This window comes from Carya illinoinensis, chromosome 7 (assembly GCF_018687715.1).
Source record: "Carya illinoinensis cultivar Pawnee chromosome 7, C.illinoinensisPawnee_v1, whole genome shotgun sequence".
In the NCBI taxonomy this organism is placed as follows: domain Eukaryota; kingdom Viridiplantae; phylum Streptophyta; class Magnoliopsida; order Fagales; family Juglandaceae; genus Carya; species Carya illinoinensis.
In genome coordinates this window covers 3,987,619-4,057,876 of record NC_056758.1, presented here as the reverse complement: position 1 = coordinate 4,057,876, position 70,258 = coordinate 3,987,619, and the positions used below count along the sequence as shown (strand labels likewise).

Genomic DNA, 70,258 nt, shown 5'->3' with positions numbered 1-70,258 from the left:
AATAGTACTAAGAAATTTTGGTTAATCAACTCTAAAATTGATGTCCCCATAACACTTCTCCCTACCATGGTACTCTCAAAATAGAGCACACTTGTGATATGGGTTATCAAAACTAGAATTGAAATCTTGATATTCTTCCATCTCATGATTATCAAAATCCTGCACCATTAGACGATCGGTTAACATTGCAACTTGTCTTTGCAAATCCTCAATTATCACATCCTTTTAATGAATGCTACGATCATGGCGCAGGACTTCCTCGTTCAAAACTAGCCCACCAAGACCACGACCACGATCACAAGTCATAGAAACTAATGAGATATTACCCCATGAAGATGCTGAAGCTCTGATACCGATTGATGTTGGACAAAATATGAATTATTCATCAAGTTAGTTTCAACAGATAATTCACAGGAAAGAACACGAGAATTACTAAAAAACACAGAGAAAACTCTAAATAATATTGATTAATAATAAACTTTGAAATTATTTAATGAAGCCCACAAGCTGGACTTAAATGGCTGCAAAATTCAAAATTATAAAGATTTTTTCAAAAGTGAAAAAAAAAATCTAAATTGTTGTATGAGAAATTAATACATAAATAAACAAGAATCCTACAAAAAATTTGGTCAAAATTAAACTCAAAATCACTTCCAAACTTGAACATAAATATATGATTTGAAAGAAAATAACTTATATGACTCTAAATAATTTGGGAGAAAGTAATTGATATTCCATATCAATTTGGATGTGCACCAATATTCCTTCAACGGGTTTCTGGACACTGGATGGAATGAAAATGGTGAAGAGGAGAGGGAGAGTACGTAGGACGAACATCTGAGGAGAGAAGAAGGAAGCTCATTTGGGAAATAGAATTTTGAGGGACAAGAGGGAGCCGCGTCTGACATTTATTCAATAAAATAATATTCTTCAGTCTTTGTCCAGTAAAGAGTGATATATGACCGCTGAGTATAACATGATACCATAGCTAAAAGTTATATATTTTTGCATTTGGATAATCCAATATAGATAATTTTAAGTAAAATGAGTCAAATTTTACGTTTCACTTGGCATTTTGATAATACAATGCCAGTGCTCTATTGCTCTTACAATAGCTAGCTTGCATTTGGGTTTTAAAACGACGTACATGCATTTGTTAATTAGGTACGTCGACTAATTACGTAAATTTTGTAATGCGTTTGGTGGCAAGCGTTATGAAAAGTTTTTATTAATTAAGTCGGGCTAAACGTCTGATTAATCTTGCTATATATATATATACACATATATAATGAGGCATGCAGGAATATATAATAATATATATATATATATAGAAGAAGAATGCAAGTGAAGTACATGCATATTGATCATGATTCGTTAAGCTGTCTATTAATTAATGATCAATCCTATAAAGTAATTAAAGCGTGATTAGTAGTTAATGTAATTAATTATACAAAGAAAGCTAGCCATGCCATGCATGTTCTTTTCTATATATTTAGACGCGTACGCCTCGGCCAGTACTCAATATTCTTCAACTTTATATTATTCTAGGATCGGAATAGGATTAAAGATCATGCATGGTGATCAAGACCCGACCATTAATTACTTTGAGAATAGCTCTAATTAATTATAATTAGTTTGTCCTTGCCGTCGAATAAAAAAATGATCGATCAGGTTTCATCTTTTTGCATAAAATAAATGCTCTCTATTTGTTGGGCACGGGGGCCCTCGATCATGGTGAAGTACAAGGCCAAACTACCTACCTCTCTACATGATGAACACTTCGATCATATGGGTTAGGGAAAAATGATTGGATGTGGATGCCCATCTTAATTATGATCACTCAATTCTTAAGTGACACATACTCTACAAATTCATGTAGCTAGCTAGAGTATTGACTCCTTTTGAAAGACAAAATCATTTGGAATTCACTTGTCCAAACAACAACATCAAAGACTACTATATCTAACTTCTTCTCTTCTTCTCTCTCTTAAAAAGAGAAATAGTACTGCTTTGCTTTAGGAAATAGGCCGATGGGATATATATTTGGATGTAGATGATGGCCATGATCAATTATGAAGTGTAGACTCTTCTCTTTCTCTCTCTCTCTCTCTCTGATCTGAAAGTTTGGCATGTAAATACATGAAGATTGACATGATGTTTAAACACCCTCGTCCAATAAAGGGTTAGTTTCTATAGTACTTTTTCTCAACATATATTAAGCTTCAAGAGAGGATAATATTGAGATGTGAAAGGAAGAATGATACTTTGCCCATGCCTATCATCTATGGTTATTTATGATCCTAACCAACTAACGGAAGTAGGGTGGTGGGAGTACGGACTTGCCTATATATATAATATATAACGGATTATCCATGATAAGCACTTTCAAAATTGTCCTGTAATTAGATATATAGCTAGCTAATTGCTGCAATTAATATGGTTTTGGACCCCACTGATCTCGATCATCTGTCGATCCATATATACCATTCAGCTTGCAGCCTGCACCATGCATTTGGATCCGGTTCTTGATCTCATGTATCCCATCCAATGAGAAACAAAAGGTACTTAATTATGGATTAATTATTTGGCTACTCCATGCCTCTCAATTACACTGGTCTCAGATTCCCAAGATCAAGACCATTCCATTTGTAGAAAGATCAGAGCGAGCATTCTATTTGTTTAGGGTAGTGATAGGGTTACCACTCTATTACTACCCATCTATCACTCAAGTGCATTTCAAGTTTTTTTATTTTTATTTTATTTTCTTTTAAGTATTTTTTTAACATCCTTAATCATTAAGAAAAAATTAAAAAAATATATAACTTTACTAATACTCACTTCCTTAATTATTAAGTAAAATAAAAAATTAAAAAAAAAATCAAATACAAAAAGAATATATAGTAGATAAGTTGTAATTGAGTAACAAGAGTATCATTTTCCATTTGTTTAAGTCAAGTAGTTCAAGCTTGGTATTAAGTAGTTATCAGACAGAGACTATAAATTTGAGCTTGTAATACTTTGTTTATTAGAAGTATGAATTCCAATGTATATTTCCTAACAAGCGTATGTGCTAGCGATCGAGCATGTACTCCAATTCATAGTGTTTTCCTATATCTTGAATTAATCATGCAAATCTCCTCAGTGCAGCTCAGATCCTAATCTGATCTTAAATACCGTATATGAAAGTACTAATAAGGATGTTCAGGTATAAAGCTAATTAAGACTGCAAGTAATTTATTATTCCACTACCTTCAAAATTTGGAGGCTTTCTGACAGGCTTCGATCTCAACATACGTAGATGATCAGAAAGATATACTGCAGCAGACACAAATTAAAGACATGAGAAGCTAGCAAGCTAGCTAGCTAGGAAGACAAAAATTAAAGTTATATATACCAATAAATACACACGAGTGATATATTTTAGTGCCAAACCTTGAACCATAAGACAAGCAATTAATGATCTGATAGTGAGCTAGGACTATCTAGCTACAGTACAGCATGATGATCTATATATTCCCAGATAAAAATGATTCCCTAACTAGTGAGATAAATTAGAAATGAAAATTAAACCATAGGAGTTTTTTTTGAGAATTTAGATTAACATTATGGGCTCATAGATATGTAGATTCATGTGTAGCATCAAAACATTCTACTTAAAAAGTAAGTGACATGATATGGTGATGATCTTAATGGCCAATTCTGCAAAGTGGGGTTAAGTGGAAAATTTTGTTTTAGATTAGGGGATAAAATGATAATTTTGATAGTTTAGTGATCCTATTGCAAAATGAGTGGCAAACGCTGGAAAAATGCAATTTCTCCCTCAAAATTAAACTCTAGAAAACGAATTTGAATGCTCATCAACAATACAATATTGTAGAACCCTAGCATTCAGTTGTAGCGTCAAGAGAATTTACCAACTAAGAAGACATTCAACTGACTTATAGGGTAACTAATTAACTTCAAGTAATTAATTAAATTTCAGCAGCTGCACCACCAACCACCAAACTCTCATACTTCTTCTATAAACGGTTCAATGGAGCTAGTGCTATTCCTAGGCCATGTTCAGTACATGATGATCAGCTTCTTGTGAGGAGTGGCAGAGGAAGCTAAGCTGTAGAAATTAGAAAAACAACGTACCACCATGATTCCTGTTTCAGTCCTATCCAAAATGTGCATGTATGAAATAGAAATACAAGGAGTTGATGTAAAGGCAAGTGTAGTAGACCGTGGTGTTCTTGTAGATGCCCATATTGCAGAGTTAAGGTCTGCCCTCGAAAAGCCTTTTGTTAATCCTCTTGTCACATTTGATATTAAGTGCATTCCAAATTACATTAATGGTGCAGCTTTGCTGATCCTTTGTGTTGGGACTCGATGCCTGATAGTTCAGTTGCACTGCATAGATTCATTTCCTGAATCTATCAAGAAGTTTTTGAGTGATGAGAATGTGTGTTTTGTGGGTATGGGAGTTAAGAATAAAGTAAAGAAGATACTGCTATGGCCGCAGATGGAGAATTGTAAGACTGGTGTAGAGCTGGGTCATTTGGCTGCTAGGGTTCTTAAGAAGCCCAAGATTGATGGATCTAGTGCTGGTTTAGTTGAGTTAGCAAGTGAAGTTGGGCTGCACATTCATGAGGAACCAAAAAGTGCAAGTTTCTCAGACTGGAGTGCTAGGGTTTTCTCTCATGAACAGGTCAAGTATGCCATTCATGATGCTTGTACTTGTTATATGATTGCAGACTATCTCTTAAATTTGCTCTAGGCCGTTTTCATCTCCATCATGTACTTAAAGAGATGGCCTTTTTTTAAAAAGTTTTTGTGGTCTTATTGTCTTTTGTGGGCTTTTGTATCTTTTCATCTCTTTTGAGGTTTTGGGTTTGGTGTTTTGATTTTCTCAGTGTTCTTGTGGAGATCTTTAAGGCTGCCTACTAATATTTCTTGAGATTTAACTCAAGCAAAGGACCGGAGTGGCCGGCATGCATGTAATTTGAGGCAGGTTATACTAATGTTCAAAATAATATTAATTTTGAGAAAATTGACCAATGCTAATATATATATATATATATTTTTTTTACATTAATATTATTATTTTTTTGATTATAAATATATATAATCTCCAATTTGCTCCAGTAAGTTTGATTCTTATGGATATCTGGCATGGATCCACCAAAAATCATGCATGAATGATACCCAATCTACACATGACCTTATTCAGACTACATGATAAATCAAATCTTTCAAAAGAAGCTCTCATGAGATGATCTGTCTGTAGTTAAAATTGCTTGGGGGAGAAATATATATATATATATATATATATACATACATACATACATACATACATACATACATGATTGTCATGTGAATTTATAATGAAGAATGACTCGTCAGTTCTACATTTCTTAACAAAAGCTTGATGTGAATTTTAAATTTTCTCTTCCAAATAATATAAGAGTTGTTCTATATTCAAGTTAGTGTATAGAGCACACCATCTATATCAGTATGAGAATAGATGGTAAGATTTGATCTATAAAATTTAAATTTTAAAATTTCTATCTCAAATCAAATTTTAACATGTAAACACTTTACTATACATGTTATCCACACCGTCATAATGTATTTTTTTTTTTTTTTGGAAGCATTATCAAAGTAAATTGGGCCTGCACTAGAGCACTTTGTGAGGTCTCCCAATTTCTATATATCTATGATCTCTTCGAATTTTCTAGCTTTTGGAGCAGTACTTGAGACCCACGTACACTCCTAAGAGAAGCCAAAATATGCAAGATTTTAAAATTTCAATCTTGGATCTATATATATGCATTTTTGTATTTTTTTCCCAAATACAAATTATTCTGTAATAAACATTTTACTGTTTTGGGTTTCCAATAGTCAATTAATTGCAAAAACAAAGTAAAATAGACTGAAATATGAGCTACAAAGTGGATAATCTATATCATGTATGTATAATAATAAGCAAGAAGCAAGAAAGAATTTAATGAGGGGTCATTTTCTCAGCACAGAAGAACCACGTGTGGCAAAATAACAACTGGGACCCCAAATCAACCGCATATACGATGGATGTTTGGGTCAACTTTTTCTTTTGGTCACAAGAAAAAGGAATCGTGATGGAGGAGGACATTGTGCTAATGGATTGAGCCGCGAGGTTCATTTATTTTACTTATTTATTTATAGCACCACACCAGACAGACAACACACAATGTCGTGTTGTAAACTTTGTAGGACTACCAAAAAAGTCTGATTTGACACAAGTTTTTGTCTCTCCTTCTCTGCTAACTGGGGACCCAATAACCCAAGATGTGTGTTCGTGGCCAAAGTTTCTGGGGCTGCCACAAGGATGGATGGGTGGGTTGTTGTTGGACTTTGACAACTCAAAAGTGATTTCTCTATTGTCGTTTTGTGCTTTGTTTTGTTCACTTTTCACTCACTCTGTTTCAGTTTTAGTGAAACGTGGGATGTAATATTTGGGAGTTTCAATTTATCTCTGGATTAAGAGTTCATTGATACCCATAAAGCATTCTAGGCCTCCAAATGTGAAAATGGAAATCCAAGTCTGACTTCTAGGCATATTGAAACAGAGTGAAGTATTGAGAATTCTTCCTATTCATTGACATTACAACTTCTACAGAGAAAATGAGAATATTGCAGCAAAAATAAAAAAAGAAAACTATGTGGGGACTTGATCTACATTGTGAAACGTGGCTTGGTGCAAGTGCAATGATGGTGCCAATATGTCATAATCAAATTCCACTCAGACGTTGACATGTGGCGTGTCGGCTAGTGCTTGTAAAACCCAATCACTTTCTGCCACCTGACCCTAACTTTGGAGGTTATCAGAAAAACCAAGCTGGCATGTGATGTCCTTATTAACAAGGCTGACAAATTAAGCACTTACCCATTTCTATCCTATGCTATATGTGAATCTTGTTTGTCCGTTTTGTTACCTAAGAATGATCTACACTGTCAACAGAAAAGCAAATGAAAGGAAGAATTAAAACATTAGAATCTTTCATTTAGTCAAAGATTGCAGGACACATCCAAGAATCAATACCATTCTCAGTAAGTAAAGGGAAAATAAAAACAATGTGAAATGAAGAGATGAGGTGAGGATTGTCAAATGGCAGCCTAGGTTTGGAATTCATTGTGGTAGATACTGCAGGTGCACAATTTAAATAAATTGCAAGTACATATTATTAGATATGTCGCCTGGGACAGCCAAAAACAATGTACCATAAGAGAAACTGACATAAAATTTAACTTGAGCTTTAAATGTTGCACCTAAGATTCAGAAATTTATGCTGCTGTTAGTAAATAGACATGTACCTTGTTCAGAACACAGATATGCAGGATCTCAATATTGTATTGTTTATGCATAGGTCGTTCAAAATCACAGCTTTCAAGCCTCAGTTGACTAGTCTTAGCTGTTGCTAGGCAAGTATTTTCGGAGAAACCTTAGAACCTAAAGCTTTATACCCAAGTTTAGAACTGTTTTCTTCCTATTCCGAAAGGTTTTTTTCCTTGTATTTCTCTACCTCTTTAACCCTGCAAATGCACAAAATTTCAAGAATACCTGGCCGCCTACAGTTCATTCAAGTTGCTTCATAAGGGAGATTATCACATTCCTGGTATTCCCACGAGGCAACCCGACAAACTAGCTATATTCATGCATGGGAATTTTCCAAATCTACCGTAGGATTTATTCAAGACAATGAAAGAGCAAAGGAGAGAGATAGGGAGGGGGGTTGTTAAATGAAGGCACATGGATGCATGTGAATTATGGTGTGCATGGAAAGGAAGAAATCAATGAAAACTACAGAGACAATTGTGATATGTTTGGACAGGCAAGCTCACAATAAAAACAACAAATGTGTGGTCCTTTCGAGTACTGATTCAACAATTTTGGCTCCCAAAACCCTTACAAAGGAGGATGTAATTCTTCCTACTCTACCTGTCTCGATCTAAACATCGACGGCTGGGCAGTCTCGGTTGCGCACGTGTTTGCCCTTGAAACTGGGAAAAAAAGGGTGTCATGGAGACGCCATTTCTTACTGTTGACAACTGTGGGGCTCGGTCCCCAAAATGCTTTGTCTTCCACCTATACTGTTTTGTTCCCATAACAATGCCAGATGAACGAAGAAGCTTGAAAAGCCAAACATAAAAGTAAAAATCTTTTCTTTTATATGACGGAGATGAAGAGTATCAAGAATCTATGTAATTTTTTATAGATAAAGAGGAAAAAATACAATTTGTAGACCTCGTAATATTAAGGAAAATGCTTGTATGTCCCTTCTATTTGCCCCCTCAAAGTGACCGCTGGTCACAAATTTTTTTTTTTAATATTTTTTTTTTACTTAATGATTAAGGAAGTGATTTTAAGTGTATTGATATTTTTTTTATATTTTTTAAAAATGTTTAAATATATAAAAAAAATGTGAAATGAAAAAAGAAACAAAAAAGAAAAAAAAATTTACAAAGGGCGGCACGCCCAGCGGTAATCGCTGGGCGGCATAGTAGCATCGCCCTAATATTAATATCTCTAGACCCCATGGCAATGTGAAAGGGTTTTTGGTACTCACATGCAAGCCATTGTATGGGGGTGGGGTCAGGGGTCAGAAGCACTAGAAATTGTAGGGCCTATAGGGCACATGATGTGAGGCTGGCTTTCATAGACCAGTTTGGCCTTTGCTCTAAGTTTTGGGGTTTGGGAGTTAAAACCATTCCCCTTGTAACTAGCAATTTCGTATCTCACAATAATATCCAAATCTACAAAGAGGATCTCACTCTCAACTTTCACCTAATAACTTCCCTTTTCTTTTTCCTTTTCTCTTATCTTCACGTGCTGGAGCCGATACCCAAAGTTTATCACATTGTTGGCTTCATTCATGTCGGGGAAGGCTTACCTTTTTGGCACAGAATAATCTAAATGGAGAAAGAGAATACCAAAAACTGTATTGTATTTTAGTATACAAGATGGCCTTATTTAGAGGAGAAGGCTCATAGGTGAGTGTATCTTATAACTATTAAAAAACAGCACGGTCAAAACAAAGAAGCCTACTATATAAACCAACAGAGTTTTAGAATGAAAAATGTAAGGTCTGCACATGGAGTTTATAAAAAAAAAATTTACACACTGGTGTGGCTTAATACAATACAGTAAATCTACAGATAAAGCATTTCTCTTTTGCAATACTAAGAAGGATTTCATTTTCCATTCATAAAACTATAACTTAACCTTATATTTTGCACCTCGAGTCATCACAAGTTTCCATTTACACTAAACTACAAGTATTTTTCAATTCACACCCTCAGTTTAGATTTGATTATTAAAATAGTGTCACGCGACTGATATTTTATTCATCTTAGCGATCAGATCTAAACGATGGTGCAATCTAAAAAATATTGGTAGTTTAGAATGTAAATTAAAGTTTCTTTTTTTTTAATATATAAATTAAGCTACAGTCTTGTAGAGAGTGTTGGCAACTATGGAAGGACATGGTGGCACTTCCAACCGTTGATAGAAGACGGTGTGGGTATGATCCAGGGTCTAATTATTCTAAAAACCTTGGTTGCCTATAGAAAGGTTTGAAAAAAAAAAAAAAACATGACAAGGGAGAACAACAATATTTGAAGGACATTGGAAGTTTAATGGAAACACATATGTATGAACAGCAATGGGGACATTAAAATCTGATTGCCATAACTTGTCAGGAAACATTCTACAGTCAGTAATGGGTAAAAACCAGAACTCCTTTGTTTTGAGTAGAAGCAATAAAAATGGGCAAAATCAATGTAAGACCAAGCTGTCTTTTAGGCCAAAAAAAAATTACAAACAATTTGTGAAGCGCACGGCAAAAGAGAGGATAGAGCATCCCAACAAGAACTCGTTACAATTATTGCAGAAATGCAAGTAAAAAAATAGAGACAAATGAAGGCTTTGGTCTTGGATTTCTTTGGCCTAGTAGGGTAGGGTTCTGTTTCTCTCTTACATTAATGCCTAAAGCCATTTACTATGATGACTTTGTTTAAGAAATCTTACAATTTGGTATGTTTTCTGTTTGGAATTTAAGGAAATGCTTCTTTTGAGGCCCACACTTGAAGCTCTCTGTTACCTTTTTTTTTTTTTTGTTTCTTGGATCTGAAAAAGTTACAAATAATTGATCTTCTTTCTACTTGACCCAAAACACTATAGATTGATTATTGATTCATACAAAGGAAACCCATTGGCAAAAAATAAGGAATTATTGAACAACTTTTGGATAATTAACTTTATTAAAAACAAATTTCGCCAGACAAAATCTGTCGACGGTCGGCTCCTCGTGATTACAAGTTCCAAACAAAACCCCAAAATCTTTTATCGTGCAGACATACCCGTTCGAAGAGAATCAAATTGGGTAGCATAGCATATTCAATTCAATTAAAGAATAAATTATTTATAAAAAAAAAAATTAAAGATAGTGGATGGAGCTCCAAAGGAAGAAAAAGTCATGTACACGATGAAATGCATGAATTTATAAATTCATAAACAATATTTAAAGGGGGAAAATTAAAGGGAAAAAAAAACTAAGGACACCTGGCACGGTAAAGCCAAGGTCTTACGAGTCAGAGGTCGAGGTGAGCCGGTCGACCGGCGAACCGGTGAGGAGCTCGGTGAGTGCGGCCATGGCTCGGACCTGCATCTCCAAAGCCGAAATGTAATCGGTCGTTTCTTCCAAAAGGTTCGGGAACGAGACTTTCCGACAACCGGGAACCAAACGGCTCAGTACCTTCGCTTTCCTCTGCAGAGCCGGTATAGACCGCTTCTTCTCTGGCATCTTCGACCGGATAGAGCCCGTCACCTTCGCCACCCTCGCCTTCTTGTGCTTCATGTTGTTGTGAGCGAGTCTCAACCTGAGCCGACTCGCCAGAATCGCCCGGCTCCAACGAGTCCTACCCTTGGCCGCCACAGCCAGAACCCCGTCCGCCGCATCTCGGATGTCGCGGCCAGAGGATACCTTATTCTCAGGCGAGGAATTCCGGCGGACCTGCCGGATAGCCTCAACAAGCTTTGTGGAGTAGATCCTCTGCTCCGATTCGGATCTCCATCTGGTGTGGTCTATCGTATCCGGATCTCGCAGTTCGTCCCCGGTTTTCCTCCGCTTTATTCGCTTCGACTCCTCAAAATTCGTCTCGGATATGGAAGACGCCATGGAAAGCAATCCAACAGAAACCTTTGGAAGTGCGAAAGCTAACAACAAACTTGCTAATAAATATATACCTGCGGATCACCAAAAACAAGCAGCTGTTAAAAGAATGGCCAGATATCGATTTACCCGACGACATCGATAAAACAAATTCTGTAGCAGTAAAGCATGATTCAAAAGAATCTGGCTCGGAATGTATATAGAATATACCTCCGGAGAGGAGGAGGAGAAGGAAGAGAATAGAGATGGCTAATAGTTTAGGAGTGAAATAGGGTTGTGTCTCGTGGAAGTTTCAGTTTCGCGTCTCTCAGAGAGAGAGAGAGACAGAGATGGAAGGGAAGAAGCAAAGAAACAAAGGCAGGCTGAAAGGCGTGGATACGGTTTAAAAAAGCAATCACGGGAAGAGAACCACGCGGCGTTACGAAGAGAATTTAAAAATTGGTTTAATTGAGAAATTAGAAACTGAATTTATGTGATTTTATAATCGAAATTCGTTTTCAATTTTTGTAATTTTGTATTTATGCAAAATTGGTAAATGAATTTTAATAAATTTTTATCCTTATTAATTTTATTATTAGAAAATTAACAGCGTGATCGACACGTGGCATTTATACGTCATGTGTTAATCTTTGATGAGTTTTGTTATATACAAGTACAGTCACATACTAATCTGTATACTAATACTGATTCATTCATACTTAAAATTTAAATTAACATTGTTTTTAATAAAATCTACTTTTTGACCAATCACATCATATTAGTGCACAGATTAGTACACAATTGTGCTTGCAACTATATTTTTCCAAAATGAAAACACAAGTCTCTACATAAAAATTCTCATATTAATTTTGCATTTAATCCTTAAAAATAACAAAATATATAATGAAAAGTCGCATTATTCTTTTTTTTTTCTCTAAACTAAAACGAGTAATAATACATATGTAATTATTTTATAATTTTTTTAGAACTTATTTTTTAACAACGAATGAAATCATGCCACTTCATTAAAAATAAATTTTAATATTAGAAACTTACCCTCCATTTTATATAAAGTTAAAAAAAATTATCAAATTATGATTTTCCAACAAAAATTTCAAAGTCGGCACTTGAGTTAATGAATTAATGGTAAACTAACATCTTTACTATTTTTTTTTTTTAATATGTGAATATCCAAAAAGCATTAAACTTTGTGTTCATACATGATATTTAAGAATTGGGATTAGAAATTATGTGAACTTTGGTGGTAGACTCATTATTAGGTCCAACTCCAAAATGTAATCATCATTCATGATGATTTAGTTCGGGAGAAGCTTGAATTTTCTTTTAGTAACGTTTATTTAGTGTTATTAGCAAAAATCATAAATTATTTAATTAAATTTCTTTTCTTATTTACAAGTCGGTATGAAAGACACGCTCTACACTCTAATCATGAATCATATTTTAAAAAAATAAAATTTCTTTTGCAAACTAACTTGTGTCATATTAGTAGATAAATTTGAGATTTACATAAATTATAATGAATCTCGCTTTCTTTTTTAAGAGGAAGTGTTCGGGATTTAGATACCTTAAAATTATATTTTGCATTGCTCTAGGTATATCAGTTGATCACTTGGCATGGATAGAGAGTGAGAGATGGTGACCTTTGAGTGTCGATTAGGGTTAGTTTTAAAGTAACATTAAATTGGATAAAGTATCCATTCTTTTTATTTTTATTTTTAATAAAATGTTTGGGTTTGGATAATCTATTAATGATTCATATTCATTGATAAGAGGCTACTTTTGTCTGGTGGTTAAGTTGATAAGCCTATTTTCACGTGGGAGTATGCCCAATGATATGGACTTCAATCCTATTGTTTGTTTGAATTAAAAATAAAAGATGAGAGAGCATCATGTTGTGAGATGTATACTTTTAATTGGTACAAAATAATTAGCCTTTGCACACAAGTTTTATTAAATAATACAAATAGACTAGTGCATTAGGAGGTAAAGATCACCCCATGTCATTACCCATATTCAATAGAGTAACGCTACGTATAGTTATAGAGTACGCAAATTTCATGTAGTCACTTTAAAAAAAAAATCTATTATTAAAAAATTAACTTTTTTTCATATAAATCTTGTATTTATTCATTTTTTTTAAAATGATTGTACAATATTTACATACTTACGATTGCAACTATAATTTCTCTATTCAATATCAGGTGATTTGTACAATATTGATGGTGGACAACTTGCCCATTTCTTTGTACTTTTTCTATTCATTTATATATAAATATATATAACTATTTATTAAAAAAATATATTTACAAGTTATTTATTGACACATCAAACGCATCGGCGAGTATAAAATACAAAATAAAGTTTTCAAAACTTCCTTCGACCCATCTATCGATAGGACTAGTATCCGTTAAGCATGTGATTATCACATACTTTTTTAAAAAGGAAAATGCTAGTATGCTACTTGAGTTTGCCTCCTCATTTTGATCGCTTATTTAAATTTATTTAATTTATTTTTTAACTTACTGATTAAGAAAGTGATTTTTAGAGTATTGATATATTTTTTGTTCTATTTTTAAATATGTTAAAAAATATAAAAATAAAAAAATAAAAGTGAAGATTTATGCTAGAGGGCACAAGCTGGGCGGCATGCTAGCACTGCCCATTTTAAAAATCAAACTTTAAAACTAATATGTGTCTCTTTATTAACAAAAATCATGTGCTTGTCACATACTCGAGAAATGCATGTCAATTTTTTAAATGGATAGGAGGAAAGTTGTCCTAAAACATATTGTTATTGTTTACATACTTAGTTGTAAGTAATTGAAAGCTAACTCAAAAGAAGAAGAAAAAGACAAGTTGGATACTAGAAGAGTAATTCTCATCGGTCACTCGAAAAATTAAAAAATATATATATATTTTTATCAATAGGGCAAATAGATAAATTTGTTTATATTGTGAATGCGATCTTTGCAGGTGGCATGTTCATTCAATCAAGCTACCTTCAACACAAAGTTAAACAAAAATGTTGTGACAATTAATAAAACATTGATTAGGTCAACAAAAAGGGCTAAATTTGCATTCGGTGAGACATAATTATTTATAAAGGAACTTAGGGCAAGTGTTTGGTGGTATTAATGTTTGAATTTGTACGTCACCTGGCTGTTCAAGTGTGTTTGCTGTGTACCATGCCGCCACTTATCGGACGGTCAAGATTGAATTATAAAATTTGGAAAAATAAATAAATAAAACATGGGATAATACTTTTCATTTTTTGGGTATTATTGGATATATATAAAGTAAGTAAATTTGAGCTTGATGATGACGTGGACATGGGTGATTGGATAATAATGTGTGTGTTGTCTTCTGTCTTTAGGCTTTGGCATTTGGGGGGCCAATGGAATTTGTTTTTATGCTGAGTAATGATTAGTGGTTGAGGCACCGAATATAAATTATAGATAAGAGAATAAAAAAAAAAAAAAAAAGCAAAGCATGTAATTGTTTTAATATGCTTTTGGGAATTTATTTATTTATTTATTGAAGGCTTTGCACTCACCTCATTCCCATTTTTCTTTTGTCTTTTGCAATAGGTTTTTAATGAAAAATAATATTTATAAATCTCTATTTATTAATAAATTAAACAGATCATTGATGCTAAGTTTGTTTCATCAACTAATATAAAAATATTTATATTTTTTTTTCATTTTTTTACGATTAATATGAACTTATGATAAATAGTATGTTTGCGCGAGAGAAGAGGGTGTACAACTCAAATTTAAATCATGTCCTACCCTCAAATGATGGTACATTCATTGTGTGACATACTTTTGACTTTTAATTTATCAATGATGGTAATGAAAAAGAGAGTAAATGGTGGTATGGTGAGACACAAACCTTGGTAAATAGTCTCTAATAATTAGATGTGCACAAAATCAGCAAAAGAAAAGCAACATACATTTTTGATGTCATAACTAGTAGAGGGGAAAAAAGGATTTTAAGCTTCAGATAAGCCACATTGCCACTAACATGCCAGAGAGGTTGCCTCCTTGAGGGAGACAGATTTCAATCTCACAAATAGTCAATCCAGTCTTCAATAGAAAAATCACTCTCTCTCTCCCTCTCTCAATTATATCTTGCTCTTTCAGAAATCCATGCACAGTTAATAGCCATATAATGAAGCAAATTTACTTTTAGGATATGCTAAATAAATGCAATTCCATTCTCTGTCATGGATTTTCTTGTCTGGATTTTAGATTATTATCTTGGACTAGAACAGCTCGGTTACATGCAGTTCAGGTTCTGGAGTTATCCAAGACTCCAAGTCAGAAAAATAAGATTTGCCTTACTTTAATTATAAGAGCAAAAAAGTCCTCCATTTGAGATCAATTTGGCTTCGTCTACTGCCACATGATTCTAATGCACATCACAATGAAATTCCTGCCTATCCCTTCTCTCAACCACTCTATATGATAAAACCAATCAGGTTCTACTTGGTGTCCAAAACCTATTAAAATATTTCTTAAAAAAAGTTATTTGAAGTCAAATAACTTGATAGAATATATCAATTAAAATCCACAACTTTGATCGGTTTCTGTGAATTGTTCCCTGAAATGGGTTTCTGAATTAAATACAGCCTATTTGGCCATATACTATATTTAAAGCTATGGTCTTTTCTCTTCTACTAATGATGCTTGGATTTGACATGCAAACCGCTTCATTGTATCATTTGTCACGGACTTGAATTCCTAATTCATTAGGTCGTCCTTGACTGTAACATGATCTGGTACTGGTTTTGAGGTATTAAAGATTCATGAATCTTCTTCCATTTGTCTGTTTTCAGATTCATGCTCCTGTCTAAATTCACACTTGATGACTTGTGAAGTTATCACTTATAAATTTGCCCCAACATGGACAATGATGGGGGGAACAAGCCAGTGCATAGAACCAGTTACATGGTGCTTTGCACTAAATACTTAGGACAAAAATGTTGGAAAGGAGATAAACATGGGATTTGGTGGAGTAAACGCGTTTTACTCGGTCAACTTATTTATTATTATTATTATAATCTAATGTTTAAAACAAATGTAGTCCTCTCACATGATTTGATTCGACCTTGTTTAAGGGTTGTCTCTATCTAAAACTTTAATTTCTTTGCTAAGCTTGTAGGGGGCTAATCCACTCATTGCATTAACAAAAACATGTATGATTCCAAGTAATTGACCACACTGGCCTCATTTATTCTATTAAAGACAAGCGTGCACGAGTGTGTCCCTTGGCAAGCAATCCATCCTTGCTTATCCTTAACACAAGGATAATAATTCTTAACTTCAAAAAATGAGCATAACAATCATAGTGCTATGAATATTTTTTGTTGTTGTTAGGTAATGATAGTTCTATGAATGTAAAATAAAAATGGAGATTATCACCTGAAAGGGCAGCCGCTGAAGTGCCTTGCGAAAGACAGAAAATGGCCAACTGTTAGTTTGAAACATCATTAGGATAAAGGCTATATATGGCCATGCGACAGACCTGAGGAGGCCTTGTAACATCTCTCTCTCTCTCTCTCTCTCTGTGACAAGGAATTCTGGAGACCGTACAAACACAACATGGTTTTTACCCGATTAAACCCAAAACGCATGTAACGTACCCATCACACAGATAAGGTAAATCATAGGGAAGCCTCATATAATTCAAAGCAAGACTCGCCTAGAACGTCTCACAATTTGATTTTGTGACCATATAATCTCAAAAGTTGACTAATTGACTAGAATTAGAAGCCCTTAAGAGTCATCTGATACCAATATAGGTGTTGCCGCCAAAGATGGGTCTTACTCTTTGCATATGCATACTGGTATAAACGGGCAGGATGATTTATTTACCTCCCTGAATGTAGAACTTCTCTAGTTCTCGAGTTAGATGAAATCTAAGAACTTATCAACATGATTTGAGAAATAGTAATTATAGCATCAGAGGAAATTAAATAATATGGCTACAAAAAATAACTGATATAATTCTAAAAAAGAAACTTTGAATGTCATGTTTGCTCAACATGTTACAATTGAAGTACTTATGAAGAATTATTGAACGATGACTTGACTTACTTTGTTGCTACCATCATACTGATTTCAATGACGCTGGCAGAAGACAACAATTGTTGGAAGTATCAGCTGCATCCAACTGAATATCATAACTTCAGGAAAGAAATTGGGAAAAATAGAGAGGGATCTTACAACATTTTTATATGGGAATTTGCCTCAGCGAGCAATTGGCAGCTGTAAGGTGCTTGTTGGAGTTTTGGGCTTCACAGTATATGCGAGTGTGATTTCTACAGGGGCAGAGTCTGAAATTTCCTCGTGGAAGGGTACTTCAAATAACAAAGATTGGTACAAACAGACCTCATCTTCCTTGCAATAGTATACCTGTGAAGACAAGGAATGGTATTTTATATCCAAGATTGACAATTATGAGCTTAACCTGGAAATAAGTTTTCATTTTCGCTTTCTCTATAATTCTTTAATGCTTCTCTCTTTGCTGTTATTTCTAGAACGATAAACTTGCAATTTGGCGGGGATGATTTAAAGCGAACATACATATGGATCTATAATCTTTAGCATCAGATTATCAAGTCAATTATCATGTTAAGCCCAAATATATTGCGAAAAAAAATATGAGCATAGGAAGTTTCTCCAGTCACTCCTAGAAGATTCTATCAGACTTCTAATACTGTGGTTAGCGGCGATTTATTTTCAGAGTGATTGGTTGACAACTAATCAAACATCGCCTTTGTCAGAGAATATATTTAAATAACTCAATCAATCATTCCTATGAGTTTAAGCTTTTGAACAATTGGTAATTTAACATTAGTAGTTGTTCTGAGTTTGACTCCTAACTCCACATTTTAGTTAAATACTTCATGTGTTCAATCCACTTCCCATGGGCGAGGAGTGTTAAAGAATATAATTTAAATGATCAAATTCACAATGCCAACCTCTTTCAAGGTTCTTATATCACCCTTAAGTTCCAGCACATAGGAATTACTAAGAAGTAGAATTGTGATAAGAACGAAGTTGAAAATCTACTTCAAGTTAAATTGAAAAGTTCGAACATATATTTCTTTTCCGACCAGCGAGGTTTACAGCCAAAAATGAGGCATACCTTGCAATTTATTCTGCCCATTGAAGCAGAGGGGGAGGTCCTCCTAAAATGAAGTATGGCAGATCCTTCTGGATTTAGATATCCATCCAAGGGATCAATAACAATTGTATTTTCAGGCTCACTTTCTACACTAAATTTACTGCGTGCTTCCTGCATTACAGATTTTGAGGCAGTAAGTTAAGGAATATATGGACAAACACGCAAAGGATAGTTTTACCACTATTCAATGCCGCACTTTTAAGATAAATGAGAAAATTTAAAAAGTAGGGACCTATATGGGTATAGAGAGAGAGAGAGAGAGAGAGAGAGAGAGAGAGAGAGAGAGAGAGAGAGAGAGAGAGAGAGAGAGAGAGAGAGACCTTTGAGAAATGGTACTCTTCAGGTAACAATATCTTAAGAGACAAGTTTCCCTCATTGGATGAACCACCATCAATGGTAATGGTCTGTGTGTCAGCTGATGATCGCCTTCTAAGGCGCTTCAAAGATCTGTTTTTTGGTACAGGAGGCTGAACCCCTTTCAGCTCTAAAGTAAGAAGTTCAGCTTCTTCCTTGTTCAAGTCTAGATATCTGATTACACTGTTGTTTGTATCAGCTATGAAAAGTCTTCCTGAGAGATGAAAAGAAGCAAACTCGATGAAAGCTTGCTACTAATGGGATTGAAGGTGTACCAATTGAAGCATATGTACCATTTGGCAATTAGTATAATTTGTACCTTCAAATTTTCTCTACCGTCCAATCACCCAAGGATAGCAGGTGATTCGGAAAAATTTTCAACCTTGCTTGATATGAAAAAACTAGCTTACATTAAATGAAAATGTCCATTGAAGAAAAACATTTTGTTGTTTTACTTTTTACATGCATGGTGGCACCTCCAAAATATGCCAAAAATAAGGTCTTCCTGTGGATTTGTTATTTAGGGTATTGGGATTCAGTGAATTTTTGGAGAAGATTCATGCATTAAAAAGCACAATAGCATGTCTAGATTCTGAGGCGGAAAATAAAAGATAAAAACATGAGTATACTTGTCATCTCAAATTTAGCTTTGCCTCCAACCTATATTTGACTTTATTTGTAAGAGTTGAATATTTTAGATTGTATTTTCCTGCCCCTACTGCTACACAAATTTTAATTCCATCTATGGTCGGATAGATTTTGAGTCCATCTATGATCAGATACTTTCCAAACATCCCTAAAGATCATTACCCTTTCTCTATACGAGAGAAAGTATAAGATACATCGTACTGATTAAGCTTCTGTTAAGTAGTATGACATTCTATAACAATTAAGCTAGTTATTTAAGGACAGAGTTGTTATTAATTCAGAAAAATGTGGATCTACTCGATGAAGGAGGGAGTACATCCAATGGACAATCAAGCATCCTGCTGCTTCTCAAAGAATGTAAGAGAGAGAGAGGGGGGGGGGGGCATTTAGGATTTTGTAACTTCACAGAAATATTCCAACATTATGGCTAACAAATTATTTGTGGCGTATGAATAGGTATGAGAATCACCATTTTCTACTTCAACGATTCCTGATGGCTCAGAGAGCTGCAAGAGCAAATAAATGCATCACAAATTCAGTAATTAGCTTACATAGTTGAAAAAAAACCTTTTCACTTCTCAGTAGCTGAGCAAATAAATAAATGGAAAACACATTAATGATTGAACACGTGTTCGAATCCTAGATAAATGTTTATTCTTTTCTTTATGCCTTGTTTGAATATGATAAACAGAAAATATGAATGTGGAAAGTGCACCCCAATATCCAATTAAAAATCACAATTTGGTTCATAAAAAATTATACAGAATAAATCCTGTAGCACTGCCATCAAAGAATTTTCATCAAATAAGAATATAAGTATTTTTCCAACCTGAGCAGTCAGGGCTGTTCCATCCTTGAAACCAGCTTTCCCCATTCCAGCTAAGGTATTGACTCTTTTACTAGCAGGATCTAGCTTCTTGATCTGAAGTTTGGGTAACAAGGAGAGGTAGTCGCCATACTTAATACAATCATGTTATAGTGAGTAATCCACAGTAATCTAATAGACACATAAAAAGGGCTTCCTGCTACTTTCACTTCAATGTAAAGTGAAGCATCTTGGGCGATGCATCGCAAATATTCTAAAATGAATCAAACATGATTCACCTATAGCAGATAAAGTTGGAAGTAAGAACTACATTTTTCATGATAATTTGAATACCAATGAGCTGGTTGTAGTAAGCTGAGGACAGAGATGGAGATAAGAACTATTTTTAATTACCATATGAAGGAGTAGAAGTTTGCAGACATAATTTGAATTAAATTTAGACCATAGAACTTTCCTCTATAGCAAAAGGGAATTGAATGAAAAGTCCAGTGTGCCAAGGAGAATCACCCTTTTGTGCCTATCAACCTTATGACCTAAAAGTTTGATGAGATGTTGAATATTGGATGAAATTTATTGCTATGGAACAATATTTTATAAAACTGGCTCGTATTTTGTCAAGGCTACTGCACCCTATAATTAGTCAATGCTAATATTTGGTCTCCGTCAAAAGGCTCCCTAGAGACCCCAATCTGTGCGAGGAAGGCATTGAAAGGAGACCCTATAGGTGGGTTGCTCCTAGTTGATCTCTGGTCCTTGCGAACAAGGCACCGCAGTGAAGGTGACAAATTTGCTAGCGGAGACGTCTTTTACCTCGGGGATTAGTTGAGAACCAGTGTCTTATCTAGGGCAGTGAAAGTTCTTAGATACCTTGTCATAAAAAAAAAAATATTTGGTCTCCATATAATTTGGAATTTGTCACCATAAACTTTAGAGAAATTGAAGAATACACGAGAATTATTGAATCCTAACATGCAAGTGGCTGTTTAATAGCAACCTTAATATGGGGCTATGCAAAATATTTATTTTTTGATAAGTAATAATATATTTTATTGATATAGAATAGGCAATAGCCCAAGTACACAGGAAGCATACATATAAAGAGGCTATGAGAAATATGAAGAGCAGTCCTACTATCTTCTGAGCATAATAGGAAGGATGGAGCAATTTTTTCGAAGTTCACCCACCTAAGTATACATACTTAGGTGTCCTCCAAAGTTCATGGCACATGTTAGAGAAATCATATCTTCTAAATCATATTTTCTCGACAGAGTCCGGCAGTGGTGGTCTTCTTACCAATTATATGGGAACCCAAGCTATATCTTGGTATGCAAATTGAAGTCTCTGAAGAAAGATTTGAAGGTTTGGAATGACCAAGTGTTAGGCAATGTGAAAGGTCACAAGAATACTCTCTTTGAGGAACTCAAGGGATTGGAGGTAATGGAGGAGAGGGCTCATAAAACTCAAGTGACTGTAGACATTGATAGGGTCTTTTTATTGGAAGAAATATCTAGGAGACAAAAATCAGGAGCACTATGGTTGAAGGAAGGGGATAAATGGACCAAGTTTTTCCATTGGATGGCTAACTCATATGGGAGAAACAACATCATAAAGACGTTGATGATTGATGGGGTGGCTTCCTCTAACCAACTTGATACCACATATCACATTGTCAACTGTTATGAGAATGTGCTCTCGGAACCATTTTCTTGGAGACCGAGATTAGATGGGCTTACTTTTGATGCTCACTCACAGGAAGTAGAGCAGTTCAAAAAGCCGTTTGAAGAGCCAGAGGTCAAGAAAGCATTAAAAAACATGGCGTGTGACAAAGCTCCAGGTCTGGATGGCTTTTATGTGGCTTTCTTCCAAATATGTTGGGAAGTGCTCAAAGAAGACGTAATGGGGGTCTTTTATGAATTTCATGAAAATGGAAGGTTTGAAAAAAATCTTAATGCGACTTTTGTTGTGCTCATTCCTAAAAAAACCACTCGGCGTTATAGAGGTAAAAGATTATCATCCCATTAGTTTGGTGAGCGGGATGTACAAGATTCTCTCAAAAGTTTTGCAAATAGATTGAGCAAGGTGATAGAGAAATTAATATCAACGCCTCAAAATGCCTTTGTCAGAGGTAGGCAAATTCTTGGCTGGGTACTTATCACCAAAGAATGCTTGGATAATAGATTCAAGTCGGGAGAGCCGGGATTTTTGTGCAAGCTGGATATGGAAAAAGCCTATGATTGTGTCAATTGGAGATTCTCGCTTTACATACTTGAGATGTGGCTTTGGTACGAAATGGTGTACATGGATCAATCATTGTATTTCTACGGCTTGTTTCTCTATATTAGTGAATGGCATGCCAAAAGGCTTCTTTAAAAGCTCGCGAGGCTAGAGACAAGGTGACCCACTATCTCTGACAATTTTTTTGTTTTGTCGTGAAAGCTTTTAACAAGATGATTTCAAGTGTTCTGGAGGGTGGTTTCATATCTGGATTCTCGCAGGAGGAGGCAAATTCTGGCACTCTCAAAATATCTCATCAATTATTCGTTGATGATACCCTAACCCTAATCTTTTGTGGGACTAGTCATGACCAAATTTGAGCTTTGAGGGATCTCCTTTTTATGCTTTGAAGCCGCATTGGGGTTGACGGTGATTTTGGCTAAATCAGATTTAGTTTTGGTAGGGGATGTTCTTGTGGAGAGCATGGCTTCCATCTTGGGATGCAAGATATCTCAACTGCCTATGAAATATCTTGGCCTCCAGTTGGGTGCCTCATTCTAATCGAAATCTATTTGGCATGATGCTTTACACAAAATGGAGCAGAAATTGGCTATTTGGAAGATGATGCATTTATCCAAAGGTGGTAGGGTCACCTTAATCAAAACCACTCCTTCCAACTTGCCAACTTACTTCCTACCACTATTTTTGCTCCCAACCAAGGTGGCTCATCATATGGAGAAACTCCAACGTGACTTCTTTTTCTTTGGGGGGAGGGGAGGGAATAACGATGAGTTTAAATTTCACTTGGTGAAATGGGCCATAATATGCTCTCCTATTCATGAAGGAGGATTGGGTATTCTGTTTTGCAGTCTTTTAACAAATCCTTACTTGGCAAATGGCTATGGAGATACCACAATGAACGGGTCCTTGTGGAGAATTGGCGAATTGAAGTATGGTGAACCATGGGGGGATCATGTTCGAATGAGTTTAGTGGGCCTTATGGGGTAGGAATATGGAAGCACATAAGAAGAGGCTGGGATATATACTCAAGAAATATCTGATTTGACGTGGTTGATGGATCAAAATCAAATTTTGGCATGATGTATGGTGTGGTGATAAGGCACTCATGGAAACTTAACCTCAAATTTATGGTTTAACAAGAATGAAAGAAGTTTCTTGTGGACCTCTTAATTCTAACCAATGGTAGTCCTCAATAGAATGTTACGTTCCTCAGAGATGCATAAGAATTGGAAGTTGACGCTTTTTTAGAGTTCTTTGACCTAGTGTACGACACCCGTTTGATGAGGAAGTCAAAGATAAGATTTTTTGGTGCCCCTCTAAGAAAGGAAAGTTCACAGTACACTCCTTCTCCCAAGCCATGATAGCTCACAATATGAATCAATTCCCATGGAAGAGTATTTGGAAGACAAAGGCACCTATAAAGGAAACATTTTTTATGTTGACGGCATCCTTGGGAAAAATCCTCACTCTACAAAACTTGAGGAAACGTCGAATCATAGTCATGGATTGGTGTTATATGTGTAAAAAGAGAGGAGAATCTGTTGACATCTACTACTTCATTGTGAGATTGCCATGACTTCGTGGAATGAAGTCTTTGCTTGAATGAGGTTAGCTTGGGTGATGTTGAGAAGGGTTATTGACCTCCTAGCTTCTTGGAGAGGCATTCGGGGAAACTCTAAGATTGCAACAGTAAGGAACATGTTCCAATATGTTTCTGGTGGTGTATATGGAGGGAAGAAGTTTTGAAGATCAAGAGCAGTCAATGTATGAGCTTAGAAGTTTCTTTTTCAATACTTTACTCCATTGGTCGGTTGTAATTGATTTTCATGGGATGACTTTACATGAATTCCTTGTATCACTAAACTAGCACGCTTAGGCACTGCTCTTGTATACATTCCATATACTTGGGCTCTTGCCTATTCCTGTGATCAATAAAATTTTGTTTCCCTATAAAAAAAAAAAAAAATACCTTGTGATTATAACTATCTGCTACATAAATTTGGCCATCCTTTGCACATAAGATGCCTAATGGATGTTGAAGAAGTACTTCTGACCCCATTCCATCATGGTCTCCAAACTGCAAAAGTTAAACAGCAGAAGAATTACTGGAAGGAAATAGGGAAAATAGATCACATTAGAAGCTATAACACGGGATATGCATCAAGAAACAATTATGTATGTCTAGTATGGAACTGATTGCTTAATTTGAGCCAAATTACCCTAAACAAATTGTCTGAGAACGTAGGATCACCACCAACTAGCAATTTTGATCCTCCAGTTTTTAGATCAAGTGCTCGAATTGAGCTACTCTCACTATCCGCAATGTAGATCACTGTCAAATCTACAAACATGCAACAGAATAACTTTCACAATAACAATAAAAGTCCAAAACATAAACACTTAAAAGGGTGGTTGAAATTCTTTCAGATCAAAACACTACAACATATTACCAGGAGATAGTGAGACTCCAGAAGGTTGTGCGAATGATGTGCTTGTAGGGCTATCTCAACAATGAAGAATACAAATTATCAATGTTAAATTTAGGCGAGTATCTAAAACACACACACGGAGAGATGTATAAAAGTCAGTACCTTGAACCATTCAAGTTTCTTTCATAACCATCCCCACTAAAAGCTCTAGTAACTCCATCCAATACGTTGTGTTCCCAGATCTGGTGTTGGCCGGCCATGGCAATGTAAACCCTCTCATTGACTGGCTCGAAGCAGACATCCCATGGAGAGTTAAGGACCTGAAACAAGAGACTAAAAATTACAAAAGTTATAGCGAGATTTTTCCATAAAATTCAATATTATAATTCTATATTGAATTTACTAATTCTGAAAACTGTGGTTACTTGTTCAACAAGATAAACTAACATTAGTGCCCACAACTTGATGAAGCATTATTATATAGTATATGCAGGCTATCTTTTTGGTTTGAACTTCTGTGGCTATGATATAGAAGTAGATCCTCAATTATCATCTTTTGCAGTCTTGCCTGATTGGTTCCTTTTTCCCCTCCTCGGTAGTCAGAACCCTTGGATCCATTTCCAGCAAGAGTACGCACTGTCTCATTGGCAAAATCAATCACCCTACAATAATAAAATTTTAAAATGTTACAATGGTAATATTACTGTGATTTCCCTGTTCTAATACTTAGGGTAAATGGACTAGCATTCAGTCCTCATAGTTGCGACAAGACAGAACATGCATGGGAAGCACAAGAAGAAATAGTTTCCTATTTAAAACTTTTCTAGTGTATTATTTTCTAAGTTTTAATTCCAAGCTTTCCTTTCCTTGTTCTGCATCACATGTCTAATTCTGCAGAGTGCACAATAGAGGTTCCCTTAGAAGAGTCACGGGGATTGGCAGCTCGCCAGTTTATTTTTTTATGTATATATTTTGTAAGTATTAAATATTATATTTATTCTGCACCTCGATCCACTTCTGCAGTCATTTCTCTAACCTGCTTATGATGGTGACTTGGATCTCAGTCTGCACAATCGGCCCTTTGTAGATTATAGTGTAGATTTGGTCTCTGAGTCCTATTTTCTATAACTGATGCAGCTAAAAAACTGCTCATTATCAAATTAACTCAGATAAATTCTCAGGCTCATAAATTTTTAAGCATTAGAATATATTTTTATTTTGAGGCATTTTATAAGCAAAACCAGCCTTACCTTCAGAAATCAGTAGCTACTCAACTCTGTTACATGTTTCTTCTATTAGAAAGCATAATTATTAATTATTACAGAAGAGCTATTGCAATGTCCAAAAGGATAAAAACAGAAGCATCTAAACTTCACTTGAGGAAGCAAATCAACTTGAATAATGACATTGAGAAGATACAGACATTTGATAGCCAGAGGAGCACGAGAAATAGAGTTAAACAATCAAGGGATAGTTCTGAAGAAAGAGCCACGTACCTCAAAGCATGATTTTCAGTATCTGCGACATAAAGGAGGTTTTTCTTTGCATTATAAGCCAAGCCCTGAAGAAGCAACAACTAAACAGTTACTGTGCATACAGGCAACATTGAACATTAGACACGGGATGACAAATCCCAGAATGCATTCAGTCTGTCATAAATGAAGTATGCTGGATGGTCAACACAATAGATACTCCATCGTCTTAAATTGAGTGTCGTGATTTTAAGTGGCACAATGTTTAATGAAGAAGAAAAAGCATATCAGTTCTGGTACAATTTCCAATCATGGGCTCAAATTTGATGTATATCTTTATTTTTTTTCCAATTGATGAGGGTGTTATTGGAATATAAAGAAAAAAAGGTTTTGAATCTTTGGAACTGGGCACCCATTCTGGAACATCCCAAAAAGAGATCATGATACTATATTCTGGACGGAGAGAGTAAGATATTAACTTATTACCTGAGGGCGATTAAAGGTGGCATCATCAAAGTTGCCATCATGTAAACCTTCCTCCCCGGTGGCCCCAATTTGGACGATATAATTCCCATCAAAGTCAGTTACCACCTGAATATAAATGTGACAAGATGTCTAAATAATGATTTGAGTAAATCCAAGCAGGTTCACATTCCTTTTGATGCAAAGGGTAAGAATAACTGAATTTACATGCACTACTACTATAATTATTATAAGCTGGACACGAATTATTGGAGCCGTGTCTTAAAAGGAATTTCAAGACAATAAGTTGTCCAGCATACTATTAGAGTCTGGTTGTATATAACATCTTTGTTCCAAATGTTGGTGACTCCATTCTTGTAAGCTCTTTTATTTTGTAGTCTGCATCAGTTCAGGATTGTTGGAAGGTGTGAGATGGAGGGGGTCTTCGAGTTTTAATAAGCTTAATATACTTTTTTTCACATTTTAACACCAGTACAAAGTAACCTGGAGGATGTGCATGGTTGTATGTGTCTCACAGAGAGAGAGAGAGAGAGAGAGAGAGAGAGAGAGAGAGAGAGAGAGAGAACCCACTATGCGGTTATGGTTACTGTCCGAAATGAAGAGCCTGTTGTTCAGGGCATCAATTGCTAGCTTTCCAGGAAACTTTAATGGAGATGTAAACAAGCGAGGATCATTATCTTTCTCCAATCTTATAGGAATCGGTGTGTTGTCCAAGCTCTTCTTTGTGCCATAAAACAGAAGAGCTGCCTCCACTAAATCGTTAAGATCCTTCAAAATGAAACCAAAAAATTGACTTTTAACTTTTATAAAGTACAATAACAAGCACTAAGTGAAATAAGATAACATTTTCCTTGGTAGGTACTAGATAAAAAAAATCAATCCAAAAATTGCAATTTGATGTTGTCAGCAAGTTCATTGAAACTTGTTCCTATAAGATGATTTATTCAATTTAAAGGCATTTAAATACTGATTACCAATTTGATTTATGGGACTGAGATTATAATTGGGGAGAGAAAGTTGCTTCTAGTGCATAATGGGATTTAAGAAGATGCTATAATTATGGAATAAACGAAGATAGTTTCTCGCAAATGATATGATTTTTGAACAGGATATCTCTTATATGAGGATGTCCTAACATAGAAAGGCAAAGTTCAGCATTTGACAATAGTCTTTCTATGGACTGTGTATATTCTAATAATTATGTTGAAAAATCAGACATCAATTTGCCTTCATCTCCCCAGTTCCTGCACCTTTCAAAAGTTTCAGTCACTTTCTCTTCTATTTGGCTTTACATCTTTCCCATCCATTTAACAGTCCTTGTATATGCAACATAAAGTCAACCCTAAAATCTAATTTACAATAAGCAACACAGATAGCTAATAGACACCATCAGTTTTACATTTTTCAAAATTAGAGACACACGAAATTTCTAGTTTATTCAACATCAAGAGACATGTTAATCAGCTTAAGCAGAACTGCACGGGCAGATTTTTTCTTACAGGTTCAGTTGCTACTAGAATCTTCAAACTAAGAATACAATTTAAAACATGTGCATGCAGACAAAAACAGACTGCCATTTTAGACATCATTTGGATTGACACTTTCAAAACAAAGAAAAACAGTACATTTGCTAAAGAATGGAAAGCAGGACATACGAAAAGCTAGAACTGGTCATCAGTACCTTTCGACGACCTTCACCTGATAGTTGAGCAATCAGCTGACCATTGGGGCCAACAATAGCAAATGTTGGCCATGAACTCACACCTAGTTCTCGCCACATATACATATCTCCATCATTGACTACCTAAATTGTTATAAATAATCAGACATCTGCTAGAAAACTAAAATATACTAGAAAACCGTCCTAGGAACTGTGGAAATGTCTTCACATAAATCTGAGATAATTCTACCTACAAAAGAATGTACCCTAGTTCAAAAACACCCAATATTCTTTGAAAGATCAAACCTTTGCTCATATGATGTACTAGACAATAAGCTTACCGGGTGAGTAATACCATAGCGCAACACAGCATTCCGAATGGCTTCTAAATCTTTCTCATTGTCAAACTTTGCAGAGTGTACCCCGACAACTGTGAACTTCAGAAACAAGAGCATATATAAAACAATTACTTATGGACTTAAGACATTTGTTAACCAACACTTGAAGCAGCTAACTACTCACTACTCATGTGGAGGAATGTCAGAAACACGTGACATGTATAAAGAAATATAACAGAAAGCATACATTTTGCTTTCAATGTTTCTTTACCAAGTGATATGGTATCATTTTCTGTTTTATTGGAGAGACTTCCCAAAGGGTAACTTTGAGTATCCAACTACTAATCAAACTATAAAGTATGAGATTAAGGGGCACACAATAAGATAGATGCTATGGAAAGAATAATGTGAACTTTAAGACTATGGGGGATACTTGGTTGGAAACTTCACAACAAACTCTCTCTCTTTCTCTTCCCCATACATCAAACTTGTAAATTTTCATCTTCTTTCTAAGTCCGTATACTTTAACCTATTGCTTATACCTAAAAGTTGCTTGCTCATACTTGAAATTAGTATTATCTACCCCTCTGAGGTTAGCACATAACATACAGAAATTCTACATTGATTTATCTCAATATCTAGAGTCACTATATATCATGAATAGTGTTATCAGGTGAACAATAAAACTACCAACTATTTGATAATCTTTGGCACCTTCCATGGGCTTTGCCCCCCCCCCCCCCCCCTCTCCCTCCCTCCCTCTCTGGCCAATTGTGACTCATTGTTTTCAGCCTTGGCACAAAAAAAAAAAAAAAACTCATAAAAGGAAAGATAAAACTTGCTTATATAAAAACTATTATCACTACCACGTAGAGTGTGCTAGTTTGAGCACTCACAAGCTTGAATCAGATAGAAACAATATCAAACTTCTCGGAAATAAGCAATAATGTCTCAAATATTAATAAGAGTAATCTCATTCATCATAAATAAACTAAAACAAAACATTGAAGCTCATCAGACTCTATTCAATGAGCTACAAGCAATTTGATATTATCAAAAGTACTTTGAAATTGCCAACAGATTGAAATATCTAAAGTATATACCGGCATGTCTTTGTATTTTTTCTCCAAAAACTCCAGGTCTGGCAACACATGCATACAATTTATACAACAATAGGTCCAAAAATCCAGTAGAACCACTTTTCCTTTCAAATCCTACCAAAAAGGAAAAATGAGAGTCAAAACTAAAGTCGTACATTCGTCTCACTAAAACAAAACAAGTTAAATAGACTTTACCCTGCGAAACTGAAGTGGAGCTGAATTCAGCCAATCAAGTTTAGATGGAAATTCTGGCACAGTTGGAGAAGTTCCCCTTACATAGTGAAAGATTATTCATGCTAAACATATCGAACTTCAAATTTATGGAACATATCAACAAGGAAAACGAGTAGATAAAATTGAAAATAGTTTCAGTGAAAATATATATCTTAAAAGGGGAAGTAGGGAAATTCTTACTTGGCTTCTAGATCAGATATATAGTTCACAAATTGTTGGATCCTGTCGGAATTTAGTTCATCTATTGCCATAAAAAACTGAGGTGAGTTTGAATTCTTACTTGTGCATTGACTATCAGAAACTTGTGCAGAAGAAGATGATACAATCTACAGAACAATAAATCTCAAGACTAACTAATTCTTTCCAGCTAAAACAAAGAAAGAACAAAATATAGAAAAAAAATGGCGGGCAAAAAAAGTGAAACAAAATGAAGCACAGGAAAATATCAGAGGTGAATGTTACATGGATGACATGTATCAGTACCTTCATTTGATTTAAAAGATGGCTGGGTGACTCCTAATAGCATATTCCAGATAGCTTTTGGGGATGCATATTGCATTGCCTGCAAAGGCGTGGCAGTTGTATATTTTTATTATATTAAGTACAATAATAAGCAAAGAAAAATAGTTTTTGGGCATTCTCTTTGCATATTCGTGGTCACTAGAAAGATTGCAAACTGAGATTCAACACAAATCTGTAAGATGCAAATATATTCTCTTGCATTCATCACTGTCAAGTTACTCATACCTTCCAGTTTGTGATGGTAAAAAGGAGACAAGAAATTGAAATGCCCAAACTTCCATATCTCAAAATATCTCGCCGAGAACCCTGCAACCTGTCCAAATTATTTTGCACCTTGAAGCTAAAGTTTCTATAGAAAAAAACTAAGTTGGTTTTATTGGAAGCGAAACTGGCAAAGATATATTGTTATAACTTATGTTGATAGATGACACTTCTCATTGATGAGACTGTAGATATAGTAAGCTGGCATTTTGAGAAAATAAAATGCCAAAAATCATGCAAAAAGATGTTTTTGTCAATTTGGAGGACACTAACATGTTGTGCCACTAGAATGACTGTCTTGGGGTATTTATAGTGGGTCTTCAGAATCAATTGCCTCCCCTCCTCTATTTTGTGCTAATGATATGCTTCTATAGGGTAGGAAAGAAACCTTAATATCCTCTTAATTTCCGCATAAAAAAATCTCCTAAATTTTAGGACTTATATTGGCAGCCACGTACTCCCTTCAGGGGTTCGAATTTGGAAATCCAGTATATTTATGGTTAACTCAATTCTCATGTAGGGTTAAGGATGAACTTGCACATTAGATGATATTTTTAATTTATGTATTTGATCTTCAATTACTAAAAATCTTTTGTTTTATCATTCTCAATTCATCATTAATGTTTTATTTTCCGAATAATCATAAAATTTATTCTGTTTATAGATTCAGTCATGTTTTTTCTATTGAATGGATTAGTTCTTTGATTATGTTTGGATCAATTATTTATCTATATTGATTTAGTTCGTTGCTGCAATATCGCTCCCTGAGTATATTGTCGTCATTGGATTTTCTCAATAGGGATAGTAATTTACGTATTTTAAAAGTGGTGAATGATTTTTCAAAGGGTTACATTTGATTTAATTTTAGTTTATAAATCTATACCTTTCGATTGAGAATTTCGGATTCCAATTGAGTTATCCAATGAATTAAGAATAATTAAAATACCGGATTTGTGCAAGGGATTCCCAACGCTCTACTATTCGTCAGATTTGAGTACTTTTTCCGTTAATCACTTTGCTTCACTTTAATGTACATTTAAAATTAATCTTTGTTCTCCATTGCTTATTTAATATTTTTCTTTTGTTTCTTTGTATTGTGTCCAATTTAGTTGTTTGTACTGCTCAACAGCAAGCATATACCATAAACAATATATTTCTTTATGTGCTAACTGTCCTTTTTCATCTAGCATGTATTAACCATTTGATCTCTTTGTTGTATTAACTATTTGATCTCTTTGTAAGAGTAAAGAGGAAAAATAGAGAGGGAATGTAACAATTCAAAGAAAGTCCAAGCTCATTTGGGATATTTTTTATCAATGATGTTACGATCCAACTTAAAAACAAAAGAAGAAGCTACATTTGGACTTATACTCCAAAAAAATTAGTCAATGTTACAATTGGAGCTCACTAGATTCATTATAAACAGTAAAAACTTCTCCATTCTAGAGAATGTGGTATTTCCATTCACCACCTTCTCATACTAAATTCGTGCGATAAAATTTCCCCTCTTAAATCTCTAACATCCTTGTCAAGACATTCCAATATAGGTGATACGGCTAAAGTCTTACACTTCTAATTGAGGATTGATTCTGATACCATTTGTAACGACAGAAGAAATGCTCAGGCCACATCTAGCTTATACTTCAAAAGACTAGTGAATGTTATAGTTGGCACCCCTTAAATTATTATGCACCGCAAAACTTCTCTGTTCCAAGCAATGTGGAATCCATTCATTACCCTCTCAAACTAAATATGGGGTGCTACCAGATTGTTACAAAAACACATTGGCATAAGGCTCAAAGTTTTTTATTGTATTGTTAGATGGTAATCATTACATGATCTCATGCATGAAAATATTTGGATATAGCCAAAAAATCAGAGATGAGAATAATGGTTTGGTGATACTTCTAAAACCAGATCTTTGTCATGAGCATATCCAACATGAGTAAGGCTCGCTAATTATATAAAAACTGAAGTTTCTATTTAAGCTTTAGAAGTTTTCATTTACAGGATCCTGATTAGTTTAGATTAGACTTTAGTTGATCTAATTGAGAATTTCAATTTTAGTTCTTGCTTGTCTATTATAATTTCCATCTCAACTCTACATTCTATTTCCCTCACAAATTTGATTTGTTGGCTGAATATATATATATATATATATATAAAGATACAAATGCAGATTAGAACCTGTCTTACCCCCCAATAGAGAAACTTCCACCATTATCTGCCCTTTCTGTGAGCTCTCCAGCTGAGGTTTGTGTAGAGGGAAACAGAAACTGATTACCCTGCTTCTTCTCATCTGCAATGGCATGCCTTTGTGAGTAATTGTGCGCAGAAACTATAGATGCTTAACAATTACGCAAATTTAGAGAGAGAGAGAGAGAGAGAGAGAGAGAGAGAGAGAGAGAGAGAGAGAGAGAGAGAGAGAGAGAGCTTGGAGAACGACATTATAATTACTAAACATGAGCTTTGCTTCGCCATCTTATTAAACCAACAAATCCAAGAATACTTTTTTTATATCAGTAAACAAATTATTATTGATCAAAAGAGTAGGCAATAGCCCAAGTATATGGGAACAAATCCAAGATTACTAAACAATTTATTGGTGAAAAAGAAGCACTAAGCAGTAAAGGAGCAAATTCCAAAATATATGACACCAATTACAAGAAAATTGGTCTTACTTATATTTCTTAAAACATGAAACAACTGTAGCTTCAGCATTCTACATTAATAATGGTACAAATTGACATTTGCAGCATACTCTCAGGACTACATACTATAGCCATCTGAGCCACCCCTGAGAATATCATGCAGTGAAACACTTCCTATCTCATTCCGGATAAGTGATGGACTGGCAGCCTTTAAAGTTTCTTCAGACAATGTAGTTGTCACAGCTATACATCTACAAGCACCAAAAAGAGATTACCATTTCTACCAAATAATCATATAATCTAATGGTTCCAAGGTATACCAACAAGGATTAAGTACATGGGAAACCAACCCAAGCTCAATATGTTTACATTTATTTGTACTCGATTTTAATGCAGGAAACATATAATATGAAGAAATTTACCTCATTTGAGCAGCTTTGGCAGCTTGAACTCCAGCTAATGCATCTTCAATGACAATACACTAGGAAAACATAGGCATAAAATTATTTCAATAATATAAGAGTGATTGGTCACAGAAAAGCTACAATGATCAATTCAGTCACTGGACAATTATGCTGACAAACACTCATTCATTAGTACGGTGAAAAAAAGAAAAATTGGCAAATTATTGAGATGAAAAAATTAAATCCGAATATTCATACAGGAAAATAATATTGGGTCATGGAAAAAGCTGACAGAGCCAACTTCTTCTGAGAAATTTTATGTGATGTTCAAAAATATCATAATTTGTGAAAAGTAGCAAACCATCCAAGTACTTTCCAAATAATGTGCAAGTGTACCTAGCAGTGAGCGTTTCACCTCTCCATGTCTTGAGATTTTATGTTCAAGAGAATTTAATAAGAAAAAAACCATGATGGAAAATCACAAGTTCAATACAACCTATGTTTGAAGCCAATAAAAATAATTATTTGGAAAATATGTATCCAAAGACAACAATCTGCAGAATCTCTCAGTATACCTCACTGGGCAGCACATTCAGAATCTTTGATGCAGCTAAGAAAATATCAGGAGCCGGCTTCAAATTCTCGAAAGCATCTGCTGACACAATAGCATCAAACCTGAAAGGAGGCTAATAAAATATTAAGAACCAAAAGTATCATAAAGGTGAAATTTTTTGTATACTATCAAATATTGGGTAAGTTCACAGTTCAAAGTATGGATTCGGACCAATCTGATTCTAGACAAATACTCATGCCCAGCACCCAAATATTACCAAGTTGCTTACTTGCGTGTCCTTTTTCTTGGGATTATATTCTAGATGGTATTATACAATTTCTTTTGTTCAACAATGGGGGAAAATATTAGTATACATATTTGAAAATTTTCAGTATGTTTACAGTTACTTGCAAACTACAAACTATGTTATTCTTTCCTTCCAGGCCTTTTACACCAGTTGGCCTCTTGTGAGTTCAGTTCCAATTTTAACTAATCAGAATTTAACTCTACGAATCTGAACCTTTTCTCCTGAAAGTACATCTGAACCTTTGTAAAACTAAAAGTAATATTTATCTTTAACACTTCCACCAATGTTATTGGTGTTTAAGTTTAAAGCTTAAAAGATTAATTATGGAAACAAAACATGTTGGTCTTTAGTGATGACTGCAGTTATATATTGACTAATTAAAATTATAAATGGGTGAAAAATGTATGCAACCGGATTACATAAATCTGAGAAGCACAGCACATGATTACATTGGCTTACATTGACAATGGTAAACCAGCAGCAGCAAGATTTGCATCCACCTTGATACGATCAGCACTAGATGCAACAGCAACTTTAAGGCCTTTGCTTTTACACTGTTATCCAGCAGGAGTGTATTATTTAAGTTCTAGATGCAGCAAGAAGGTAGCAAAATCATGTCATCTATGACTCATTCCCCACGTACCTGGGTAATGAGTTCAAGGGCACCTGGGAATCCTATTCCAGAATTTGGTTTTGCATACTAAAATAAGTGCAAAAACTTTAGGTGTTAGCGACTATTTGGATTTGCATACCATTATGATATAAGTCGCAATCGCATTATGCATTCAAAGATAGCGGATGGATTACCTTATCTAAATATATTTCAAAGAATCTCTTTTTTGCAGCCTCAGGATTGAATCCCTTAACTCCCTTAACAGAAGCAACTCCTCCTAAAAAGTTTGCTTCACCTAGTATTGATGTTAAAACAAAAATATAAATTTAAAAGTTTGCACCGTAGCAAAAAGCGATTAATCATTTATATTGGTTGTTACAAAGCTACCCAAAGTTTTAAAATTCAAGGTTACTTTCAATTCCAACCCCACATGATAAAACCTCAAAAGTACATTGAGCACAATTTCCCACTTTGCTATGAAGAATGGCAAGAAGGTAACAGCGACAGAAGCCATTCAGAGACTTGCACTTCTTTCTCCGAACAATTATCAAAAGTAAAAGAACTTTCATCACCAATATAGCATGTTCCTCTGGAATTACGACCTTTACCACAATGATGCTGTCCATAGATCAAATTATTTCGTGGATTGGATTTCACTTGACTGTCTACGGCTCCATTGCGTGTGCTCGGGGTAGAAGTTTTGTATAAATGTATCGCCATGCTATTAAGTATTTTGATTTAAGTTCATATAAGAAAATATTCCTAACTTAAAAATACAGCAACACAGTCTGAATAAATCAAAAACCAAATTCCCTACAGTATTGCTTACAGATCCTAACATAACTAACAACGTATAAATACTAGCCACTGAATATAAATACTAGCCACTGAAAATGAATATAACAAAACTTCATATTCATTACCAGTTCCCATGAATGGCACAAAATCCTCCACAGTCACTTCGACCCCCATCTCGGCGAACACATCCACCCCGGCCTTTCTCGAAGGCTCTTCGCTGTTGCACAACACTCCATCCATGTCAAACAGCACGGCAGACACCTTCCCCCAATTCCTTAATGAAGACTCTTCTTCTCCAACACTCTTCTCCTCAACCTTCACACACGCTCTTGCCGACATCTCTCGCGAAAGACGAAGGCTTCTTCGCTGGTTGTGGAAGAGATATCTAGAGAATGAGATGGGTTTTGGCCCTTTTGAGTATGCATATAAGTGGAATAGCGTGGAGGAGATCGAGAGAGAAGAAGAAGAAGAAGAAGAAGAAGAAGAAGAGAGAGATGGCAGTAGTAATTTCAAGTTCATGGCCATGGTGGCTGATAAAAACTTGAAATTACTCGATACCGTATCGTGAGAGGCGGGGACGGGGGTTTGGTTTTGTTATATTGTGATGCGCTGGGACGAAACTAACCTTGCTGTTTTATGAAAATGACAATGCAGTTGGCCATGGGTATGTTGTCTTTTTGCGTAGTTTGCTTGCCTGAAGGGATTTTCTCAGGGGTATTTATTGAAAGAAAGTTATTTTCTTTATTTTTAAATTGCTGAGGTGTTGAATGATCGGTGCATTATCCACTTGGTGACCACTCTTTTTATTTTTATTTTTAAATTTTTTATGTTTGTTTTTCTGATTTTGGGTTGGTGGGCTGCTCAAAAAGCCCAACTCTTTTTGGATTCAAGGTAACATACGAACCAAAATAGCCCAAACAGCTTAAATTCAGTTATTTGCACCTTAAATTCGTATTAATAAATTATATTTACATTCTTGAAATATGTAAATTTCGTATAATTTTTTTGATAAAAATGAATAAATACGGAACTTAAGCGAAGATAATTAATTTTTTAATAATAGATTTTATTCTTTTTCAAAACGATTATGCAATACTTACGTACTCTACTATTATATATAGCATTGCTATAGCTTTTTTGATATTTAACACTGTTTTATGTAACTAATCATGGAATTTGATTACTGGTTTCAGTGCAGATTTATCATGAAGACAGTGCTTGTAGCTCTACCAGCCATTGGATTGCTCTTTCTTTTTGTCCAAGGTGATGCCAAAAGGCTTATCTTGGAGGAAGAGACTCGGAAAAGCTGGAGTTAAAAATGGTGAAACTAATGCTAAGGAAAAGAATCGACTCGATAAGTCAGGCGCGTATGGAAATTAACAGGTTCCGTGTCAACTGTTGAGGACAATAATGGCAGCACGAGCAGCAACAATCCCAACCAAGATAACTACAGCAGGATCATCAACCGAGAGTCCCCATTTGTTCTGCAACTGATTGTCAGCCTGGAAAAAGTTGTTGAACTTTATGAAAAAGATGGTGTGAATATGTAAACTACAGTAAAAATAAAGATGGTGTGGAAAATGTGTGGCACTTAGATTGGTATCATGTCATTGATGCTGTCTTTCACACTGCTTAGCAGGCAATTAAAGCTTTGTTGGTGTATGATTGTGCCTTTACTATTAATAGTTTGTCATAGTTTGTATGGCATCCAGGTCCAGTTAAGCCTCAGTTAAGATGGAATGCTCTTTATAAATTACTGCTGTCAAAGTATAAACTTGATATTACTAAACCAACCAGGATAATCATTTTAATTTAAATGAATACAGGTTCCCCAATTTCTGTTGATTTACTTGGGGGATTCTGAAAGTTGCATGATGTTTATTTTGCTTGTCACATAGATTCAACTAATTGCCAACAATGATATTGTATAAGCTCTGACGAGTGTAATTGTCTTGAATGCTTTGAGAAAACCAGCATCACTTCTCATCACCAGAAGCAATCTCAGAACATAATTAGTCACAGGAATGTTTCTACTATATTCAATATTCTTCCTGGCCTGCAAAAATATGCTACAGCACAACCGTGTAACGTTCCTGCTGTTCCATACATTCATGCAAATATCACTTAAATAAATATGCTCATGTATGTATATATTAAAACCAGGTATGCTCAACTAGTTTCTTATAACAAAAACCTTGTCTTACAGAATATTTCTCATGTTGGTCTGCACAGGCAAGCAATGCTATATTGGTATGTCCTCTCCAAATGTTTGGTGTTCATCAAGTTTCGCAGGTAGTTAGACTTGAACAGTACTTGTGTTTTTCAAACTTGAAGTATGAGGTCTCCATTTAAAACCATTGGCCTCGTTTCATTCTTTGGAGTTCGGATCAAAATTCAATCACTCAGTCCTGTTTGTTTCTACTTCCTCACCTAATAGACATGGACAATTTTTCTTAAGTTACCAATAATCCTTGCAGGAACATTTTCCATTTTTGAAATGATGATAACGAACACGGTCCCTCACAATTATCTCTCGGTTGTAAACTTCTGAAATGAGCTTTGTGGCAGAATGGCAGTCGTCGCACACCCTCAAATTATTCACAATTCGGATGGCTGTCCCCGGTGCTGTGCTAAGTAGTCCAAAAGCAATTGCTAGCTTCTCACTATGGTATCGAAGTGCAGTTTCCTTCTCCTCTTCTTTGATGTCAAACAAAACTTGGGAGGTTTTTGGTGAATAACCTTCCATATGAAGCCTCTCAAAGATCCTGTCCAGCATCAAGTAGATTTCCTTCTTTTGTGGATGTGAACTATCAGCCATTTTGAACCCATGAACAATGCCACCTACATCAATCATGCTACTCCCAGCTGTAGTCTTTATCCCCCTTTCCTTCATCAGTCTTCTTACTTTCTCAACATCATCCCATCTTCCAGCCTTTGCATAGATGTTTGACAGTAATGCATAACGACCACTATTTTTCGGTTCCAATTCAAGCAATACCTTCCCTACTCTTTCCCCCAATTCAACATGTCCATGTATTCTACAAGCACCCATGAGGGCTCCCAAAACAGCTGCATTGGGCTCCATGGGCATTGAACTTATGAGCTCCTCTGCCTCTTCCAAGAGCCCTGCCCTTCCTAGGAGATCAACCACACACCCATAATGCTCCATCTCAGGTTCAATACCATAAACATTCTTCATAGAATCCAAAATTGCTAAACCTTCATCAACCATACCAGAATGAGCACAAGCATTTAAAACACCCACAAAAGTTATTTCATTGGGCTTCAACTTTTCCCTTTGCATCTTGGAGAATAACCCAATTGCATCCTCCGCTCGGCCATGCATGGCAAGCCCTCCTATCATGGCATTCCAAGTATAGACTTCTTTCTCTGTCATCTTCTCAAAAACGTCCCAAGCCATGTCAAGACGCCCACATTTGGCATACAAATCCACCAAAGCAGTCCCTAAAATAGCATCCATGCGCATGGAATTCCTCTTAACATAAGCATGAATCCACCTTCCTTGATCAAGAGCCCCCACATTGGCACATGCAGCTAGCACACTTGACAAGATAAATTTTCTTGGCCTGATATCTTCCCTTTGCATTTCATTGAAAACTTCCAATGCCTCCTTGTAATAACCTCCTTTTATATAACCATCTATGATAGCACTCCAAGATATTTCATCCCTTTTGTCCATTTCATTAAACAATTTCCTAGCCTCTTCATTCATCCCACATTTAGCAAAACCACTTATCATTGCATTCCAAGAGCCAATATTTTTATCCGGCATACACTCAAATAATTTTTTAGCAGCTTCCACATCTCCACATTTCAAGTATCCATCAACCATCGCGTTCCAGCATATGATATCAGAGTCTCCCTCCCCATCAAGCATTCGACGTGCCTCCCTCACACGTCCAAAGGACGCATACATTTGAATTCCAGCACTTTTTATGTGTCCATCTCTGCTTAGCCCATGTTTCACTACATGTGCATGAAATTGCAATCCTTCTTCAATGGCATGCGTAATAGTGCAAGCCTTGAACAAAGGAGGATACGTAAACTTGTTTGGCCTAGAATTTGCTGCCACCATCACATGATATAATGAAATAGCCTTAGATGGCTCATTGTTCTCTAAGCACCCTCTGATCACAATATTCCAGACAAAAACATTGGGATTCAGGACATAATCAAAGACCTTTAATGCAAAGCCAAAGTTGTTGAAATGAGGATTTGCATAGCACTTTACCAAGGTGCCAGCAACATAATGGTCTTGAAAGTGGCCAGTCCTGAGTGTAATGCAATGAGCTAGCTTGAGACACTGTAAAGAAGTGTTGCATTTTGTGTTTAGAAGGTTTAGGATTGTTTTCTGGGAGAGCTTGGAGGCGGATGTGCTCTCTGTTGAGATGTCTTTGGGCTTGAGATGATGAGGAAGATTTGTGGTTGTTGTTGTGCTCATCTTTACTCTCTTATCCAGTAGTGGCTAAGGCACGAGATATGTATGGAAGCGAGGAAACATTATTTATAGTGTTTGAGAAAGCGTGTGCTCGGTGGTCATGTGATTGGCTGCTGCCATGAAACGTGGCATATTTTCTTGAAGGATTTTTTTAACCCATAATTCTGCATAAATGCTACCAAACATGTTAGGGTTAAATTGGCTTAATCATTATTCATTAGGCAGCTTTGGAGTATGTAAACTTGTTACCCCCAAGTGCTAATATCAATTAAAAATTAAAGAAATAATATAATAATATTTACAGTCCTGAAGTATGCAATCATTGCGTACTTTCTTTAAAAAATATAGATAAATTTGAGATCCACATGAAAAAATTATTTTTTTCAAAAAGAGTATGCAAAAACTACACACTCAGTACTATATATAGCATTATCCTAAAAATTAATGCTTATACAATAATTTTAAGAGTTAGTCTATATACAGTCTTCAAATTTCATGTAAGCTCTTGCAATTATATTTGATTAAAAAAAATTTAAAATTACGATAATATCATTTTTAAAATAATATTTTTTTTTTCTTTTTTTACTCTCATTTATCAATGGGATTACACACACGGTCTCTCACTCATGACTGCAAATAAAATTTCTCTAATTTTAATATCACAATATATTGTCATAGATTAGAAATATCACATCCACCATTTTCCGAATCTATCTAATAATTTTTGGGTGGGGCTACTCTGCCACCCCACCCTTACAGCTGGGCTTACCGCCTAGTGCAAAATTTTTTTTTTTTAATCTTTTTTTCACAAATTTTTAATCACTTTCTTAATCATTAAGTAAAAAAAAATACCAATACACTTAAAATTATTTTCTTAATTATTAAGTAAAAAAATATATTTTTTTTTCCGAACGGTACACTTGAGCAATACCACCGAGACGGTAAAGAGGCTTTATCCATAATTTTTTGGTTGAGAAGAAAATTTATTGTGGGCCATATATGTCACTGTAGCACCATGGGCTGGCAGCTGCGGAAAGGGCCCAATTTGCTTGCTGGGGCTCTCTTGTTGATCCGAAAAGCTATTAAGCGTTTGCCTTGCTTGTGGAGTTCTGCTATGAAACTTGGCATAATTTGACTGACGCAAGCTGTATGCATTGTAATTCTCTGATCCAAAACTCAGAACCACAGAAAGTCATCCACGCACGCTTAGAGCTGTCCGCCCGCCGGCGGACTCAGTCAGCTCAGACGTCAGGTCGACGCCAAACCAATTCTAAGTTCTAAGCACCACCAAACGGATAAGCTGAAGCCTCTGAAAGACTGAGACTAAACCCCAAAAAAAAACTCCCGAATACGAAAAAGAAAACCCTTATAAATTAGAAAAAATAAAATCTTTTTGTTAGTGAATTCTGAGAATCCATTTGTGATGAGACTCTGAGTGACCAAACCAACTGCTCAAAATTCTTTGTTTTTGTTTTTTTCTGAGTCTGCATGAGAGGGAAGGAACACATTTGGTACTATTTCAAGCCAGAGCACTTGGAGAAGCAACCATGGTCGCTATGGTCAACATCAGCCACTCACACTCACACCCTTTCAGGTCGTTCCAATTTTCGTTTCGCCAAGTTTCTCTATCCGCGCCTCCTTCTCGAGTTCGCCATCGCTTCGCTCCTCGCCAACGGTTGAATTTTCTCCCGTACAGTTCCTGCAGGTGAGCCTGTATTTTTTGGCAATTGTTTTGTGTTTTTTTTTTAAATTTCAGATATAAGTGCGGTAAATGAGAAGAAAATTTTGGGTTTTTCTTAATTCTTTCCTGATGTTTGGGACTTGTGCTCTAGCGGTCCAGATAGAACTAGTTTACTTGAGCTAAGAAAATGTAGTTGTTGTTTTGTAATGTTTCTGTTTGTTCTTATTTTCAGAATATCTGGGAAATGTTAAAGAGTTTGTATTTTGAATTGTTTTGTGAGTTTTACGAATTGTGCTTAAATTCCTGTATTACTTCTAGTTACTTAGTTGAGCACTTGAGCTGAATTGTTATTATGGGAAACCTATAAAAAAATTTCTTTCTGCACAGTATGTTTGTTTGTGGAGAAATGGTGGAAAACTCAGGCTACGAATAAGGAAGCAGCTGAGCTCATTTGAGTTGAGTTTAAATTTAAGCATAGTCCAACATCCAAACACAACTCCTAAATCATCACTTAACTCAAGACCTCTTTACAAGTGGGACTCACAATCTTTTTTAACTTAACTTCCCATAAATATATTTAAATTCATCTTAATATCCAAACACATCTAAACTCATTTTAGGTGGGTTCCAAAAAACTTCACCATCTCAACTAACTACTATTAATAAAAAACTCAACTCATATCATCTCAGTCTTAATGAATTCGTTGATTTCTTGATTATGTAATTAACTGGCTTTCTCTTCAGCATTGTGGGCTGGGTAATCCATAAGAAGTAGAAATATCACCTGATAGAATGGTAAAACTTAGATAATTAACGTGAAAGTTCAAAAGTTTAAATGGTAAAGCTCTAAACGTTACAAACGAGAGAACAAATTGTGAAAATAAAATTATTTTTTCCTTTTCCTTCGGTTGCAGGTTTGACAGTTTAGTTTCAAGGTGTTCAATAACAAACACCAATGTACAGTTTGACCAGGTTGCTGCTGAGGATGAGATCCAAGAAAATTTTTCAGCTGTTGAATCTAACTCTTTGGTCCCGATTGTTCGTCTCAATTCTGATATTCTTGAAACTGAATCATTGAACTTACTGACCGAAGGGGCATATGTAGATAGTCTATTGACAAAATTGCCAGTACGTTCCCTTGGACTGTCTAACATGATATTCCCACCATCTTTGATGATCTTTCACATTTTTTTCATTCTTGAATCTCAACATCTTATTCTCTCATCACTCTATTGAATTTATAGGTTTTATCAGAGGAGGAGCAAAATGCCCTAGCCGCAATTCCGGCCCATCCAGCAGGATTGTATGGTGAGTCTCCACCTTGTCGCATGTTGATCGCTTGGAAGACTTGTGACATTCCCATAAAGTTGTCTGATGATGTGACCTTCCATGTTTGACTCATCATTCCTAGTTTTGGAAAGATTATCGAATATATCTATGAAAGTATGAGTTTTGATCAGTCAGCTTATGTGTGGCACAAAGTATGTGTGTTTTGGAGAGCCAGTTATGTCTTTATTTGGGTGGGGACTCTCCTCTGATCTAAGAACACCTTCACTATGTCAAATTCCTGCACTGGCCTCTGTATGTTAATAGCAGAGTAAAAAGCCATTTTATTTTTCTTGTCTTATCATCTATGGGTCAACTATTGTTTCTCTGGTAACGTACATTATTTTGCTCATTCTGCCCCTTTCAGACTACTACCACATCCAAAAACAATTTTGCTTCACTAAATGGAGTCATTTCACCTGAATATGTGGTTTCCATTCATTTCAAACAAAGTAGCAATAGATGAACCAAGACTGTTATTTCTTAGTGATGTCCTGATCTTTCATTTAAATTACAAAAATATATTAGATTCTTGAAACAGCTTTTAACAGAAGGGATAAAAATTTCAGCTTTATACGCCAGCTGTGCTGCTGGGAATTTAGTGGAACAGCTTTGGAACTTTGCTTGGCCTTCTGCAATTGCATTGCTCCATCCAAGTCTTCTACCTGTGGCTGTCATAGGATTCTTCACTAAGGTTGTTATGATGTGGAAGAGATCAATAAAGTGTATGCAATAGGTTGGAAGAATATACTTTCTAACATGCTTCATGTTGAACAGCTTACAATAATTGGTGGAGGCCCTTTGGTTGGAAAGCTTATGGATCATGCTCCCAGAGTGCCTTCATATATTTGTCTTAATGTTGTCCAGGTATATTTTTTGGAATGCTCATATATCCGAGCAGGTAGGGAACCATGTCGTTATTTTTTTTTTTCCTCTTATTCTCATGGTTTTTTCAGGCAGCTGCACAGTTGTTATCTGCATCAATGATTATATATGCCTATACTCGTCCTCGTACCTCTGCATCATCCATACTTCTCCGTCCTTGGTTCATTGTGCTAGTAATAGCTGGGGCTGTTGAGAGGCTATCTGGGTTGTCATTAGGGGTTGCTATGGAGCGTGATTGGGTGGTGCTGGTATTTCCTTTCTTTACTTTTCTTGTTCCCTTTGTGTGTATTGAATTCTACTTTGAGTATGTCCTAATTATTTTCTTTGTTTGTGCAGTTAGCAGGAATAAATAGGCCAATTGCACTTGCTGAAGCTAATGCTGTTCTAAGTCGAATTGATCTTCTCTGTGAGGTGTTTACTCATTTGTGATTATTATTTATATTTTCCCATGACTGGTTGATTGAGTTACATATGTATAATCATAGTATAATCTTTCTGTGGAGTGCAAGCCTGGTAAACTGAGAACATTATATACATGTAGATATCATTTAGAAGACTTGAGTTTTGGTGACTTATTCTTATCTGTGATTACAGATAGCTGGGGCATCTCTTTTTGGTATCCTTCTCTCTAAGTTTGATCCAGTGACTTGCTTGAAGTTTGCTGCTGGTTTGATGTCATGCTCATTGCCTGTTGTGGTAATTACTTTCTGCTTGCTCCATTTATGGTTCTTGGTTGGAAGTTGTCTTCATTTTTGGACTCCACTCCTCAGGTTTTTCTGACATGGTTAACCAACAAGCTCTCTACTGGTGTTCTTGAGCGTAGCAAAACTTCACAACCCTATTGCAAAACATCCAATGGGGAACCTTTGCCTGATGATGACAATAAAGGTAAATTTGTTTATTGAGATTAACGTGGACGGTTATTTGTCTCTTGTTAAACCTGTTAATTCTGCCGTCTGGAAAACCAGTGGATATGGGTCTTGAAGCTATTAAACATGGGTGGAAGGAATACATGCAGCAGCCAGTTCTTCCTGCAAGCCTAGCATCTGTGCTTCTCTACTTCAATGTCGTTCTCACTCCAGGCAGTTTGATGACTGCATTCTTAACTCAGCATGGTACTTTCCAAACCTTTTAGTATGCTGACCTGCAATATCCCTGGTGAATTTTAGTTGTTAAGAATTCAGTATAGGTTCTGAGGGAATGTTCACATCCAGGTTGAATGTCAACCCACATTTAGCTATATAATGCATTACATATTTAGAGGTGTTTGGTGCTATCACTAGTGAATGCACCCACCAATTTTATTTTTGGTTTACTTTTGGCTTTTAAGAACACCCTATAGTTTGAAGTAGTGGCAGTTTGCCCTTCTTTGGCTGTCTGAATTGGGATGCTTTTATGGGAAAATAACATGTGCCTGATACTAATGCTTGAATGGCTGTTCTTTGGATAATTTCCCCTTAGTTCTCGTCATTACTTCTATTCTAGTCTTTTTTTTAAAATAAAGTTTATTCGTCATGTTGTTTAGAAGAGTTTTAAGCTTGAGAGAATAGCCATGCCTATTTACTTGTCTTAATAAAATTTTCTCATCTATAAAAAAAAAAAAAAAAAAAAAAAAAAAAAAAAAAACTTGAAAGAATGCAGAAATGGTATAAATTTATCTGTTAGCATTACCAAAAGATTCGTGTGACTTGTAGGATGGAACCTGCTAATAATTTACAATTATAAAAAAAAAAAAGGTGCTTATAATTTACAAATGATAGGCTAAAGCAGGGGAATGAAATGCCACTTCTTGAACTCTTTTGGTGCTCGTTGTACTTTTTGAAAGAAGTTTAGGTTGGTAAACCCAAAATGACGTAACTTCAAGGGTATTTCTCTTTTTTTTTTAAGTTATTATGAAAATATCGCATAGAGTTTCACAAACTAGAAATCACTTTCTCAAATTTTGGTTTGGTCATATCAATTGCTTCCTTTAGTATTTTTGTTTGCTGGATTGATGCAATCTTGATTTCTTGAATATGTGACTAGGAATGCATACCATGCTCTACAATACCTTTTTCCTTTTGAAAATCCATTTGTTGAAAATACTTTCTACATTTCTCTATATTTGCTTTACAATATCATTCTCTGGTTTTTCTTAGAAACTCCATTCTAATGACAATGTTATATTTTTTCACAGGTCTAAATCCATCAATCATTGGGGGATTTAGTGGGTTATGTGCTTTTATGGGTGTTGCAGCAACATTTATATCTGCGGATTTAGTGAGGCGATTTGGCATTTTAAAGGTTGCATCTTCTGTTTGCTATTCCTGTTTCTGATATATTAAAAGGTTCCTGTTTGAGCCTTAAAATCTTTTGGATTTTCTTCTTCAGGCTGGAGGAATTGGATTGATATTTCATGCTTCACTTCTCACCATAGCTCTTGCTGTGTATTGGAGTGGATCTCTCATCCAGCAGAGGCCCCTTCTTTTCTTCCTATCTTTGATTGTAAGAATCATTTTTTACTTTCTTTTACTCAAATTAGATGAGATGATTGAAGTCAGAGGTAACAATAACACAAAAGCCCATTAACTAAGCTTGACTTGATGCAGCATGAGGCTAGGAATTATCCTAGTACAGATAAGTCTAATCTGGACATAAAGTAGAAAGTGGCACTGAATGCAATTCGCTAAGGAATGTAGTTGATGGGACAAATTAAGCATCAGATTCTGAGGAAACTGGTGAAAATTTATAAGAATTTGTAATCTTGACAGTAGCAAGGTTTATCAGAATTAGTAATTATTATAGTAACAATGCTTCTCAGAGATTCTCCACTGCTTTGGAATAAAAGAGAGATTCAATTAAATCATTTAAGCTCGTGAAAGCACCTGGAATCTCTTATAGGAGGGGTTCATGTTGCCAGTGGGCTATTGCTTAAATAGCACCTCATTTCTTTATAAGAACAAGGCATGTTTCAAAACCTACCAAGTGCTTGATTTACATATTCGGAAAATAAATAAATAAAGATATCTGTGGTGATGCTGGCTGCTATATCTGAATTCTTCTGTTGGCTCTTATATGCAGTTCTAACATAATTCATAATTTTGTGCACGGATAGAAAATACTTTTGCCAGATAAGCGAATGAATTGAAACATAAAAGAGGGAGAAGAGATCCAGGCATATTCATAAGGAACTTCCTATGATATTCTAAAATGACCTAAACTAAATAAAATTGCTATACATTGAATCAAAACATTTGTCATCACTAATGGGATATAATTTCCATATTTTGGGTCCTGCATGGTCTGGTTTGACTATTTAACCATTAGGCGCAGGGCTTTATCTTAGGAATTAAAGAGAAGAGAAGAGAGGGGGGGGAGGGGGGGCGCGGGCAGGGGATGGTATTTAGAGTCTTAAATTTGAATTTTTCCCAACAAATAAAATTTTTATGCATGGTTATGGTTCTGAAAAAAAGGTTGATCTACTTTCATATGCAGGTAATTTCAAGATTGGGTCACATGTCATATGATGTCGTGGGAGCGCAGATTCTGCAAACTGGGATTCCATCAGGAAAAGCAAATCTTATTGGGACAACAGAGGTTGCAGTCGCTAGTTTGGCAGAGTCTGTAATGTTGGGAGTTGCGATAGTAGCAAACAATGTTTCACATTTTGGTTTCCTTGCACTGCTGTCACTTTTATCAGTGGTTGGGGCAGCATGCATATTCTGCCGATGGTTGTTGAATCCAACGGATGAACAAAGAAGTCTTTTCCCTTTTGACCCTCAGTTTTAGTTCTCATTGTAAGTGTGTGGTCTTTTCTTATTTGGATTGTCATCTTAGAAGCATAATTTCTTGCCTCACGTATGAGTCCATTTATTCTGCAAAAGTATATATGAACCTGAACCCTCACTAATTTGACAAATCGCATGGTAGTAATTGAACTAGTTTCTATAGTTTGGGGTCCTCATCTTGGATTGGTTTTGACAGACACAGGAAGTGTTTGGGTGAGAGTGATGCTATTTACTTGAACAAGAAAGGCTGAGGCCGTTCACTGATTGACTACTACCATGTTGTCTAAATTGTCTAATACTATGCTTTCTATTGATCAATTGGGATGTATGAATTTGAACTCTCCATTCTAGCTCTAGAAGCATGAGCTGGCATAGATTTATGAGATAGACTCCTGAATCTGATAGTGCTAGTGCTGATTCCTTTAGTCCTGGTTGTTGTCTTTTCCAGGCCCAGCAATTATTTTTGGATGAAAATCCCTCTTATCCTTCTAAGGTCAAGGTGTCGAGATAACGCTGACTGTTAAGACCATAAGATGAATCTTAGAGCTGCCCCTAAATCTCAAGGCTGCCTTTGCACCACTGCTACAGAGGAGTTAAGGTACTCATGAACCGATGGTTTCAAAGATTAGAATAGGTATTCCTTAGTAATATGTTGTTATTTTTGGATGCGGAAATCCTTGGTATCACATTTAGTGCGTCAGATGGAAAAAATACCGATTCTTTTTTCTTTTCTTTTGGAAAAAGATGACAGTTTCCCATCAAACTGCCCAAATGACTATCAGATCATGGACTGGAAGAGGTTGATTGGAAATATACATTTTTTAAACCTTGAGATAAGACTTGCGACGATGCCCATGCTATTGATGTTTGAGAAAATCAGTTTCTTCTTCGATTACAATAGATGCATCATAAAATACATTACTTTGTAAGCTAGCTAGTGCAAAGTGCCACAATTAACCTAAACTTGCAAGGAATGCCATGTACCGGGCATAGGCTAAAAGCTGAGAATACAATTGTATTCATTAAGATAATTGAGGATGTCATGTATTTGGTATTTTGGAAATAACATGGTTGTAGAGATTATTTATTTATTTTTTTTATCTGGATTATCTTTATGTTATCTGACTTAAAGTCATTCTTTATCAGAAGTTGATCCATCACTTTCCTTGGTGCAAAGGCTGTTCTGACATAAATTGGAGTCCAAACAGGTACGTAAATATACCTATTACAAAGTCCACAATGATCCATATGGAAGACTCGAGTCTATATATATTCTTGATCTGCTCAGTTGGTCACCGTTCATGAGGTGAAATCGGATTGGCGTGATGAATTAGATAACAAAGCTTCAAAAGGTTTTAAAGTTTCATTGGTGTAGGCCGCAGCTGTACAAACATTTGTAAAGAATTGATTCATTGTAGTTTCTTTTCTTTCTTTTACTTGCTATAAAACATTTGATTTAGATATTCCTGTGCTGTCACATCCTTTTGGAGTATTCACGAAGTTGCACTTGAATCATAACAAGAAGAAAACGATTTACACATGAAAAAAGATGCCAAGCTGGTAAGGGTGCTAGACATCTGTGACAAATTTGGCTAGAGTGGGTTGCTTTTTCCAAGTTATTTGTGGGGAATCTGAAAGAGTTGTTAAACTAAGAAGGGATGACTGGTCCTGCTCGGTTACTAGGAATGGCAAATGAGAAAACCAAAACAAAGAAAAAAAGTAGTTTATCCAACATTTTTCTTTTCTGGACGATATAATTGACAGATTGTAGTGGGGTGCAATCCCATCAACATTGATGGGATGTGTGTGAATTGGTTTGTACACACATAAACAAAACCTTATAAAGGTAAGCCATGAATAGAAAACAGATACAACCGAAAGGGAAGTATGAAACTGCACCTAAGTTTAAAGCATGGTTCCGCCACTTAAACTTGACCAAAAAGAGTACATGTGAAGAAGGTTACAAGAGGAATTTTTTGTAATTTTCTGATCGAAATAACTCAAAACTCCCACGTTTACCATATTGAACTTTGAACATTGGGTGGAGACGTGCAAGACTTGTACACTTTAAGTCTATATCTAGCATTATTCAATTTGAAAAAGATCTCAATCCAAGAATTAGTATTTTATATACACATAAATCCAAGATATATTAACAAAGATTAAAGATTTTGTTGAAAAACTACATATAAAATGGGTTGTGAGTATTCTTAGTAAAGTTGTGGGTGAGTTTGTTTCAAGAAATTGAAAGTCATACATAGAAGTGTGCATGTTAGGAGCTTGTTGGGTTACTTGGTACCCTGTAGTTGTTTGTGCGTGTCTGCCCAGCATGTCGGGCACGGGTTTCTGTGTGCGCCGTTGCGAATCGGGTATTGGGTTTTGGTTCGAATCTCAGTCAACGGATCGTACCCTGCCCGTCGCGCTGGGCCCCGTATCCCAAGACTAACACAGTAATCAGTAAATGCCCGTCATTTTTTTGGTAGTAAAATAAAAAATAAATAAAAGAAAAATAATAAACTTGCACTGTTTATAATATTTTTATAAAAAATAACATTATTTTATAATATTATTCTCATTTTAAAATATATATTATGAAATATATAAAAATATGGATTAAAAGCTGTAAATAAGATAAAAATTAAGAAATAATATATTTGATTATATGTTGAAAGAATATATTCCAAAAATATATTTAAATATTATTAAGAAATTAAGTTATTTTAATATAAAATACATCACTTAAATTATAAAATTTAATTTATATTTATCTATAAAATAAAATAAAATAATTTAAATATTTAATTAAATATGTTGATGAAAAGAATTGAGAATATAATTATTTATTTACTAATAGAAATAGTTGAGGAATAAAACGAAAATTGATGGAGATGATGCAGGTTGCATCAATGTTTCATTGTCCATAAGATAGATGTCTTTTCTTTTCAATTTCCCATCTGATTTTCTTCTTAATTTTTTAATAATAATAATAATAAGAGAGAGAGAGAGAGTGTTTGTTCAAGTTACAAGGGGGCGGAGGGGGGGAGAGTCACGTCACGTGAATCAAGGCAGGTCGGCAGGCACTTACCGCCAATACCTAAAAACTCTCCCGTGTTTGTCGCGTGTACTCTACGTCTCTCGAAAACACAACACTTTCGCCCTTTTTTTTCCTCATCGCATCTATCTACTCTTCCATTTTCTCGCGATATCTATCATTATTTCTAAACTTTCCTTAAAATAAATAGACTAATGCTACTATAATTAGAGGTTTAGGTTTTTCTTTTAATTTATTTTATTGTTAGTAAGTGTTTTAAAAAATAAAATAAAAATTGGCTTTTTTTAATTTAATTTTTAATTTTAAAATTTATCTTCTAAATTAAATTTTTATCACGTGAATATTATATAATATAAAAGAAATGATATTTATAGTCGTAGGACGTGCAATCTCTTTTAAAAAGTGAGTAAATATAGAATCTACATAATAAAAAAATATTAATTTTTTAATAATATATTTTACTATTTTTCAAAACGATTGCATGACACTTGTGCACTCTATATGGCTGTATGTAGAATTACTACTAAAATATTTTTATTATAAAATAAATTTTATGTATCACATTAATCATATTAATTTCTAAAATTTTTATATGGATGTAACAATTTTAATCTAAATATGTATTCACATCAAATTATATTATAGAGATATACTTTAGATATAAATAGATTATATAAAATAATTTTATAAAATGATGTGACTAGATATAAATCGTGATATATCAAATTATAAAATTACTTTTATCGTAAAATAGATTAAAAAAATTATATTAATTTATAAATTTATTTTTATATATTCACTTCGTGTTTATATACAGGAATTCTCTCTGTTATATATCTGGACTTTGGCCAAAGACGCTCATTTCTGGCTAGTGTACAGGGCCACATGGCTCATTCCATAATCTCAGATAATCAGTTTGTCGTGAAGGGAGAAACTGTAAGTGAGATCAACTTTCAAGAAGACACCCAAAACTTTTTGAGGGAAACAACGCCCATCCATTTCCCAAAACTAAGAAAGAATTTCCACAGCACAACACAAAGCCCCACACTTCCCCAAAGACCCTTGAGAAGAGACATTTCTAGATCCACATCAATAACCCACCTTGAAAATTGGGGGAGAAAGAGAGAGGAAGAGGAAACACTTCCTCACTCCCATCAATCCCAATGTCATGTTAACAATGAAAGAAAACCATGTGAGTTTTTAAAAAGGAGAAAAATTAAAAAATAAAGGAAAGCAACCTCACGCCCCTAAACCTATTCTGTCAAAAACCTCAAAACTCCCAAACACTTTCTTCATCATTTCCCACGACCCTATGCCCCCACCCTCCATCATTTTCAGCAAGACAAATGCGAAAAAGCAAAAGAAGCTGCTAATAAACAATTGACTTATAAAAATAATAATACTAATAATAATAAAAAAGAAAAGAAAAGAAAAAAAAAAAAAAAACCTCTATCACTCTCGCACAAGTCATATATACTCATGATTTTACATCACTAGTCAATGTTCTTCGAGCTTATCCAACCATGTAGTGTGTATAGTTATACTGTAATATATGTTTGTACGGCTTTTGTTAATGATTTATTTTTTATTTAGGGAGATATAAAAAATGTTCTTTTCATCACGACCTTCTGTTGTTGTTGGTTGCCACAGTGATTTGGACTTGAAAGCGCCCATCTTTTCATGTCCATTGACACTGATTGTTGATATATCACTTGGCTTGTTCATGTCCTCTTTTGACCCTTTTATTTCCATTCTCCCCTCTTCTATTTCTTCATCTTTTCCAACCACTGTGCCGAAGTTACACTAAAGTTTTGCCAAGAGAAAGAGCGTCTGTTTGGTAATGGGGTCTTTGGGAGGCGAAACTGCAAAGAAGAAGGCAATGTGGCTTTATCCAAAGGTTTTGGGATCCAATCCTTCCGAGAGATGGGGGCACTCAGCTTGTTGTTCTCAAGGGGTTGTTTACATCTTTGGGGTATGCATAATTTTCTTGATGAAGGAAAATTTATTTTTCTCCTATTTTCCTTAAAAATATATTGATATACGATGATGTACTTTTCAGCTTCGTCTTCTTTAATTATGGTTTGTGGTGCCTCTCATGGTTTCATTCCTTAGAAATTCTGCCTTAATATTGCAGATATGGTTTCCTGTGAGCAGTTGTTCTGTTATAACAAGTAGTTTTTTTTTTTTTTTTTAAATCCCCATGTCGTGTGCTTATTTAATGGTATTTTCGTTTGGATGCTTCTACTCTCTCTGTTTTTCTTTTTCTTTTTCTTTTTTGAATTCTGAACGGAGCTATCTTGGGCTAAGGAGACATACACTTTCTTAACCAGATACTGCAGCTTCCTAAATATATCTTCGTTTGTGTCTTGCTGGAGAATATCGACTGAATTTGTCTGGGTTTAGTTTCTCTATTTGTTCGGACGGTTTAGTTATGTGGTAGAATGGAAATTATATTTTTGCTTTCTTGAAGTAGCAAAGATGTTTCATTTTCATTTGTTGTTCTCTTTGCCTTCATTTTTCTTGCATCTAATTATTTCCCTTTTCCTGTGATTTCTCCTTGGAGTTTGATAAACCATTCCCGTAGATTTCCTCTGGTGGCAGTATGTCCGAAACATTGAGCTATACTCTTCGGGAATCATTTACAGAATAAAAAATCCATTACTTGCTTGGACTTTAAAATCGTAAATACCTATCTATTTGATAAAGCATAATCTAGCATTTCACTTTACTGTTTGCTAGTTCTAATCTACTGAAATTGATGTCATCCGGTCACCTTGACAACTGGAGTTAGATCCTTTTAGAACTACCTTTGTTGCTCGGCAACTTTTGTTCCCGATGGAAAATCCAGATTGATTTATTCTCTTTGACAAACCATTTCAGGGATGTTGCGGGGGTTTACATTTCAGTGATGTCCTCGTGCTACATCTGGATTCAATGGTTTGGAACACTCTCATAACTACGGGTCAAGGGCCTGGCCCAAGAGACAGCCACAGTGCTGTTCTTGTGGGGCACAGGATGATAGTTTTTGGTGGTACAAATGGTTCTAAGAAGGTGAACGATCTTCATGTACTAGATCTTGTGACCAACGAGTGGATCCGGCCTGAATGTGAAGGGACTCCACCATCTCCTCGTGAAAGTCATACGGCCACGATAGTTGGAGATGACAAAATAGTTATATTTGGGGGTAGTGGAGAGGGTGAAGCTAATTACTTGAATGATTTACATGTTCTAGACCTCAAGACTATGAAATGGACTTCCCCTGAGGTGCAGGGTGATGTCCCTGTCCCTAGGGACAGTCATAGTGCTGTTTCAATTGGTAACAAGCTCTTCGTTTATGGTGGGGATCGTGGTGATCGTTATCATGGTGATGTTGATATGCTTGATATGGAGACATTGACTTGGTCAAGGGTATAAGCTTCCCCTCACCATTGTCTCATGTTTTAAGTACTTCACTGATGTTGTTTTAAATAAATGGAAGAGATCTAATTGTTTCATTTTTCTCATCAGTTGGCTGTTCAAGGATCTTCACCAGGTGTGAGAGCAGGTCATGCTGCTGTGAATGTTAGGACAAAGGCAAGTCACCTTACTAACATGTAATACTATAAAAATAAGGGGACGTAGACCCTGCGTAGAGTCAAAATCATTCCATCTAGTTTCACATTGTTAAGGAAGTGAGACTCAGCACTAATCTGCAGTTAGATTTTTGTCCATCTTTCATCTGCTATTTTGGTGTTTACTCCACCTCTTTTGTTGGAGGATGATATACATACCCAGTTGAGATATGATATGATTGCATCATGGACAACAGTTCTCTGTGTTACTGTATTTTGAATACTGACATGGCGAATTGAGATTATGTAAATAACATAATTGAGATACTGAATGTATGCACCAATGTAGTCTTTACATTGCTGTTATTTCAGGGAAATTTTGAAGATGTAAAATATACAAGATGGCAAACATAGATTTCTTGTGGCTAATTATGAATTGATTTTTGCATAGTGATATTTTTTTATTTATAAGTAGCATGGTGATATTTGAGATCTCATCATTTTCTGAAAGGACAGAGGTCCCTGAGCTCTTCATGATTTGCAGGTCTATGTCATTGGAGGTGTTGGAGACAAACATTATTACAATGATGTTTGGGTCCTAGATGTGAGTACTTGTTCATGGACTCAGCTTGGCATATGTGGCCAACAACCACAAGGCCGCTTTTCTCATACGGCTGTTCTTACAGACTCGGACATTGCCATTTATGGAGGGTAAGTTCCATCAGCAAACGATTGAGCTTAACATTTATGCATAATGTCCTCAAAATTCATTGTTTCATTTTCAGGTGTGGGGAGGATGAGCGTCCCCTAAACGAATTCTTAGTCTTGCAGCTTGGAGCAGAGCACCCTAATGGCCGATATAACGTTTCCATGTGCAAAATTTTTGGAAACCACTGGAATCAAGAAAAGAGAAGCTACCCTAGAGAAACAGACAATAACCTGGTACATTCACAAAGCTTTCTATGGATATGCAAAAATCCACTTCTTACTTATGACACTTTAATTTAAATGGAGAAGCTTATAAATCATGCTTTGGGACAGAAAAATGTGCTCATGGGGAATAATATAGCAGTAAGAAAGAGAGCTCATGAACCAGAATCAGAGACAAAGCAATGTTTTGGCTTTAGTTCAGGTTTGTTTTGAAAATCATTGTATGTTTGCCTCTCAAGTAGGCATGAAGATTTATGATAAGAGTTTCTTCATTATCATTTAGATACATTGCATCCAAAGAGAAGAAGAACTGCCAGTTCAAAGGCATGGGAGGTTGAATTAGAGCAAGAAGAGCATTCTCTTTCACTTTCTCAGCATTCATCTCCCTCACAATCTGATCAAGAACAGGCCTCACTTAAGAAATCTGCAGATTCCATCTCAACCTCTCATGGATTTCATTTGTTTAAGCAAATTCCAAGCAATTACCAGTCTAACAACAGTCCTGCAAGTAAACAGAAAGGGCTTGGAAGTATGGCCCGAAGAACTCAACAGGATGTTCAATTTCTAGGAGAACATCAAAACCAGCTAAATCTGGAAACGCGTCTTCATGTTGTTCCTACAGGTAGACCAGGAGCCCAATATTCAGCAGTAGGGCAGAAATCATTGGAAGGAGGGCCTGTTCAAAACCTGGTAAGTGGCGGTTATCCCAGGATCTCTTTGAACACATTTTCAATTGGCACTTCCTTCATTTATACCTCTACCATTTACATTTGTTCATGCCATCGAATTTTTCCATTTACCCCTTAGATTGGTGCGGAGGTCCGAGGCAAAGTTGATGGAGCATTCGATTCAGGTCTCCTGATGACTGCAACAATTAATGGGAAAACTTTTAGAGGAGTATTGTTTGCACCAGTAAGTGTCAAAACCTTTCAAGGACAAGTACCGCCAGACTTTAATCTGTGGTAATCTGTGGAAAGTAGAAGTTCCTTATGCAACTAAACTTTTCTTGACCAGGCACCTGGAGTTGTTGCAAGAGGGGCAATTCTTGCACAAGATACTTCACCTATGATAAACCAGATTGCGGTTGCTCAACCATTTCCAAACTCAAACCATGCAGAACCCTTCAAGTCCTTGCAGCAGCCAATAAAATATCCCATGCCAGAGTCCAGTCATAGCTTCCAGCAAGCTCAAGTGACTCGACCATATCCAGTCATGAGAGCTGCTTCATCTCCAGCCAAAGAGCCAAAGCTCAGAAGTGATCTTCAAGGTGTGGTTCTAACACTAGGAGGACCTGGAAGTGGCCATGGCAGATCATAAACGCATCAGAACTCCAAAATCAAGATGGATATCTGGTCCATATACTAGAATAAAATTTTGTAAATTTTTATATAGAATCACTCTTTTTTCCGTTTGTTTAATTAATGGTTTCAGTTTCAGGCTTTCGGGTTAGGTAAGTTAGTTGGTCCCCTCCCCCTGTATCAACCATCGGCCTAGATGTTTTCTTTGTTAATGTAATGTTAAAAGAGTTAAAAGACTTCCTTCCTAATGCTGTTCCTTTTTGTTGTTAGTGATGAAATCAAAAAGATCATCTTTTAGAAGTCTAAACTGCCTCATTTTCAGGTTCTGCCCCTACTTTCTTTTTTCTTGTCATAAATTTATCATTTCCTATTATAAATATTTTAAGTAAATTTTTATTTGATAATAAGAAGGGAGGCTATTGAAAGATGAGTTCTGTGATTTATAGTCATTTTTACGTACTTTATTAATATGATTAGCAAAAATAATTATTTTATATTAAAAAAAAAGTGACGTAACTAATCACATTAATAGAATACTTAAAAGAGAATACAAAAGTTGTTAAAATTTTTCTTGAAAGATATACAATTGATTTTTTTTTTTTAAATCAAAGTAATTTTTATCTAAAAGAACTTTATCAAAAGATTATAAAATAACAGAAACTATTGAAAATTGGGTCCTATATCTTATAGATTGATCATTTGGTACCCTTAAAAATTAAATATTAGCGATTGTGAAATATAAAATTATGAATTATTAAAATATACACACTATTTTTTTAAAAAAAAAAAATCATATAGTCTAGAAAACTAATGATTATATAATCATGAAAAAAAAATCAAAATCAAAATCAAAATCAAAAAACTCACATTTTGAGCAATTCTTTTTTAAATGGTAGCAATTAAAAATTTCCAAAAAAAAAAAAATGGTAGGAATAGGACGGAAAACGAGGTGGGTTGATTCCCCGCTGCTGCAAAAACAGTGAGGGTGGGTCCCAGGAGAAGTACTAAGATCTTGGTGGGTGACGTGTGTGTCTGTGAGAAACAGCTCCCGTGCATCGCGCGCGACGCTGTCGTTGTGTCCTTTCTCCCGGAAGGCAGAGGTAAGCCAAAAGCGTTGCTGTCAGCCGTCCGATCTGTCTTACACGTCATCCCACAACCCACGTGGGCCTCCCCGACTTCTTCGTTTGCAGTTTTTCCGAGACCAGGGTGCCGTTTCTGTTCCTGATAAGCCAAACCCACAATTTTATTTATTTTTATTAATAAATAAATAATAATAATCCTTTTTTATTACTTTTTAACTAATAAATAATATTAAATAAATATTCGAAAAGTAACAAAATAAATGTGAAAGAGATGGATAGATTGGGAGGGAGATTGTGAAGTGAGAGGAGTCTTTCCAATGTCTCCCGTCTTGTCAGAGAGATGTGTCATTTGGGACAAGACCCCTCTCCTGACGTTGGTTGCGTCATCCACGTAGCCTCTCTGACCTGTCCCATTCCAGACCAGATTCCTATTCGTCCGTCAATTTGGCCCCACCGACCTAACACTGCCACGCGTCATTTTCTGCTTTTTAGTCCTCTTTATACTCTCCGTCTCCATTATTTGGTATCCCAATTATTATTATTATTTTTATATTTTTTATTTTTTGCTTCGGCCTTCTTGTCTTTGGGGCCAGGATATTTGGGCCATGCTCGGTGTATTTTGAGCTACTGGGTAACTTGGGGCCCAATTAGTATGAAGCTCAAATTGGGTCTAAATGGGCTTCATTTCAGTGATTTTAAAAATTTCCGCTTCATTGATTTTATTTTGTTATGTTTTTCACTGAGGTGACAAAAGTTTAAATCATTTTTTTTATATTATAATATTATTGATTAATTATTAAATTCTTAATTAAAAATTTATTTTAAAATTGATAAATAATATCATATCAAGCTAATAGAATTACGATATTAAGAGTTATCCACAAATAGTGTAGTTTTTCATATTAAATATTATAAAACTTGACGCATCAGTTTGCTCAAATGTGATGTCGTCGTCATAGGTGAGTCGTGTGTACAAGGAACCAGTAGACCAGTATAGAGGACCAAAAAGGCAAAAACGGAGAAATATCAGCTGAGAACAGAGGATGACATGCACTAGGAATGCGTACAAAGCACTCACCTGCATCGCCCAAAAGCTCAGAACAAGGGGTTCAAAGTTAGAGAGAGAAACTAGAGGGGGATTGGGGGACCCTATCAACAACAAAGACAGCAATATGATAGGCTACAAGGTGGTGACCCAACAAAAGCACTTTAAGCACAGCACCAGTGGTTCTGGAACTGTAGCGAAGGTAATGAGCTTCCTGGCTCCTCACCCTAGCTCTAACATGGTAACCCATGTATATATGTCCAATCACACCCCAACACCTGGCTGAAATATCCAGCCTTCTTTTGAATTATACTCTCTCTCTCTCTCTCTCTCTCTCTCTCTCTCTCGTGTCTCTGGGGTTCAGCCTTTCCTTGATGATGTTCTAGAGTAGGTCGTTGTTTTTACCCACAAAAGGTATAAAGCCCTTTCTTCGTGATTTACTTGATGTTCAATTTTTATTTTATTTTTTAGTTTTTCACGTGTGCATATATGGTTTTGGTTTGTTTGCAAGGTGTTTTCAACTGGGTTTTCCTTAAAGTTATGTTCCTTTTTTTTTTTTTTTTTTGCCTTTTTTGTGTGTGGCAATTTCGTGGTTGGTTTATGGATGTGTTCGCTTTCTGCACCATTTATTTTTCAAATAAGTGATGTTTTCTTAAGTGGTCATAGAGATTTTTTTAGACGAGTTTTATGTAGTGGAATATATTATGTTTTTTGACTCGATAGTTGGTTTTCTTACAATCGAAGGAATTCATTTGGTATTACATACTAAAGAATTTTAAAAAAAAAAAAGGATTGATTTTGGTGTTTGTGATTTCCTTTGGTGATTCATAAAATCTTTTAGCCTTTTTGCGTCTGGGATCTTTGTGATTCATTGGGATTTCTCGACTGCATTCAATTTTTGCCTCCCGAAGCCTGATCTATAAATCAATTTGGAAATAGTTTGTTGAGTTTATATGCAAACCAGTTTTTGTTGGTTTATGGTTTGTAAGAAACTACTCACAGAAAAGAATGGTATTCTTGTGATCTTTTGTTGTTGCATGGCTCTGCCTATTTTCCGTGTGGTGTAGTGTAGCCGCAGCTATAAACACATTTGTGATCTATTTGGTTCCTTAGAAAGTCTAGGAATAGGAAGAAACTAAACGTATTTATTTTAGTTCTCTCAATACGTTGAAGTGGAAAAAAAAAATCAATTAGTTTATTGGTTTTGTTGCGGTGGGTGTTTCAGCTTGTGGAAACCAGCGCTTGTAGAAAATTATGCTTAGAACTTATTTTCTTTTATTCACATAATTCTCTCATGTATATAATCGGAAGCAGAGGGAACGTTGTGTTTAGCAAATATTGGTACAAATAATTGAAATTCTTCATTTTTTTGGTGAATTGTTGCCTATCATTTGGGTTTAGCCCTTTTAACTTATTCAGGTTTCTTAGTCCTCTTTTTTGAAAATTACAGTAGCAATTGGCTGTGGTTGCTTTTTTTACCATCATGGAAGGTTTTGGAAGTTTTGGGGTCAGTGATAAAAACAGTGCTGTGAGGAAGAAAAGGAGTAATACATCCCACCGTCCCAGGAATGATTCACAGATGCCTTCAGATTACCGTGACATTTCATCCTTGTCAAGTGGTGAAAATAATGGTTATGCTTCATTTTCTCATAAGAAAGAAATCAATTTGAACCAATGCAGCACAAGGCCTTTATCTATTAATATTGCTGAGGTAGAATCTTGCCGGAATGAAGATGGAGGCGGATTTGGAGAATCTGATGAAGGTTCCTTTAATGGTTCTTTTCGAGGAAGTAATGAACAAGTACACAGTGTGGTTGATTCCAAAAGACACAGTGAAGGTGTCCTTGCGCCAGCTGATTGGAAGGGCACAAGCAAGATGGAGCTCATTGGAGCTGTTTCAGATGGTTTAGAATACGAAAACAAAGTGAAAAAGGTTAAGATTAAAGTTGGTGGTGCTACACGTACAATTCACGCAAAATCAATATCAGATGGTGCATCGGGTGTTGGATCTTATTCTACAAAAGCTTCTCGCATTTCAGATGCCCCTTCGCTGCGGCCAAAGTTGATTGGTCAGGTATCAAGGAGTATTAGCATATTTTTCAAAATTTATCAAATCTGCACCCATAGTATGCAACATGTTTTGTTTCATATCCATGGTATTGCAAAATTGAGGATATGAATGGGCTCACTATATGAGCTGGGTAGCTATATGTTACTTGCGTTTTCATTACTGCACATAATAAATCAGAATATATATGCAAAAAAAAAAATTTGAAATTAGATTTTATGTAGAACTTTTCTAGATGTGGATGCATGCAAAGTATAAAAAGCTCCAATGGATTTTGCTCTGCCTTTAACTGCTAGAAATTTCTTTTGTTATTTCCTGAGGGTGTCTAGTAATTAATGTTTCTTTTTCCCTTCCATTTTAGTCAACCAGTGACATTATGTGATCTGACCGCTTTCTATTTTCTGTGACCAATTATGCAACACTGTTTTGTAGTCCAATTCTGAGATTGGGTAGACATCCAAATGAGACTATCTATCTCGTGTATATATTTGTTGCAGGATAATTCCGATGAGAATCGTTCTTTTACTTCAGATAAGGGGAATGGCTTACGAGGGGTTCCTTGGAGGGATTTCTCCAAATATGGTTTTAATGTGGGAAAACCTGATTCTTCAAGGAGTAGGATACCTGAAGGAAATAATTCGACTAACCAAGCTGATAAGTATGAGCCCATTCGCAAAAGCAAACGGATCTTCAAGAGACGCGTTTCAATTGAAGCACTTGCCGCTGGAGATGACGATGATGACGAGATTAGATACCTTGAAAAACTCAAAACATCCAAGGCTACCAGTGATTACATTGTGGAGGATGAAGATGATGAGGAAGGAGGGAGTAGGAAGCAGAGGAAGATATCAAGGGTGTTGAAGAGTAATTTTGATGGCCGACTAAATGTTGATGGGGGAGGAGATCTCTCATCAAGATCAGGCAAGGAGGGTAAAAAGACTCGATCAGGGAGGGTATTTAAAGATACTGATTATGTAGAAGAGGAAGAGCCAATCTCAGATAGTGATACCAATACTGATAAGAAGAAACCAAAAATAGAGTTTGCTGATTTATTGGGAGATAATAAGAAGGAAATGACAGTCACTACACGTCAGCAGGCTCTTCGAACTGTCAAAGACGTCTCTACCAGTATCAGTGCTAGTCTAATTGAGTTTCCAAATGGCTTGCCTCCTGCTCCACCCAGGAGTAAGTAGTTTTTTTGCTGTGTGCTTTTTATTTCTTGTCATTTTTATAGCTATCTTCTGTTGGTTTATTGCGAAAACTTCTTTCCATTTATATTGATGTTTTTCATTTCCCTTTTTATGGTGACAGAGCAAAAAGAGAAACTTTCTGAAGTGGAGCAGCAGTTGAAGAGAGCGGAGGCTCTTCAGAGACGTAGGATGCAGGTGGAGAAGGCAGCTAGGGAATCTGAGGTCTAGCCCCTTCCTTTTCTGATATTCTCTTTGGTCTTGTGAATTGCAAAATGTTGGGAGTAATCTAAAGTGTTTTCTTTTCCTTTTGACTGAATTTCAGGCCGAGGCTATTAGAAAAATCCTTGGCCAAGACTCGAGTAGGAAGAAGCGGGAAGATAAGGTGAAGAAACGCCAAGAAGAATTGGCACAGGTAGCAAGTCATGCACGAGTGCATTCATTCTTAATATTGGGCCTATGTTTTTTACTTTTTTGTTTTTTATTTTCTTGTACACTGCTACTTCTTCTTTTTTTAATCAAAGGAAGTATTTGTGCACCAATATATATATATATAAAAGAAAAAAAGAAAAAAAAAAAAAAAAAAGGATCTTGTTATGGAGCATAACTCTCAATCCTTGCATTCTTATAATTGTATACAGGAGAAGGCCGCAAACTCTATGGTACTTGCATCGGACTCTGTTAGATGGATCATGGGTCCATCAGGAACAGTCGTTACATTCCCCACCAACATTGGCTTGCCGACCATATTTGATTCCAAGCCTTGCAGGTAAAGCACTTCTTTGTATGACAGTTTATTTAAGCAGACATTTAAATCATATTCTAAAACTTTGTTGAAACAGACTTGTGATTATCATGCCATGTATTAATTTCCTTTGTTCTATCAACCTTCAAATTGGTACATTATTTTTCCTGAATGATTGTTTAGTAGGGGCAGGTTATTTTGTTGAAATCAAAACTGCCATTATAACTTGTGCTTCGTTGTTGCCTTCTGATTTCAACAGACTTGTTGAAATCTAGTAACAAGTAAAAGAAGTTTCTCCTCTTTATCAGGAGTAGTTGCTGGAGCTTGTCAGGGTGTAGCCTAGTTGTCAAAGGGTGGGTTTGAGATGAGCTATACTCACTCATCTTGGGTTTGATTCTTCACTGAGTTCCCCTAGATTATGATTACTTGATTCACAGTTCTGATGGGGAGGGTTGTGTATGTGGGATGAGTACTTATCAGGTACTCCCGAGTATAAACACACGGTACTCTCATCTCATCCTATCATAGGATGCAATATCAATTAAGGTAATTTTAGTTACATAGCATATTGTGATAGGATGAGAGTACCACGTCATCCATACACTTGGAATATCTAATAATTCTCCATCTAGGATATACTTCACAAGGGTGGTTTTTATTTTTATTTTTTACAAGTGGATCCTAAGAATCATAAAATAAATAATAATAATAATAATAATAATAAAAGGGCTCACTGTTGCCAGAGGTTAGTTTTGTTGAAGTTGCTTTCAAGCACATCGACATTCAAACAACCAGCTAGATTAGTACTATGCTTTGTTAGTCTTTACACTAACCTCCACGACAGCTGCTGATTTGGTTTTTTCTCTTACGCGGATGTCAGTTACCCCCCTCCCCGTGAGAAATGCGCTGGGCCATCTTGCACAAACCCATACAAGTACCGGGATTCCAAGTCGAAGCTCCCCTTATGCAGTCTCCAGTGCTACAAGGCAATAAATGAAAAGATGCAGCCTTTAACTGCCTGCTAGTCAGGTGAATTTGGCTATATAGAGCTAATGCCTGTGGGTAGTCCTGCACACCATTATTTGTATCTTGAAATTTAGAGTCAATCCCTTGACCGGAAGCTGTTTATAATTACCGTCAATAACTGATCCGAGTTTTTGTATGTATATGAAAGAGTAGTATTCCTTGAGCTATTTTTTCTTTTCTATTTTCCTCTTTTTTTTCATTATTTTTTCTGTATCATTTTGGACTAGACGAAGCATAGAAAAGGTTACGGGCAAATGAATGGTTGGTAAATTTTTCTTAAGACACAGAACGAAGTCCCACAAATGGCGAGAGATTTCCTTGCTCTAGTTGGTGCTCACGCGGATGACGCGAGTAATGTGCTGGAAAGCTGCGGTGTGCTGACACTTGGTGGGCGTCATCATCATGTTCCTCTGTGTTATATCAATGGTCATCTTTGCTTGTGGTGATGATAACTCCACTAAACCTCAAAAGCGGGATGCAGCCATCATGGTGGTGGTCATCGCGATGGCAGCCATCACTGTGATGATGGTGGGTGGAGGCGGTGGTAGAGGGAATTAAGAATTATTAGATAATTTATTATTAGAGAAGTGCTAAAGTCATAAAGAGGTTTTACAAAAGTAAAATCATAAATTGATATAGTTTCATATGATGTTAGATCTATTTTATAATAAAATTAGTTTTACAATCTAACATATCATATGAAATCACGTCAGCTTGTGAAATTATTTTTGTGAGATCTTTTTATGCATAAAGTATTTCTCTTCTTGTTATGCGAAATGTGTTTTCTTATCTTAAACTTATGTGAAATGTATTGTACTCTAATAGCTTTTTGTTCAAGTGATTGTAATAAGATCCCAGTGGGATTTTTAGCAAGAAAAGGAATGGAAATATATTGTAAAACAGATATGATAATTCAAGGAATCCAAGAACCTCCAAGTTTGGCAAATGCCTATGTAATTCATTCATGATTCTATTTGTAGAACATTTTAAAAGCATATCTTACTGTTAGGGAAAAGTCAATAATACCCTTACTGGGCTAAGATACTACATATATACTAAGGCTAACTCTACCATTAACATAAGCCCATAACGATTAACCTATAACCAATTCAGATCTCACCACACAACCCATGGCCCACGACAGAACTAGCAAACACTAATGTAACGGTACGTCATCTGAACCAAATCCTTCATCTTAACTAAGTCCTTCAATTAGCATGCTAGAGGGTAGAAAAAACCCTAGGTCCATAACAAGTGCCTCTCCCTCAAAAGACCTTGCCCATAAAGTTGAGATACTGCCGGAGCAAGTGCTCGATCGAAATCCATGTCGAGTTCCCCTTATGCATTTTACTAGAAGCTCGATTAAATGTTGATTCTTGGATTTTGACATTCTTCGTTATAGGATCTACTTTGGCTCGTAACGCAAAGCTCCATGAGGGTCAACTGGAGGCAACCCTATTGTGGCTACCACCGGCGGTCCCAGATGCTTCTTGAGACACGACACATGGAACACGAGGTGGACCATAGAGCCTACCGGCAACTCTAACCTATAAGTCATTATCCTAATCTGTTGTACTACCTTGAAAAGACCAAAGAATCAAGGAGAAAGTTTCAAGTTTTGACGGCAGCAACACTATGTATATATGTCGGGAGTCTGAAGCATAACATGTCTCCTTCAAAAAATTCTTGAATAGTGTGCTTGAGATCATAATGCCTTTTCATCATTGCTTAGGCTACTGTTAGGTTTTTCTTTAGGATATCTTGTCCCTTGTTTTGAGCTCAGAGTCAATGTAGAATGCTTGCCACCTACTGTAGGAGGTGGGTGGGAGAAACCCGTAAAGTATCTCAATAGGGGTTAGCTTAGTGGAAGAGAGGAGGTTAGTATTGTAACACCACTTTCCCCATGGCAACCAATCCAACCATTCCTTGGAACAATAGCTAACAAAGCATCTAAGGTATTGTTGAATACCTCGGTTCACCACCTTTGTCTGCCCATCAAACTGAGGATGATAGGCAGAGCTATATGCTAGTTCAGTCTCGTGTAACCTGAACATCTCCTTCCAAAATGAGTTTGTAAAGGTGATATCGCTATTAGATATGATAGTGGAAGGCATGCCATGTAGTTTGAAAACATGTGAGATGAAAAGTTTGGCCATTGTTGCTGTTGTGTAGGGATAGAAGAGAGGAACAAAGTGAGCATACTTTGTGAGATGATCTACCACCACCAAAACCATTGTAAATCCCTTGGATGGAAGTAGGGACTCGATGAAGTCCATTGAAATGTTTGTCCAACTCCTATAGGGAATGAGAAGAGGCTACAATAGATTAGCGGGATGCAAATTTTCAAACTTGCACTTCTAACAAGTGGGACACTCCCTAATGTAAGACTTGATATTTTTCTTCATCCTTTATCAGTAAAAATCAGATTTGGTCTTGTAGAAGGGTGTGTGATAGCTAGCATGCCCTCCATAGGGGCTATCATGCACATATTGTAGAAACTGTGAATTGAATGAAGAATTCTTACTAAGAATTCTTAGACAAATAAATTCTTCCCTTCTTCAATAATAGCCAATTGATTAAGGGAAATGTTCTGGTTCGAAAACTGTCCTTGCTAAAGTTTCTTAAACAACTCTTTAACCTCCAAATCAGTCTTATAAGAGGTCCTCAAGTCTTGTAGCCACATATGATCTAACACAGAAATTTCAATCAAAGAAACTCCCCCATTTATCTTGAATTGTTTAGACAATGCATCTGCTACCTTATTTTCCCTCTACTTCTTATACTCAATAATGAAACTATAACCCAACAGTTTGCTAATCCACTTTTGCTGGGATGGGGTGCCAATTTTATACTCTAGTAAAAACTTCAAGCTCTACTAGTCTGTCCTCACAATGAAAACCTTGCCCCATAGATATGGCCTCCATTTTTTTTTCTACATAGACAAGGGCCAGTAGTTCTTTTTCGTAAGTAAGTCTAGAGCCTTTCCCTTAATGGCATGGCTGAGGTAAGCCAAGGGCAACCTTCCTACATTAAAACAGCCCCTATTCCCACTCCAGAGGCATCACATTCCATGAGGAAAGACATTAAAAAATCTAACAAGGCCATCACATAGGGTTTAATCATCGATGTCTTCAACTCCTCAAAGGTTTTAGAAATTGTTGTAGTCTATAGAAAAGAGATTTTCTTTAATAAGGCAGTGAGTAGGGGCAACTATAAACTCATAATGTCATATGAATTTCCTGTAATAACCCGTGAGTCCCAAGAATTCTCTCAAGGATTTGATAGAGTTAGGTATGGGCCAATTCGTCATGGCTGTAATTTTGTTGGAATATGCCTTTACCCCTTTAGCTGAAATTAGATGTCTTAAATATTCTATTTTCTTGCAACCAAACTTACACCAAACTTACATTTACTCTTTTTAGCAAAAAGAGTATGTGCAGCCAAAGTTTTTTAACATAAAAGCCAAGTGAACCAGATGTTCCTCCTTAGTCTTTCTGTAAATTAAAATATCATTAAAAAAATATAATTAAAAACCTCCTTAAGTAGGGCTAAAACACATCATTCATTAGCCCTTAAAATGTGGTTGGAGCGCTTGTTAATAAAAAAAAATGCATCAATAAAAACTCATAGTGGCCATGATGAGTCCTAAATGTTATTTTTGGAATGTCCTCGTCGTTGACCCTTATTTGCTGGTATCCTGATCGTAGGTCTATTTTTGAAAAGATAGTGGTCCTATGTAGTTCAGTAAAGAGCTAATCAATGATTGGAATGTGAAACTTGTCCTTGATGTGTAATCAATACACATCATCAAACTCCCATCAGCCTTTCTCATCAATAATATGGGAGAAGAGAATGGTGATTGGCTAAGTGTTATCACTCCAACAGCTAATAATTCTTGTATAATCTTTTCTATTTCTAATTTTTGATAATATGAGTACCTAAAGGGCTATATAGAAAAAGGAGCATTTCCTTCCTTGAGTGTAATATGAAGGTCATAATTTCTCTTAGGGGGCACCCCCCTAAAATCATAAAAAACAATATTGAATTCTTGCAAAACCACTTGTAATTTTGGAGGGATTGTTGCCTACACATTCTCTTGTTCTGTTACTAAAATTTGGAGAAACACTCCTCTTCTTTCAACCTTACTTAATTGGGACAATTTCACACCATCCACCATCTGTGAATGGCTAGAATTTAATCCCTAAGTGTGATGGACCCAACACCTTGAGTGAAAGTCATAGTAAGGGAAGCAAAATCCCATAAAACAGGTCCATGTGTCCTCATTCATTTCATGCCAAGAACCACATCACAACCCCCTAGTGGCAGTTAAAAAGAATATGTAGTAAACAGGTGCCTTTGGAGCAATATCTCTGCCCCTCCAGCTTCCCAACACTTTTAATCATTTCACCATTAGCTATCAAGACCTCTGTTTGTTCTTTTCAGTTAGGAGTTAATTGGATCTTAGGAATGATGGTGGGGTCAAGGAAATTGTGGGTACTGCTAGTATCTACTAAATTTACCACTGGCTTGTGATAATCTGCACATTCTTTATTCTTTAATTTTGAGCCTCATTCTACATGCTGAGCTTCGATTGTGTGTTTTAAAAGATATTAAGCGGATTTCAAAGCAAGATAAATATTTTAAAAGTTTACGAATATTTTAAATATTCTAAAAACATTTATATGTGATATTTCCAGTATTAGTGGACTAAACTTATTTTTAAAGTAACACAATTATAATATTTTGATGAGCTTTAAAAATATTATAATTGTGGATAATTATTTAAATTAAATATTTTAGTTATTTAAAAATATTACGAGATTTAACTTCACATTGAAAACTCTAAATTAATTTAAATGGTTTTATCATCTTTGAGTAATTAACGAAATTTCATCATTTTAATTAATAATGAAGGAATATTATTTATAAAATAATATTCTATCTTAATTTCTCTCGGTGTTTTATTTTAAATAAAACACTTACGTGTTTTCAAATCAGTTTTTAAACTTACCAATAGATCGTTTTGAAGATCCCGAAATGAAGGATTTGGATTAAATACCCAAACCTCTCTCTCTCTCTCTCTAGCCCGACGTATGCTCTCTCTCTCTCTCTCTCTCTCTCTCTCTCTCTCTCTCTCTCTCTCTCTCTCTCTCTCTCTCTCTCTCCGTGATCCACCAAACACACGCACACATGGGTTCTCCACTGTGCACAGCTACCCACACCGCCTTACCACCACCACCACGACCTTCCCCAACTATTCTCATGTCCAACCGAACTCCCTATCTCTCTCAATCTCCCTCACTCTCCAAGGTAAGGATTGCACCATTTATGGCTTATTCGCCGCCGTGAGCCACCGTATAGCTGTCACCACACCTCCCTCAAACTCCTCAACACCTAGCCAAGTTTCTCTAGCTCTCTCTCTCTCTCTCTCTCTCTCTCTCTCTCTCTCTCTCTCTCTCTCTCTCTCCATTTCCATGCTTTGAGACCCACAGCCTAAATCTCCTTAACGGACAACCGTGCCTCCTCCGTGTGCCACATCGGCACCACCATGAGGCCACCACTCTAGGACCATAACCAAACATTTTTCCGCTCAGACCCACACCCGTAGCCACCCCTAGTAGCCCAAATAGCCACTGTACGCGGTGTTAACTACCACGTACAACTCCTCCGATGCCTTGATCGGGACGAACATTGAGCGACACACGGGTTATCCCGTCGATAGTATAGCCCTCTATTCCTCATTATTTATGATATATGTTAGTTATTAGATTATGGACTTTGCTGTTAGTAATTGTGGAGTTTGCTATGTAGTTGTGAAATGAAGTGTAGTTGTGTAATGAAGTGTTGGGTATAATTATGTAGTGTTGTGGACTATGCTGTGAACA

At 35.8% G+C, this 70,258-nt stretch overlaps 7 protein-coding genes across 13 annotated transcripts; 4 read left to right on the top strand and 3 right to left on the bottom strand.

Moving 5' to 3' along the window:
• The first annotated feature begins 4,141 nt into the window (after positions 1-4,141).
• On the top strand, positions 4,142-4,759 carry LOC122315527. Its single transcript, XM_043131476.1, has one exon. The coding sequence runs from the start codon at positions 4,142-4,144 to the stop codon at positions 4,757-4,759; it is 618 nt and encodes a 205-aa protein (XP_042987410.1).
• A 5,640-nt stretch (positions 4,760-10,399) lies between these two features.
• Positions 10,400-11,573, bottom strand: LOC122314683 (transcription factor bHLH149-like). Its single transcript, XM_043130191.1, has 2 exons — positions 11,403-11,573; positions 10,400-11,266 (listed from the first exon to the last, which is right to left on the bottom strand). The coding sequence occupies exon 2, from the start codon at positions 11,196-11,198 to the stop codon at positions 10,605-10,607; it is 594 nt and encodes a 197-aa protein (XP_042986125.1). The 5' UTR covers positions 11,199-11,266; positions 11,403-11,573; the 3' UTR covers positions 10,400-10,604.
• A 5,559-nt stretch (positions 11,574-17,132) lies between these two features.
• LOC122314837 (protein SUPPRESSOR OF QUENCHING 1, chloroplastic) lies at positions 17,133-36,861 on the bottom strand. 3 transcript variants are annotated; one of them, XM_043130454.1, is made up of 29 exons: positions 36,397-36,861; positions 35,668-35,768; positions 35,504-35,560; positions 35,320-35,414; positions 34,576-34,675; positions 34,019-34,077; positions 33,723-33,847; positions 33,142-33,244; positions 30,910-30,997; positions 30,646-30,724; positions 30,343-30,403; positions 30,124-30,199; positions 29,932-30,042; positions 28,832-28,927; positions 28,512-28,634; positions 27,401-27,598; positions 26,834-26,938; positions 26,372-26,436; positions 25,444-25,537; positions 25,038-25,195; positions 24,897-24,946; positions 24,666-24,787; positions 24,416-24,523; positions 20,215-20,307; positions 19,855-19,891; positions 18,704-18,951; positions 18,345-18,494; positions 17,420-17,608; positions 17,133-17,323 (listed from the first exon to the last, which is right to left on the bottom strand). In XM_043130454.1, exons 1-28 carry the CDS (start codon positions 36,794-36,796, stop codon positions 17,444-17,446), a joined length of 3,267 nt encoding a protein of 1,088 aa, XP_042986388.1. In that variant the 5' UTR covers positions 36,797-36,861; the 3' UTR covers positions 17,133-17,323; positions 17,420-17,443. The 3 variants fall into 3 exon arrangements, with proteins under 3 accessions (XP_042986388.1, XP_042986387.1, XP_042986389.1); XM_043130453.1 differs by having other exon boundaries at positions 17,133-17,608; XM_043130455.1 differs by lacking the exon at positions 36,397-36,861 and having other exon boundaries at positions 17,133-17,608; positions 34,576-34,652; positions 35,668-35,754.
• Positions 36,862-38,395: 1,534 nt separating this feature from the next.
• On the bottom strand, positions 38,396-40,784 carry LOC122314838 (pentatricopeptide repeat-containing protein At5g66520-like). The gene has a single exon (XM_043130456.1). The coding sequence runs from the start codon at positions 40,731-40,733 to the stop codon at positions 38,730-38,732; it is 2,004 nt and encodes a 667-aa protein (XP_042986390.1). The 5' UTR covers positions 40,734-40,784; the 3' UTR covers positions 38,396-38,729.
• Positions 40,785-41,835: 1,051 nt separating this feature from the next.
• Positions 41,836-49,852, top strand: LOC122316764 (solute carrier family 40 member 3, chloroplastic). Of its 2 annotated transcripts, XR_006244299.1 has the most exons (15): positions 41,836-42,435; positions 43,326-43,539; positions 43,656-43,719; positions 44,307-44,431; positions 44,515-44,604; positions 44,694-44,870; positions 44,959-45,033; positions 45,217-45,318; positions 45,393-45,510; positions 45,591-45,737; positions 46,799-46,905; positions 46,993-47,106; positions 48,097-48,398; positions 48,838-48,987; positions 49,536-49,852. XR_006244299.1 is itself a non-coding variant. In XM_043133536.1 (14 exons), the coding sequence occupies exons 1-13, from the start codon at positions 42,278-42,280 to the stop codon at positions 48,388-48,390; spliced, it is 1,785 nt and encodes a 594-aa protein (XP_042989470.1). In that variant the 5' UTR covers positions 41,836-42,277; the 3' UTR covers positions 48,391-48,398; positions 49,536-49,852. The 2 variants fall into 2 exon arrangements, 1 of the variants encoding a protein (XP_042989470.1); XM_043133536.1 differs by lacking the exon at positions 48,838-48,987.
• A 3,093-nt stretch (positions 49,853-52,945) lies between these two features.
• LOC122314710 (rab9 effector protein with kelch motifs-like) lies at positions 52,946-57,520 on the top strand. Of its 2 annotated transcripts, none has more exons than XM_043130250.1 (9): positions 52,946-53,413; positions 54,322-54,849; positions 54,949-55,014; positions 55,537-55,703; positions 55,778-55,934; positions 56,034-56,124; positions 56,206-56,612; positions 56,730-56,834; positions 56,937-57,520. In XM_043130250.1, the coding sequence occupies exons 1-9, from the start codon at positions 53,282-53,284 to the stop codon at positions 57,237-57,239; spliced, it is 1,956 nt and encodes a 651-aa protein (XP_042986184.1). In that variant the 5' UTR covers positions 52,946-53,281; the 3' UTR covers positions 57,240-57,520. The 2 variants fall into 2 exon arrangements, with proteins under 2 accessions (XP_042986184.1, XP_042986185.1); XM_043130251.1 differs by lacking the exon at positions 52,946-53,413 and adding an exon at positions 53,717-54,122.
• A 1,758-nt stretch (positions 57,521-59,278) lies between these two features.
• On the top strand, positions 59,279-65,319 carry LOC122316551. Of its 3 annotated transcripts, XM_043133165.1 has the most exons (8): positions 59,556-59,761; positions 60,798-61,421; positions 61,913-62,600; positions 62,727-62,827; positions 62,928-63,017; positions 63,244-63,371; positions 64,228-64,376; positions 64,601-65,319. In XM_043133165.1, the coding sequence occupies exons 2-7, from the start codon at positions 60,831-60,833 to the stop codon at positions 64,370-64,372; spliced, it is 1,743 nt and encodes a 580-aa protein (XP_042989099.1). In that variant the 5' UTR covers positions 59,556-59,761; positions 60,798-60,830; the 3' UTR covers positions 64,373-64,376; positions 64,601-65,319. The 3 variants fall into 3 exon arrangements, with proteins under 3 accessions (XP_042989098.1, XP_042989099.1, XP_042989097.1); XM_043133164.1 differs by lacking the exons at positions 59,556-59,761; positions 64,601-65,319 and adding an exon at positions 59,279-59,549 and having other exon boundaries at positions 64,228-64,540; XM_043133163.1 differs by lacking the exon at positions 64,601-65,319 and having other exon boundaries at positions 64,228-64,540.
• Positions 65,320-70,258: the final 4,939 nt, after the last annotated feature.

Bases quoted from the DNA above. Each gene is read 5' to 3' on its own strand.
- LOC122315527 (XM_043131476.1), top strand. From the start codon at position 4,142: ATGATTCCTGTTTCAGTCCTATCCAAAATGTGCATGTATGAAATAGAA.
- LOC122314683 (XM_043130191.1), bottom strand. From the start codon at position 11,198: ATGGCGTCTTCCATATCCGAGACGAATTTTGAGGAGTCGAAGCGAATA.
- LOC122314837 (XM_043130453.1), bottom strand. From the start codon at position 36,796: ATGGCCATGAACTTGAAATTACTACTGCCATCTCTCTCTTCTTCTTCT. The intron at 30,998-33,141 runs GTAAGACAGGTT...TAATTTGGACAG, and splicing joins GGAAGTTTCTCTATTGGGGG to GTTGCAGGGTTCTCGGCGAG. The intron at 24,788-24,896 runs GTAATATGTTGT...GCATGTTTGTAG, and splicing joins TGGAGTCTCACTATCTCCTG to ATTTGACAGTGATCTACATT.
- LOC122314838 (XM_043130456.1), bottom strand. From the start codon at position 40,733: ATGAGCACAACAACAACCACAAATCTTCCTCATCATCTCAAGCCCAAA.
- LOC122316764 (XM_043133536.1), top strand. From the start codon at position 42,278: ATGGTCGCTATGGTCAACATCAGCCACTCACACTCACACCCTTTCAGG. The intron at 43,540-43,655 runs GTACGTTCCCTT...TTGAATTTATAG, and splicing joins GTCTATTGACAAAATTGCCA to GTTTTATCAGAGGAGGAGCA. The intron at 44,605-44,693 runs GTATATTTTTTG...TGGTTTTTTCAG, and splicing joins TTTGTCTTAATGTTGTCCAG to GCAGCTGCACAGTTGTTATC.
- LOC122314710 (XM_043130250.1), top strand. From the start codon at position 53,282: ATGGGGTCTTTGGGAGGCGAAACTGCAAAGAAGAAGGCAATGTGGCTT. The intron at 55,704-55,777 runs GTAAGTTCCATC...TTTCATTTTCAG, and splicing joins GACATTGCCATTTATGGAGG to GTGTGGGGAGGATGAGCGTC. The intron at 56,835-56,936 runs GTAAGTGTCAAA...TTTCTTGACCAG, and splicing joins GAGGAGTATTGTTTGCACCA to GCACCTGGAGTTGTTGCAAG.
- LOC122316551 (XM_043133165.1), top strand. From the start codon at position 60,831: ATGGAAGGTTTTGGAAGTTTTGGGGTCAGTGATAAAAACAGTGCTGTG. The intron at 62,828-62,927 runs GTCTAGCCCCTT...ACTGAATTTCAG, and splicing joins AGGCAGCTAGGGAATCTGAG to GCCGAGGCTATTAGAAAAAT. The intron at 63,018-63,243 runs GTAGCAAGTCAT...AATTGTATACAG, and splicing joins GCCAAGAAGAATTGGCACAG to GAGAAGGCCGCAAACTCTAT.